Source organism: Rutidosis leptorrhynchoides, chromosome 6 (genome assembly GCF_046630445.1).
Source record: "Rutidosis leptorrhynchoides isolate AG116_Rl617_1_P2 chromosome 6, CSIRO_AGI_Rlap_v1, whole genome shotgun sequence".
NCBI lineage: Eukaryota > Viridiplantae > Streptophyta > Magnoliopsida > Asterales > Asteraceae > Rutidosis > Rutidosis leptorrhynchoides.
In genome coordinates, this window is record NC_092338.1 from 303,130,324 (window position 1) to 303,202,412 (window position 72,089).

General features: G+C 34.3%; 2 protein-coding genes and 1 non-coding gene across 3 annotated transcripts; 2 read left to right on the plus strand and 1 right to left on the minus strand.

The window, feature by feature from the left end:
- Positions 1 to 24,618: 24,618 nt before the first annotated feature.
- Positions 24,619 to 30,411, plus strand: LOC139854603 (protein arginine methyltransferase NDUFAF7 homolog, mitochondrial). The gene is made up of 14 exons (XM_071843899.1): positions 24,619 to 24,694; positions 24,774 to 24,835; positions 24,952 to 25,063; positions 25,396 to 25,478; positions 25,929 to 25,994; positions 26,160 to 26,260; positions 26,398 to 26,516; positions 26,687 to 26,727; positions 26,856 to 26,944; positions 27,073 to 27,253; positions 27,369 to 27,485; positions 27,752 to 27,796; positions 29,689 to 29,826; positions 29,935 to 30,411. The coding sequence occupies exons 1-14, from the start codon at positions 24,619 to 24,621 to the stop codon at positions 30,067 to 30,069; spliced, it is 1,365 nt and encodes a 454-aa protein (XP_071700000.1). The 3' UTR covers positions 30,070 to 30,411.
- A 5,352-nt stretch (positions 30,412 to 35,763) lies between these two features.
- On the minus strand, positions 35,764 to 43,421 carry LOC139851341 (26S proteasome non-ATPase regulatory subunit 1 homolog A-like). The gene is made up of 13 exons (XM_071840357.1): positions 43,217 to 43,421; positions 42,437 to 42,500; positions 41,490 to 41,595; positions 41,299 to 41,410; positions 40,827 to 40,995; positions 40,238 to 40,704; positions 39,724 to 39,859; positions 39,368 to 39,613; positions 39,064 to 39,284; positions 38,716 to 38,974; positions 38,390 to 38,622; positions 37,328 to 37,844; positions 35,764 to 36,373 (listed from the first exon to the last, which is right to left on the minus strand). Exons 1-13 carry the CDS (start codon positions 43,360 to 43,362, stop codon positions 36,038 to 36,040), a joined length of 3,012 nt encoding a protein of 1,003 aa, XP_071696458.1. The 5' UTR covers positions 43,363 to 43,421; the 3' UTR covers positions 35,764 to 36,037.
- Positions 43,422 to 60,850: 17,429 nt separating this feature from the next.
- On the plus strand, positions 60,851 to 60,957 carry LOC139856354 (small nucleolar RNA R71). Its single transcript, XR_011761841.1, has one exon. It is a non-coding gene; the product is annotated as a small nucleolar RNA R71 (small nucleolar RNA).
- Positions 60,958 to 72,089: the final 11,132 nt, after the last annotated feature.

Consider the following 72,089-nt stretch of genomic DNA (forward strand, 5'->3'; position numbering starts at 1 on the left):
TGATTAAATATGTGTTGAAGACTTTTGTGGTCGGTATATATAATACTTTTGACCCCATATAAGTAGTGCCTCCAAGTCTTTAATGCAAAAACAACCGCGCCTAATTCCAAATCATGCGTCGTATAATTTTGTTCGTGAATCTTTAATTGTCTAGACGCATAAGCAATCACCTTCGTTCGTTGCATTAATACACAACCAAGACCTTGCTTTGATGCATCACAATAAATCACAAAATCATCATTCCCTTCAGGCAATGACAATATAGGTGCCGTAGTTAGCTTTTTCTTCAATAACTGAAACGCTTTCTCTTGTTCATCCTTCCATTCAAATTTCTTCCCTTTATGCGTTAATGCAGTCAAGGGTTTTGCTATTCTGGAAAAGTCTTGGATGAACCTTCTGTAGTAACCAGCTAGTCCTAAAAACTGGCATATGTGTTTCAGAGTTTTCGGGGTTTCCCACTTTTCAACAGTTTCTATCTTTGCCGGATCCACCTTAATACCTTCTTTGTTCACTACGTGACCGAGGAATTGAACTTCTTCCAACCAAAATGCACACTTTGAAAACTTAACGTACAATTCTTCCTTCCTCAATACTTCTAACACCTTTCTCAAATGTTCACCGTGTTCTTGGTCATTCTTTGAGTAAATAAGTATGTCATCAATGAAAACAATGACAAACTTGTCAAGGTATGGTCCACACACTCGGTTCATAAGGTCCATGAACACAGCTGGTGCATTAGTTAAACCAAACGGTATGACCATAAACTCGTAATGACTGTAACGTGTTCTGAAAGCACTCTTTGGAATATCATCTTCTTTCACCCGCATTTGATGATACCCGGAACGTAAGTCAATCTTTGAATAAACAGATGAGCCTTGTAGTTGATCAAATAAGTCGTCGATTCTCGGTAGTGGGTAGCGGTTCTTGATGTTAAGTTTGTTCAACTCTCAGTAGTCGATACATAACCTGAATGTACCATCTTTCTTCTTGACAAACAAAACAGGAGCTCCCCACGGTGATGTGCTTGGTCGAATGAAACTACGCTCTAAAAGTTCTTTCATCTCGCTGGGTGCGAGTCTGTAAGGAGCACGAGCTATTGGTGCAGCTCCTGGTACAAGATCTATTTGAAATTCAACAGATCGATGTGGAGGTAGTCCCGGTAATTCTTTCGGAAATACATCGGGAAATTCTTTTACGAAAGGAACATCATTGATGCTCTTTTCTTCAGTTTGTACTTTCTCGACGTGTGCTAGAATAGCATAGCAACCTTTTCTTATTAGTTTTTGTGCCTTCAAATTACTAGTAAGATGTAGCTTCGTGTTGCCCTTTTCTCCGTACACCATTAAGGGTTCTCCTTCTTCTCGTACAATGCGAATTGCATTTTTATAACATACGATCTCTGCTTTCACCTTCTTCAGCCAGTCCATGCCAACTATTACATCAAAACTCCCTAACTCTACGGGTATCAAATCAATCTTAAATATTTCGCTACCCAGATTAATTTCTCGATTCCGGCATATATAATCTGCTAAAATTAATTTACCGTTTGCTAATTCGAGTAAAAATTTACTATCCAACGGCATCAATGGACAACTTAATTTAGCACAAAAATCTCTACTCATATAACTTCTATCCGCACCCGAATCGAATAAAACGTAAGCAGATTTATTGTCAATAAGAAACGTACTCGTAACAAGCTCCAGGTCTTCCTGTGCCTCTGCCGCATTAATATTGAAAACTCTTCCGCGGCCTTATCCATTCGTGTTCTCCTGGTTCGGGCAATTTCTAATAATGTGGCCCGGTTTTCCACATTTATAACAAACTACATTGGCATAACTTGCTCCGACACTACTTGCTCCGCCATTACTCGTTCCGACACCATTTGTTCCTTTCATTCTGTTAACCCCTGGTCCGTAGACCTCACACTTCGCTGCGCTATGACCATTTCTTTTACACTTGTTGCAAAATTTGGTGCAGAACCCCGAGTGATACTTTCACACCTTTGGCATAGCTGCTTCTGATTGTTGTTGTTGTTGCAGTTATTATTGTTGTTGGGATGATTGTTGTAGTTGCTGTTGTTGTTGTTGTTGTTGTTGTTGTTGTTGTTGTTGTTGTTGTTGTTGTTGTTGTTGTTGTTTTTGGGCCGTTTGTTGTAGTTGCGATTGATGTTGCGATTGTTGGGATAGTTATTGCGATTATTGTTGTAATTGCTGTTGTTGTTGTATTGGTGATTCTTATCACCGTTTTTCTCCCACTTTCTTTTGACTTGCTTCACATTGGCCTCTTCAGCAGTCTGTTCTTTAATTCTTTCTTCAATCTGGTTTACTAGTTTATGAGCCATTCTATATGCCTGTTGTATGGAGGCGGGCTCATGTGAACTTATATCTTCTTGGATTCTTTCCGGTAATCCTTTCACAAACGCGTCGATCTTCTCTTCCTCATCTTCGAACGCTTCCGGACACAATAGGCATAATTCTGTGAATCGTCTTTTGTACGTGGTAATATCAAATCCTTGGGTTCATAACCCTCTAAGTTCTGTCTTGAGCTTATTGACCTCGGTTCTGGGACGGTACTTCTCGTTCATCAAGTGCTTGAATGCTGACCACGGTAGTGCGTAAGCATCATCTTGTCCCACTTGCTCTATATAGGTATTCCACCATGTTAACGCAGAACCTGTGAAGGTATGCGTAGCGTACTTCACTTTGTCCTCTTCAGTACACTTACTTATGGCAAACACTGATTCGACCTTCTCGGTCCACCGTTTCAATCCGATCGGTCCTTCGGTTCCATCAGATTCCAAAGGTTTGCAGGCAGTGAATTCGTTGTAGGTGCATCCTACACGATTTCCTGTACTGCTAGATCCAAGGTTATTGTTGGTATGTAGCGCAGCCTATACTGCGGCTATGTTTGAAGTAAGAAAGGCACGAAATTCCTCTTCGCTCATTTTCAAGGTGTGTCGAGTAGTCGGTGCCATTTCCTTCAAAATAGTCAAATGAAACGAGTTAATCATATAGAATATCAAGAGTAGTCAATAGTATTTCGTAGCGTAATATGAACTTATTTATAAAAGCTCTTTCTTCATATTAGCGTTTTATACTCTTTAATTCGGGTAGTACCTACCCGTTAAGTTCATACTTAGTAGCTAACATACCATTTCAACTACTACAATTCTATATGAAAAACTAATCACAAAAAAAAAAAATATCATATTCAAACCTTTATACAATAACTTGCAAACTTACAATACCACTTTTTTTTTTACATATAGCATGAAATATAGCACATAAAACTTTGATACAAAGTAGTTGCGAAGATAATTCTAGTTAATAAATAAGGCATTCAGCAAAGTCAATAAAGACATGTAATTCATACGTCCAGAAACAAGTCATGCATTCTGGTTTTACTAATACCACTTCCCATCCTTGGTTTTGTGGAACATAACCGTTGTGACCGATAGTAAGACAATGTGTTGTAACGTCATCAAAAGGATGAAGGTTATGTAATGACCAACAGTCTCGTAATAACCTAAAAACCTCATTTCTTACCCCAATTACCGATTCCGTCACTTGTGGGAACGTTTTGTTTAATAGTTGTAGCCCGATGTTCTTGTTCTCACTTTGGTGAGAAGCGAACATTACTAACCCGTAAGCATAACATGCTTCTTTATGTTGCATGTTAGCCGCTTTTTCTAAATCACGAAGTCCTATATTTGGATATATTGAGTCAAAATAATTTCTTAACCCGTTGCGTAAAATAGCATTTGGGTTTCCCGCAATATATGCGTCAAAGTAAACACATCGTAACTTATGGATTTCCCAATGTGATATCCCCCATCTTTCGAACGAAAGCCTTTTATAAATCAAGGCATTCTTGGAACGTTCTTCGAATGTCTTACAAACTGATCTCGCCTTAAATAGTTGTGCCGAGGAGTTCTGACCGACTCTAGACAAGATTTCATCAATCATGTCTCCGGGTAGGTCTCTTAAAATATTGGGTTGTCTATCCATTTTGTGTTTTTATACTGTAAAATAGACAAGAGTTATATTCATAAAAAAAAATACTTATTAATACAAGCAATTTTTACATATATCATAAAGCATAAGCACACTATATTACATATATTATATCACACGAATACAACTATCTTATTCCGACTCGCTCGTTTCTTATTCTTCGGTTTTGGTTCGTTTTGCCAAGTTTCTAGGGATATATGATGTTCCCCTAATACGAGCCATCATTTTCCACATTGGTTTAGAAAAACCTGGTGGTTTAGAGGTTCCCGGGTTATTGTCACAACTTAAGAAATACGGGTGTTGACGATACATATAAAGTTCATCGGGTTTTGAATTAAATTTCTCTATTTTTATGCCCTTTCCCTTATTATTCTCTTTTGCCTTATTAAATTGTGTTGGGGTAATTTGTATAACATCATCGGAATCCTCGTCGGGATCCGATTCATCGGAGAATTGGTAATCCTCCCAATATTTTGCTTCCTTGGCGGAAACACCATTGACCATAATTAACCTTGGTTGGTTGGTTGAGGATTTTCTTTTATTTAACCGTTTTATTATTTTCCCCAAAGGTTCTATTTCTTCATCCGGTTCCGATTCTTCTTCCGGTTCCGATTCTTCTTCCGGTTCCGACTCTTCTTCCGGTTCCTCTTCGGGAACTTGTGAATCATTCCACGAATCATTCCAATTTACATTTGACTCTTCATTATTATTAAGTGAGTCAATGGGACTTGTTCTAGAGGTAGACATCTATCACATAATATCAAACACGTTAAGAGATTAATATATCACATAATATTCATATGTTAAAAATATATAGTTTCCAACAAAATTTGTTAAGCAATCATTTTTCAAGTAAACACGGTCGAAGTCCAGACTCACTAATGCATCCTAACAAGCTCGATAAGACACACTAATGCAAAATTCTGGTTCTCTAAGACCAACGCTCGGATACCAACTGAAATGTTCCGTTCTTATTGATTAAAAACGTTCCATATTAATTGATTTCGTTGCGAGGTTTTGACCTCTATATGAGACGTTTTTCAAAGACTGCATTCATTTTAAAACAAACCATAACCTTTATTTCATCAATAAAGGTTTAAAAAGCTTTACGTAGATTATCAAATAATGATAATCTAAAATATCCTGTTTACACACGACCATTACATAATGGTTTACAATACAAATATGTTACAACAACATAAGTTTCTTGAATGCAGTTTTTACACAATATCATACAAGCATGGACTCCAAATCTCGTCCTTATTTAAGTATGCGACAGTGGAAGCTCTTAATAATCACCTGAGAATAAACATGCTTAAAACGTCAACAAAAATGTTGGTGAGTTATAGGTTTAACCTATATATATCAAATCATAATAATAGACCACAAGATTTCATATTTCAATACACATCCCATACATAGAGATAAAAATCATTCATATGGTGAACACCTGGTAACCGACATTAACAAGATGCATATATAAGAATATCCCCATCATTCCGGGACACCCTTCGGATATGATATAAATTTCGAAGTACTAAAGCATCCGATACTTTGGATGGGGCTTGTTGGGCCCGATAGATCTATCTTTAGGATTCGCGTCAATTAGGGTGTCTGTTCCCTAATTCTTAGATTACCAGACTTAATAAAAAGGGGCATATTCGATTTCGATAATTCAACCATAGAATGTAGTTTCACGTACTTGTGTCTATTTTGTAAATCATTTATAAAACCTGCATGTATTCTCATCCCAAAAATATTAGATTTTAAAAGTGGGACTATAACTCACTTTCACAGATTTTTACTTCATCGGGAAGTAAGACTTGGCCACTGGTTGATTCACGAACCTATAACAATATATACATATATATCAAAGTATGTTCAAAATATATTTACAACACTTTTAATATATTTTGATGTTTTAAGTTTATTAAGTCAGCTGTCCTCGTTAGTAACCTACAACTAGTTGTCCACAGTTAGATGTACAGAAATAAATCGATAAATATTATCTTGAATCAATCTACGACCCAGTGTATACGTATCTCAGTATTGATCACAACTCAAACTATATATATTTTGGAATCAACCTCAACCCTGTATAGCTAACTCCAACATTCACATATAGAGTGTCTATGGTTGTTCCGAAATATATATAGATGTGTCGACATGATAGGTCGAAACATTGTATACGTGTCTATGGTATCTCAAGATTACATAATATACAATACAAGTTGATTAAGTTATGGTTGGAATAGATTTGTTACCAATTTTCACGTAGCTAAAATGAGAAAAATTATCCAATCTTGTTTTACCCATAACTTCTTCATTTTAAATCCGTTTTGAGTGAATCAAATTGCTATGGTTTCATATTGAACTCTATTTTATGAATCTAAATAGAAAAGTATAGGTTTATAGTCGAAAAAAATAAGTTACAAGTCGTTTTTGTAAAGGTAGTCATTTCAGTCGAAAGAACGACGTCTAGATGACCATTTTAGAAAACATACTTCCACTTTGAGTTTAACCATAATTTTTGGATATAGTTTCATGTTCATAATAAAAATCATTTTCTCAGAATAACAACTTTTAAATCAAAGTTTATCATAGTTTTTAATTAACTAACCCAAAACAGCCCGCGGTGTTACTACGACGGCGTAAATCCGGTTTTACGGTGTTTTTCGTGTTTCCAGGTTTTAAATCATTAAGTTAGCATATCATATAGATATAGAACATGTGTTTAGTTGATTTTAAAAGTCAAGTTAGAAGGATTAACTTTTGTTTGCGAACAAGTTTAGAATTAACTAAACTATGTTCTAGTGATTACAAGTTTAAACCTTCGAATAAGATAGCTTTATATGTATGAATCGAATGATGTTATGAACATCATTACTACCTTAAGTTCTTTGGATAAACCTACTGGAAAAGAGAAAAATGGATCTAGCTTCAATGGATCCTTGGATGGCTCGAAGTTCTTGAAGCAAAATCATGACACGAAAACAAGTTCAAGTAAGATCATCACTTGAAATAAGATTGTTATAGTTATAGAAATTGAACCAAAGTTTGAATATGATTATTACCTTGTATTAGAATGATAACCTACTGTAAGAAATAAAGATTTCTTGAGGTTGGATGATCACCTTACAAGATTGGAAGTGAGCTAGCAAACTTGAAAGTATTCTTGATTTTATGTAACTAGAACTTGTAGAATATATGAAGAACACTTAGAACTTGAAGATAGAACTTGAGAGAGATCAATTAGATGAAGGAAATTGAAGAATGAAAGTGTTTGTAGGTGTTTTTGGTCGTTGGTGTATGGATTAGATATAAAGGATATGTAATTTTGTTTTCATGTAAATAAGTCATGAATGATTACTCATATTTTTGAAATTTTATGAGATATTTCATGCTAGTTGCCAAATGATGGTTCCCACATGTGTTAGGTGACTCACATGGGCTGCTAAGAGCTGATCATTGGAGTGTATATACCAATAGTACATACATCTAAAAGTTGTGTATTGTACGAGTACGAATACGGGTGCATACGAGTAGAATTGTTGATGAAACTGAACGAGGATGTAATTGTAAACATTTTTGTTAAGTAGAAGTATTTTGATAAGTGTATTGAAGTCTTTCAAAAGTGTATAAATACATATTAAAACACTACATGTATATACATTTTAACTGAGTCGTTAAGTCATCGTTAGTCGTTACATGTAAGTGTTGTTTTGAAACCTTTAGGTTAACGATCTTGTTAAATGTTGTTAAGCCAATGTTTATAATATCAAATGAGATTTTAAATTATTATATTATCATGATATTATCATGTATGAATATCTCTTAATATGATATATATACATTAAATGTCTTTACAACGATAATCGTTACATATATGTCTCGTTTAAAAATCATTAAGTTAGTAGTCTTGTTTTTACATATGTAGTTCATTGTTAATATACTTAATGATATGTTTACTTATCATAGTATCATGTTAACTATATATATATCCATATATATGTCATCATATAGTTTTTACAAGTTTTAACGTTCGTGAATCACCGGTCAACTTGGGTGGTAAATTGTCTATATGAAACATATTTCAATTAATCAAGTCTTAACAAGTTGATTGCTTAACATGTTGGAAACACTTAATCATGTAAAATAACAATTTCATTTAATATATATATAAACATGGAAAAGTTCGGGTCACTACAGTACCTACCCGTTAAATAAATTTCGTCCCGAAATTTTAAGCAGTTGGAGGTGTTGACGTATCTTCTAAAAATAAATGCGGGTATTTCTTCTTCATCTGATCTTCTCGTTCCCAGGTGAACTCGGGTCCTTTACGAGCATTCCATCGAACCTTAATAATTGGTATCTTGTTTTGCTTAAGTCTTTTAACCTCACGATCCATTATTTCGACGGGTTCTTCGATGAATTGAAGTTTTTCGTTGATTTGGATTTCATCTAACGGAATAGTGAGATCTTCTTTAGCAAAACATTTCTTAAAATTAGAGACGTGGAAAGTGTTATGTACAGCAGCGAGTTGTTGAGGTAACTCAAGTCGGTAAGCTACTGGTCCGACACGATCAATAATCTTGAATGGTCCAATATACCTTGGATTTAATTTCCCTCGTTTACCAAATCGAACAACGCCTTTCCAAGGTGCAACTTTAAGCATGACCATCTCTCCAATTTCAAATTCTATATCTTTTCTTTTAATGTCAGCGTAGCTCTTTTGTCGACTTTGGGCGGTTTTCAACCGTTGTTGAATTTGGACGATCTTCTCGGTAGTTTCTTGTATTATTTTCGAACCCGTAATCTGTCTATCCCCCACTTCACTCCAACAAATCGGAGACCTGCACTTTCTACCATAAAGTGCTTCAAACGACGCCATCTCAATGCTTGAATGGTAGCTGTTGTTGTAGGAAAATTCTGCTAACGGTAGATGTCGATCCCAACTGTTTCCGAAATCAATAACACATGCTCGTAGCATGTCTTCAAGTGTTTGTATCGTCCTTTCGCTCTGCCCATCAGTTTGTGGATGATAGGCAGTACTCATGTCTAGACGAGTTCCTAATGCTTGCTGTAATGTCTGCCAGAATCTTGAAATAAATCTGCCATCCCTATCAGAGATAATAGAGATTGGTATTCCATGTCTGGAGACGACTTTCTTCAAATACAGTCGTGCTAACTTCTCCATCTTGTCATCTTCTCTTATTGGCAGGAAGTGTACTGATTTGGTGAGACGATCAACTATTACCCAAATAGTATCAAAACCACTTGCAGTCCTTGGCAATTTAGTGATGAAATCCATGGTAATATTTTCCCATTTCCATTCCGGGATTTCGGGCTGTTGAAGTAGACCTGATGGTTTCTGATGCTCAGCTTTGACCTTAGAACACGTCAAACATTCTCCTACGTATTTAGCAACATCGACTAAAAGTTGTGTATTGTACGAGTACGAGTACGAATAGTAGAAAGTTGTGTATATACCAATAGTAGATGGTTTCTGAGCTGATCATTGGAGTGTATATACCAATAGTACATACATCTAAAAGTTGTGTATTGTACGAGTACGAATACGGGTGCATACGAGTAGAATTGTTGATGAAACTGAACGAGGATGTAATTGTAAGCATTTTTGTTAAGTAGAAGTATTTTGATAAGTGTATTGAAGTCTTTCAAAAGTGTATAAATACATATTAAAACACTACATGTATATACATTTTAACTGAGTCGTTAAGTCATCGTTAGTCGTTACATGTAAGTGTTGTTTTGAAACCTTTAGGTTAACGATCTTGTTAAATGTTGTTAAGCCAATGTTTATAATATCAAATGAGATTTTAAATTATTATATTATCATGATATTATCATGTATGAATATCTCTTAATATGATATATATACATTAAATGTCTTTACAACGATAATCGTTACATATATGTCTCGTTTAAAAATCATTAAGTTAGTAGTCTTGTTTTTACATATGTAGTTCATTGTTAATATACTTAATGATATGTTTACTTATCATAGTATCATGTTAACTATATATATATCCATATATATGTCATCATATAGTTTTTACAAGTTTTAACGTTCGTGAATCACCGATCAACTTGGGTGGTAAATTGTCTATATGAAACATATTTCAATTAATCAAGTCTTAACAAGTTGATTGCTTAACATGTTGGAAACACTTAATCATGTAAAATAACAATTTCATTTAATATATATATAAACATGGAAAAGTTCGGGTCACTACATAAACCATGTTGCGGACATCCTCTTAATAACTTTTCAAATCTAGTCCACGCCTCATATAGAGTTTCATTCGGTTTCTGTGTGAACGTAACAATTTCTCCTTGAAGTCTTACGGCTTTAGATGCCGGAAAGAATTGTTTAAGAAATTTTTCAACTAAAACGTCCCATGTATCAATCGCCCCTTCAGGTAACGATTCCAACCAATCTTTGGCTTCTCCCTTTAAAGTCCAGGGAAATAACATGAGATATATCTGTTCATCCTCAACTTCTCTTATTTTAAATAGTGTGCAGATCCTATTAAAGGTACGAAGATGTTCATTTGGATCTTCCTTCGGCGCACCACTAAATTGGCATTGATTAGTCATCATATGTAAAATTTGTCCTTTGATTTCATAATCTGGCGCATTAATGTCTGGATGAGTAATTGCGTGACCTTGGCCAGTGCGTTTAGCTCTCATTCGGTCTTCCATACTTAAAGGTTCTGTTACTTCCATAATTGAATTTGTTGAATCCGAATCACTAGAGGATTCTGATTTAATGGTTCGTTCCTCAACAATCTCTGTTTGAATGATTGGTGGTTCCGGAGAAAAATTTAATGGTTCAGGATCTATGAATTGTCCCTGAATATTCTCCGGATTCTCAATTGTGAGGTCGGGTTCAAAAAAATGGATTATCGGAAATTTGAACTGGAGTACTTGGTCGACTGGATGACGATTCTAAAGAAAAATCAACGGCGGTAATATTTGCTAGATGTCTTGATCTAGTTACAGGTGGTGAACGTACAAAAGGTGATGAATGTCTTGCTCGGTGCATTCACTGAATATCCTATCCTATTAGTTTTTAAAAGGAAAGAAAAATTATATAAGTTATCCAATTAATAGACTTTTCTGATTTTGCCCACGTTTCGAATAGCCAAAAGATGCAGCAGAGGGGCAGGATTCGTTTGGTCTCAATATAATTGAGGACTGTTTGGCTCCAATAACCCGGTCCACGTACAAATCCAACTATTACTACGAACCAGAATATTTTGATGTCTATCAATTTAACCACTTAAAATAAATTTTCGTAATTTTAAGAAATTTAGATAAGAAGTAGAGAAAATTCTAAGTCCTAGAAACTAGAATAGCGAGAAATAAGAAAGAAAAAAAGCGCGCCGAAAAAGAAAAGGGTTGAAAAATAACAGGCGTCGAAAAATAAGAAATAATAAAAAAAATGACTTATAGAACTTAAAAACACTCGACTAACCCAACCTTATTACTATCACTAACTTAAAATTATAATCGCAAATTGAGATTACTAATTGGAGTGATAATTGATACATAGGTAAAAGGCGTCGAGAAATAAAAATAAGAAAGTAGCGTGTTGAAACTTAAAAAGGAACTAAAAACTAAAAATTAAAAGTTGCGTCTATAAATATTAAAGCTTAAAAGTAAAACTATATCCCAAATGGTAATAACTTAAAAAGGTACTAAAACTTAAAAAGGCGTCGCAAAATTCTAAAGCACTTAAATCTTAGTCTAAAGAAAAAGCACTTAAGGGATTTTACGGCAAGGCCTAAAAATCTATAAATAAAAATAACTATGGCAAAAACTATATTTTAAAACTAAAAATGAGCGAAAAATATAAAAATTACGCTAAAATGAATAAAAAGGAACAAATTATAAAAATATACTAAAAGTTGCAAAAATTACAATTTTTATAAAAATATTATTTTTATATTATTTATTTAATAAAACTATTAATTTTATAATTTAAATAAACTAATTAAACTAAAAATACAAATTAAATAAATAACACTAAATTAAATTATATAATATATAACCCTAATTAGGGTTTAAATATAATAATAATTATTATAATCCGTAATTAATGCAGGCTGCAGTCAACTGTGGCGTGTCAGACGGGCTCATGCGATCGCATGAGTCCTAAGCTACCCGGCCATGCGATCGCATGGGCTAGGGTTTCGGGCCACAGAGTGGGCTGCTACAGTACCGGACTCGAGTTTTAATATATATTTTTTTTTCTGTTTTTGCTGTAAAATATATTTATAAAATATATTTATAAATTAAATAAAACTTATATTTTTACAAACTAAAAAATAGAAATAAAGAAACTTTATAAAACTTAAATATTTACCAAACTCTTAAAAATATTTATATTTTTGTTTTCTTTTTATATTTTCGAATATATTGAAACGTATTTTTTTTTATAAAAGTAAACTAAAATTAAAAAAAAATTATTTAGCGTTGCGCTTCCGGCTTTTAAGCAAGATTTCGAATCCCCGGCAGCGGCGCCAAAAATACTTGATGTCAAAGCTAAGGGGTATAAAATACTATTAAATTTTACTAGGAAATACTATTAAATGCGATACAATTTTACACAAAATATTTATTTATTTATAGAATGGATATACTTAAACCTTGCTACAACACTTATAGGCAGTGTACCTAATCGTACAGTAGTGTAGTTTTTAGTAAGTCCGGTTCGTTCCACAGGGAAAATCTTTAAACAAAGCTTAACGCTATATTAGTTTAAATTTATGAAAATACAAATATATATATAAGTAATATTATTATTATAAAGGGGGGTTTTTACCGTTTAATGACCGGTTTGTCGATTTTAAAACTTTAGTTGAAGTTAAAACAAAATGTAAAAATATTAAATAAATAAAAGACTTAATTTAAAGCGTAAAGTAAATAACGATAATGAAATTGCGATAAATAAAAGTGCGATAAAATAAACTTGCGATAATTAAAAAGTACGATAATTAAAAGTACAATTAAATACAATAACAATAAATAAAAGTGCGATAATTAGAAGTGCAATTAAATATAAAATAAAGGAAATTAAATATGAAATAAAAGAATTATGCTTATTTAAACTTCCGTAATCATGATGTTTGACGTGTTGATTTTAGTTTTATGCCCATGGGTTAATTGTCCTTTGTCCTGAATTATTTAATATGTCCATCTGGTTTTTGTCCATAACAGTCCATCAGTCATAAATATAAAGTGCGAGTGTCCTCGTCAAATTATCCTTATACCCGAAGTTAAATATTCCAACTAATTGGGGACTTAAACTGTAACAAGGTTTTAATACTTTGTTTAATAATTACACCAGGATGTCGACTGCGTGTAACCCAAGGTTTTAATACTTTGTTATCAATTATGCCAAGTGTCCTTGTACATAATTTCACCCCTGTTTTAATAATTCTAGTGGTTATTAATCCATTCCCGTGTCCGGTTAAATGAACGATTATTCGTACATATAAATACCCTGCCCATCGTATTCGATCGAGTGTATATGGTTATTTATAGGGACGTCCAATTGTAAATCTTTATATTAAAATTAACAAACTATCATTTAGTTAAACAAATATAAAGCCCATTAATAGCCCATAGTCTAATTTCCACAAGTGTCGTTCTTTTGTCCAAACCCCAATTATGGTACAAAGCCCAATTACCCAATTTTAGTAATTAGCCCAACATCATGATTACTTTGTTTTAAATAAGCATAATAATAACTTAGCTACGAGACATTAAATTAAAAAAGTTGAACATAACTTACAATGATTAAAAATAGCGTAGCGTTACACGGACAGAATTTCGACTTACACCCTTACAACATTCGCTAACATACCCTTATTATTAGAAATTAAAATTAAAATTAAAATTAAAATTAAAATATAAATATATATATATATATATATATATATATATATATATATATATATATATATATATATATATATATATATATATATATAATTTACGTATGATGAAGAAGGAAGAAGATGTGTTTTGTGTTACACCAAAGCTCGATTTTTATAGGCCTGTGATCTGGAAAAGATGCTCATGCGATCGCATGAGCTTTACCCTTCAAGGCCATGCGATCGCATGGCCAGCTGGGGAGAGCCAAATTTGGTTGTTTTCTTCTGCCGACGTTTATTTAAATATAATATAATATATATATTAATTTTAAGAATTAATTATATATTATATTATATTCATATGCATAGTTGACTTGTAATTTTTAGTCCGTTGCGTCGAGCGTTGAGAGTTGACTCTGGTCCCGGTTCCGGATTTTCGAACGTCCTTGCGAATAATTTAATATCTTGTACTTTGCGTTTTGAATCTTGTACTCTTGTAATTTTGAGACGTTTCTTATCAATAATTGGAACCTCATTGATTGTATTTTGTACTTTTGAGCTTTTTGGTCGTTTGCGTCTTCAATTCGTCGAATCTTCCTTTTGTCTTCACCTTTTATTATTTAAACGAATATCACTAGTAAATAGAACAATTGCAACTAAAAGCTTGTCTTTCTTGAGGAATAATGCTATGAAATATATGTTCTTTTTTAGCATTATCACTAACCTAGGGTTTTGAAATGGTAAATGGTGTAAATGGGTCTTAAAGTCCTAGCAAAATCACTAGTACAATTATAGTTAATGTTAGTGGGTGTCATTTGGGTTGTGGGTGACCCAAATGGGTGTGTTGACCTTGAAATGAGTCAAATGGGTCTTTGATGACCTAGGTTGTCTTGCATGTATGAAAACTAGTCAACTTGGTGATTAAATGTGTGTTAAGACCTTAAATGGCTAGAATTAGGGTTTTTGGTGAAGTTAACCCATTATTAGAGTTAAGGGTGCAAAATGGGTCGGGATTGCACCTTGGGTCAAAAGACTCTAGATTTTTGAGTGAGTTGCTTGATTGACTTGAGTTGTGAATTGATTGTGTGCTAAAACATAATAGGTACGTTACATTGAAGTTGCAAGTTTGGTTATCTTTCACGAAGACTCTAAGGTGAGTGGAATAATTATATGCGTAGATATATAATGTGTTTATTTGTGTAGTGTGAGATGTGAAGTGTCGATGTGCTAAGACGCCACGTCCACATGGCGAGTGAAGTGTCGATGTGTTAAGACGCCACTCGGGAGGGAAGTATCGATGTGCTAAGATGCCACTCCAAGCAAGGTGAAGAGTGAAGTGTCGAAGTGTTAAGACACCACTCGGGGTGAAGTGCCGAAGTGTTAAGGTGCCACCCGGGGTGAAGCATCGAAGTGTTAAGATGCCACCCGTGGGGTTAGTGTGCGAAGTGTTAAGTGCACTAATGGTTGTTGTGAACACCGACGGTCTTTAAACACCGTTCCTTGTACGATTGGTTAACTATGGTCATTGTGTTGTAGTGTAAGCATATTACTTTGCTCATGTTATATACGATTGTGTTATGCTATCTTGATTATTGGAGGTTATAGCTTGTATTTGTGACGATAAGCTAATTGTGTTTGCTAGCATGTTTGCGGTATTTGTGTAAGTGATTGCAAGTAGGTATATTATATATGTATTCGTATAATTATTGCATTCACTAAGCTTTGCTTACCCTCTCGTTGTTTACCTTTTTATAGGCTCGGGCGTTGACAAGGGTAAGAGTGTTCAATTGGATTAGTGGTCTCCCGCTCGTTTTGATAGGGGATGCTTTTGGGTGTTAGCTTTTGGAGTTCGACCGAGATTGGGTAGTTTAACCCCAAACACCATGCTCTAGTGTCGTTTGGAACTTAAACTTGTATTTGGTCGAAACTTGTATTTTTGAACGAAACTCGTAAAATAGACGACGTGGGCCCGATGATGTAAAACTTGTTTTGATTATGCAAAACTCTTAGTTTCACTTATATTGACTTGTGGTAAAAAGGTTTTCGTTTAAAAATGTCGGGAAGCAGGTTTTCCGCGTACGTGAAACGGGACACCAGGTCAGTCCCTGGCAGTTCATTGGGACGCCGTCCCAATTGCTCGGACGCCGTCCCAGTTTTAAAAGCTGGACGCCGTCCCAAAACCTGGACGCCGTCCAGATGGTCAGGCCCAGAAATTTTTTTTTTTTTGGGAATTGAGATGTCGGGTTGTTACAAGTGGTATCAGAGCATGGCCTAAGGGATTTAGGCGACTTGAGATAGGTGCCTAGACTTAGACTTTATTGTGTGTACGCTTTATGCGGGACTTGTAGGACTTTGGATCTAATCGGTAATTGTTAGTGCCTTGATTTATATGAACTAACATTGTGCTAATTGATTTGTGTTGTGTTTAGTAATCATCAAGCGAGATGGACGTTGTACTAGCAAGTTAATGCGACGTGTTCGCGTAACAATGATTAGCTACCATTGTTACGGGTTCAAATCGTGTCAAACGAGCGATGTACGACGATTGTTGAGCAAGATGGGGTAGTGTGGCATATATGTATATACCTATGTGTTATGACCTTTCGTTTCGTTGCTTAATTACTTCGTTTTATAGAATGAAGATGAGAAATGGACACGACACCAATGATGGAAGTACGAGTGAGGACGTTGAGTTCACGGCCAAAGTTGAGACCATCTTTAAACGTCAAAAAGCGGAGTTTCTCAAAGATGTTAAGAAGATGTTCCTAGATACGATTGACGAACAACTAGTCAATGTGGTAAAGGAGCAAGTTAAGGCCGTTCTTCAAGAGGATAATGTGAGGAGACGGGACTTTTTCTTTAAGAATTTCAAGGATTCTCAACCTCCCACCTTTGAAGGTGAACGGGACCCACTTAAGAGTGCCCGTTGGATCTCCGATATGGAGGGGGATTTTCGTACGTGTGAATGCGCTCTCGATAAAAAGACGAGATATGGTTGTAGCATGTTAAGAGGTGATGCTAAATTGTGGTGGGACGCGAAGATCCGACTTTATGGCGAAGAACAATGCATGGAGTTCACCTGGAATGAATTCAAGAAAGAGTTTTTCGACGAATACTGAACTTCGGCCGATCTTACGAGGCTTAAGGACGAGTTACGTTCCGTGAGGCAAGGGTCGATGGATTTGAACACTCTCAAAACTGTGTTTTTTGTCCAAGACCCAATTTTGCCCGGAGTATGTCGGGAATGATAAGATGTTGAAGGAAGACTTTTACCGAATGTTGAATGATTGTTATCAAGATAAGATAAGTGTAAATGTGGTGAAGAGTTTTGACGAGTTGTTCGATATGGCCAAGGGGTTCGAGTCGCTCATCTTGAGAAAGAGTGGCTTCACCCTAGGCAAGAAAAAGTTTGAAGCTACTAGTCATTCAAATTTTTCTAACAAGAAGCACAAGAAGGGTTCCGAGAGTGTTGGTAGCGTGAAGAAGGGTACTTCCGGTGATTTTTCCTATTCTTGTTACAATTGTGGTCAAAAGGGGCACATGGCTCGCGAATGCCCTAAATCATCGTCCACAACCAAGCTCACTTGTTTTAATTGTGGAAAGGAAGGGCACAAGAGGCCGGAGTGTCCCGAGATGCGCAATGATAATGTTAAACGGTTAGAGAAGGCGGCGGGTACGGCAAGGGTTCGAAACTATTTGATGACCAATGATGAAGCCAAACAATCGAACGAAGTTGTCTCAGGTACTTTCATGGTTAACTCTAATCAGGCACGGATACTTTTTGATAGTGGTGCTAATTTGTCTTTCGTATCTCCAAGATTTGTGCCTAAGTTAAATAAACCGCTAGTAAAGTTAAGTCGTCCGGTAGAAGTCAAAATAGCGGATGGCAAGACGGCGCTAGTGGTTGATGTGTGTAAAAATTGTAATGTTGTATTTGGTGCCGAAAGTTTTGAGATTGATCTCATTCCGATGACCTTGGGCGATTTTGATATTGTCGTTGGTATGGATTGGCTCGATCGTTATAGAGCCGATATTGCATGCCATGATAAGTTTATTCTTGTAAAGACCCCAAGTGGGGGAGAGTTAATTATTCATGGCGATAAGCGAAGGAGACCGGTGCCGATATGCACTTTTGCACGGGCACGTCGTTTCCTTGTTAGTGGTGGCTTGACTTTTCTTGCCCATGTTGTTGATGCTCGTGACAAGCCACCACCTATTCGTGAAATTCCGGTTGTTAGTGAATTTGAAGACGTTTTTCCGGACGAGTTACCGGGCGTTCCGGCGGAAAGACAAGTTGAATTTCGCATTGAGTTGGTTCCGGGGGCTACCCCCATTGCTAAAACTCCTTATCGTTTAGCGCCGACAGAAATGCAAGAATTGCTAAATCAAACCCAAGAGTTACTTGAGAAGGGTTTTATTCGACCGAGTGCTTCACCATGGGGCGCTCCGGTGTTATTTGTGAAGAAGAAGGATGGTAGTATGCGGATGTGCATCGATTACCAAGAGTTGAATAAAGTGACGATCAAGAATCGTTATCCGTTACCTAGGATTGACGATTTGTTTGATCAACTTCAAGGTGCAACGTATTTCTCTAAAATCGACCTACAGTCCGGCTATCATCAAATGCGGGTCCGTGAGGAAGACATCGAGAAAACGGCTTTTCAAACGCGTTATGGGCATTTTGAATTTGTGGTAATGCCTTTTGGTCTTACGAATGCACCGGCGGCATTCATGGACCTTATGAACCGAGTGTGCCAACCTATGTTGGACAAGTCGGTAATTGTATTCATTGACGACATATTAGTCTACTCAAAAAGTATTAACGAACATGAACGTCATTTGCGTGAAGTATTGAAGACGTTACGAAAGGAGAAGTTGTATGCAAAGTTCTCCAAATGTGAATTTTGGCTAAGGGAAGTTCAATTCCTTGGTCATATTGTTAACAAGGACGGTATTCAAGTAGACCCGGGGAAGATAGAGACGGTGAAGAGTTGGGGACGACTGACTACGCCTACGGAAATCCAGAGTTTTCTCGGATTGGCCGGTTATTATCGTCGGTTTATCCAAGACTTTTTCAAGATTTCTTCTCCACTGACGAAGTTGACAAGAAAGAACGCGAAATTTAATTGGGAGAACGAGCAAGAAATTGCTTTTCAATTGTTAAAAGAGAAATTATGTCAAGCTCCGGTGTTAGTGTTACCGGAAGGGGTAGAAGACATGACGGTTTATTGTGATGCGTCTTTGAACGGGCTCGAGTGTGTTTTAATGCAAAGAGGTAAAGTCATCGCTTATGCCTCTCGACAATTAAAGGAACACGAAACGAGATGTCCGACTCATGATCTTGAGTTGGCGGCGGTGGTGCATGCGTTGAAAATTTGGCGCCATTACTTGTATGGTGTTAAGTGCACGATTTATTCGGATCATAAGAACTTAAAACACCTTTTTAGTCAACGAGATTTGAATTATCGTCAACGTAGATGGATGGATGTGGTAAAGGACTATGATTGTGAGATACTTTATCATCCGGGCAAGGCGAACGTTGTCGCGGATGCGTTGAGTCGAAAGAGTCAACATTCGGCGATAAAGGTAGGATCGTTACGTTTGATCATTACTAATGATTTCCTTGAGAAGCTTGGTGAGATTCAAATAGAGGCTTACGTTCACAATAAGTATGCGGAACGAATCGTAGGGCAATCGGAATTCATTACTATGGGTTCGCGTGGTTTGTTATCTTTTCAAGGAAGGGTGTGGGTGCCTAAGATGGTTGATTACCGGCGGGTGCTACTTGATGAAGCACATAAGTCAAAGTATTCCATTCATCCGGGTGCGACGAAAATGTATCATGATTTGAGGAAGGATTATTGGTGGCCGGGCATGAAGCGTGATGTTGTAAAATATGTCGAACAATGTGTCACTTGTTTGCAAGTTAAGGCCGAGCACCAAAAGCCGTATGGTAAATTACAACCGTTAGAAATTCCGAAGTGGAAATGGGAGCACATTACCATGGATTTCATCACAAAGTTACCTAAGACGGCGAGAACCCAATTTGATTCAATTTGGGTAATAGTTGATCGTTTAACGAAAAGTGCTTTGTTTCTTCCCATTAAAGAAGCAATATCGTCGGAGGCCTTGGCTAAATTGTTTATCAAGGAAGTGGTCTCGCGACATGGGGTTCCTATATCTATTATTTCGGATCGAGACACCCATTTTACATCTCGATTTTGGGAAAAGTTTCATGAAGATATGGGTACGCAATTAAAGTTGAGCACGGCGTATCATCCTCAAACGGACGGTCAAACCGAACGTACGAATCAAACTTTGAAAGATATGTTACGGGCGTGCATTATTGATTTTGGTGGAAGTTGGGATGAGCATTTGCCTTTAGTGGAATTCTCGTACAATAATAGTTATCGTACTAGTATCGGGATGCCACCTTATGAGATGCTATATGGGCGTAGGTGTCGAACTCCAATTTGTTGGGGTGAAGTGGGTCAAAGGGAAATCGGGAGTACCGATTTGGTTTTGGAGACGAATAATAAGATTGATATTATTCAGGATCATTTGAAGAAGGCTCAAGATAGACAAAATTCGTATGCCGATAAACGTAGACGAACGATCAAATTTCAAGAAGGCGACATGGTAATGCTTAAGGTTTCGCCATGGAAGGGTATTATTCGATTTCGAAGAGGGGAAAGTTAGCTCCTCGGTTTATTGGGCCATTTAAAGTTTTAGCTCGTGTTGGTGAAGTTGCATATCGATTGGAATTACCCAAAGAGCTTGCGGGGATCAATAATACATTTCATGTTTCCCATCTCCGTAAGTGTCTTGCGGATGATTCTTCGCGGGTGTCGTTAGACGAGATTGAGCTAAATAATAAGTTAGAGTATGTTGAGGAGCCGGTTGCTATACTTGATGAAAAGGTTAAGAAATTGAGAAATAAAGAGGTGAGGACTTTTAAAGTCCAATGGCGTCGAAGTATAGGTTCCGAGTTTACTTGGGAGCCCGAAGAGTTTGTCTTGGTTTATCTTCCTGCTTGTCATGCGGCGTGGATTGCGAGGTCGCAATCCGGTTCAAGTGGGGGAGAGTTGTAAGATCCGGTTTCCTCAGACTGGTGGGACGCCGTCCAAATGGGCGGGAAGCCATCCCAAATTAAAGGCCTGGACGCCGTCCAACTTTCTGGACGCCGGCCAGAATGGCTGGAAGACAAGCCTTTTTGTTTTTTAGAAATTTTAGATGGGCATTTTGGTAATTTCACTTTGTGGACGAATTAAAGGCCCTAGATCAGCTTTGTTGAGCTTCATTACTCCATTTCCAACCACCAAACCTCATCCACTTCAATTCTAGAGTGAGAGTGCATTTAAGTGTGAGAAAGCTCAAATAGGAGAGGAAGAAGCTTGTTTCGGGTTCTAGCTCGAGCATTAAAGTTGTTCATCTCCTCGTTAGCTTCGTTTTGATTGTGGTGGTAAGCCCTAAACTTGATTTCTCTAGTTTAATGTGTTTAAGGGTTAGGGTTTGGGTTAAGGTTGCACATAAAACCCATTTATGAGTGATTTGGGGGTTTTGGGTAAGTTTGGGTCATGAAGACCCAAATGGTGACTAACCTAGGGTTTTGAAAGGGTAAATGGTGTAAATGGGTCTTAAAGGCCTAGCAAAATCACTAGTACACTTATAGTTAATGTTAGTGGGTGTCACTTGGGTTGTGGGTGACCCAAATGGGTGTGTTGACCTTGAAATGAGTCAAATGGGTCTTTGATGACCTAGGTTGTTTTGCATGTATGAAAACTAGTCAACTTGGTGATTAAATGTGTGTTAAGACCTTAAATGGCTAGAATTAGGGTTTTTGGTGAAGTTAACCCATTATTAGAGTTAAGGTTGCAAAATGGGTCGGGATTGCACCTTGGGTCAAAAGACTCTAGATTTTTAAGTGAGTTGCTTGATCGACTTGAGTTGTGAGTTGATTATGTGCTAAAACGTAATAGGTACGTTACATTGAAGTTGCAAGTTCGGTTATCTTTCACGAAGACTCTAAGGTGAGTGGAATAATTATATGCGTAGATATATAATGTGTTTATTTGTGTAGTGTGAGATGTGAAGTGTCGATGTGCTAAGACACCACGTCCACATGGCGAGTGAAGTGTCGATGTGTTAAGACGCCACTCGGGAGGGAAGTATCGATGTGTTAAGATGCCACTCCAAGCAAGGTGAAGAGTGAAGTGTCGAAGTGTTAAGACACCACTCGGGGTGAAGTGCCGAAGTGTTAAGGTGCCACCCGGGGTGAAGCATCGAAGTGTTAAGATGCCACCCGTGGGGTTAGTGTGCGAAGTGTTAAGTGCACTAATGGTTGTTGTGAACACCGACGGTCTTTAAACATCGTTCCGTGTACGATTGGTTAACCATGGTCATTGTGTTGTAGTGTAAGCATATTACTTTGTTCATGTTATATACGCTTGTGTTATGCTAGCTTGATTATTGGAGGTTATAGCTTGTATTTGTGACGATAAGCTAATTGTGTTTGCTAGCATGTTTGCGGTATTTGTGTAAGTGATTGTAAGTAGGTATATTATATATGTATTCGTATAATTATTGCATTCACTAAGCTTTGCTTACCCTCTCGTTGTTTACCTTTTTATAGGCTCGGGCGTTGACAAGGGTAAGAGCGTTCAATTGGATTAGTGGTCTCCCGCTCGTTTTGATAGGGGATGCTTTTGGGTGTTAGCTTTTGGAGTTCGACCGAGATTGGGTAGTTTAACCCCAAACACCATGCTCTAGTGTCGTTTGGAACTTAAACTTGTATTTGGTCAAAACTTGTATTTTTGAACGAAACTCGTAAAATAGGCGACGTGGGCCCGATGATGTAAAACTTGTTTTGATTATGCAAAACTCTTAGTTTCACTTATATTGACTTGTGGTAAAAAGGTTTTCGTTTAAAAATGTCGGGAAGCGGGTTTTCCGCGTACGTGAAACGGGACACCAGGTCAGTCCCTGGCAGTTCATTGAGACGCCGTCCCAATTGCTCGGACGCCGTCCCAGTTTTAAAAGCTGGACGCCGTCCCAAAACCTGGACGCCGTCCAGATGGTCAGGCCCAGAATTTTTTTTTTTTGGGAATTGAGATGTCGGGTTGTTACACATTTTTTATATAGTCTCCATCGAAACAAAACTAAAAGTATATGACCTATTTATAGCCATATAAAATGCAAAAAATTCTAAATAATTAATAATTTAGTTTACCGGTTCAACATGTAACCGATCACCAATAGTCTACATTAAAAATACTTTTTTGAAAATATATAATCTACGATTGAGTATATTGCTTATATTGAAACAAACGTGAAAGCAATTTTTCTTATAGCTTTTAACTCTTTTATTTAGACTTTTTTGCTCCATTGGTCCTTCAATTATACACGAAATTGCAATCCGAGTCCCTCAAGTTTTTTTTGGATATTCGAGTCCTTAAAATTGCAAAATTTTGCAATCCGAGTCCCTCCGTCAGTTTGCCGTCTAAATTAGCCGTTAACCCTTGACATGTGCCATGCATGTGAGGGTAAAATCGTCTTTTTACTCTTTTCTTCGACTTTTTTGCTCCGTTGGTCCTTCGTTTATAGAAAAAATTGCAATCCGAGCCTCTCAAGTTTTTTTTATTTTTTTATTATTTTTTTAAATTAAGCATAATATATTATATATTATATATATGAATTAAAGGTACAAAGAGGACTCATACTTGAGAATAGTATGAGTCGAAATAAACACAAAGGTTAGTGGACCCGTCAATTGTGAGTTCCGTGATATTTACGATTTCGGTTTTGCCATATGACATAGGCGCTAACCCAAATACATGCTTGCGAATATAAGTTTGGACCCGGTGAGCTAATGAAACTTTAGGACTTTAGTAACTCGACTAACGAAGGTGTGTTTGGTGTTTGAATATGCAACCAATTAAAAACGCGCCTCCAAATACCTTTTGCAAAGGAACAATTTAACGAAACATGCTCTAAATCTTCAATGCCATCATTACAAATGGGACACCTTACCGAGTCAAGATCAATCCCCCTTTTATCGAGTTCGGTTCGAACCGGTAGCCTATTTTTTAACACCCTCCATATAAAAACACCAATCTTCCGTGTATACTTTTAATGATTTTCACCCAAAATGCGTTTTCTTTCAAACGAAATCTCCACCACCATTTAGCTAATAAAGATAAATTTTTTGCTTTTAATGTACTTTGTAACCTTTGTGTTTATTTCGACTCATACTATTCTCAAGTATGAGTCCTCTTTGCACCTTTAATTCATATATATAATATATTATGCTTGGCCTTTCAAAAAAAAAAAACTTGAGGGACTCGGATTGCAATTTTGTCTATAAACGAAGGACCAACGGAGCAAAAAAGTCGAAGAAAAGAGTAAAAAAGACGATTTTACCCTCACATGTATGGCACATGTCAAGAGTTAACAGCTAATTTAGACGGCAAACTGACGGAGGGACTCGGATTGCAAAATTTTGCATTTTTAAGGACTCGAAAATCCAAAAAAAAACTTGAGGGACTCGAATTGCAATTTCGTGTATAATTGAAAGACCAACGGAGCAAAAAAGTCCTTTTATTTATTACTTTAGAAATAGAAATAAAACTTCAGTGGCAGAGTGTAAAACCCTTAAAATCTCAAAACCCTTTCAAACCTGAAATCTCCGGCGTATATCGGAGATGGCTTTTACGTACAGATTCAGCCGTCGTCATCTTCTTCTTAATTTTAACACCATTTTTCACAAATCAAACAAATGTAATCCTCCACCTCTATCTATTCATTTCCAATTTTGTTATTTTATTTCTTTAATCATATATTTCTAATTTTATATCAGTAAGCTCCGGAGCACAAATTAGGTTTTTCTCCGCCCAATTCGTCGGTGATACTCCTGTTCTTGTATGTTTCCTTCACTATCTCCCATTGATCTCATCAACTGTGTATGCTTATTGTTAATTGCTGCAAACTATGATATTATCAAATGTGGTGATTGTGTTTGTTATAATTGAGTATAGGTTAGAGATTTTATTCATTCAGCATTATATGATCCAGATCATGGTTACTTTTCACAAAGTCCAAGGTCTGTTGGAGTTCTTGACAGGAGTATTAATTTTCATAAGCTTCAAGGTATCACTAACTCATAATTCATATTGTTACTTGCTATACTTCAGTGGGATTGTACATTCATAATGATGATGTTGGCATATATTGAGTTCAAAGTGTATATTTTTCATTACTGTACTCTGTATTTGATTAGGTCAAAAGAGTCGAATTTGGATAGTCAGGCAGTAAATTGATATAGTATATCTATCTTGAAAGCTAACATGATAATGTATTACTTAAGAATCTATAACTTAAAGCATTTGATTATCTGATACTACGATTCTTCAAGCTACGATACTTTTTAATGTAAGATAGTATTTTCATTGCTTAATGAAGGTGTTTTTTTTTCTTTTCAGGAAGGAAGGCATACATGTCACATTTAGAAAAAATATACAAGCAAAACGATGTCTCTTGGTTTACTCCAGTTGAACTTTTCAAGGTGCATATCACATACACCGTTACTTAGTAGATCACAATTCAGGGACATTGTATTAGTGGTTAATTTGGTAATTCCCCCCCCCCCCCCAAACAAAAAAAAAAAGAAAAATCTTGTCGAGAATGAAAGTGGATTTTTTGTTCTGTATTCAGTTTGTTGCTCCACAATCTTTATGAAAAAATTTTAAAAAAAAATAATATTAATTTTTTGATGAGCTTACTGCTGCCTGCAATGCGTGGTAGTTTGTAACTTTGTATTGAATGTGACATCACATAACCATAAATGTATTGATGTGCTATCTTAGCCATAAGTTCAGCATGATGTTCTGAATATCAATGTTCTGTTCTTCCTAACTTTATATGTATACTTAAATACTTAAATTAATAGGCATTGTAATGGAAAGATATCTAATTGACGTGAAACTATATAACAATTTCGACTTATCTCTTGTAGCCTTGGTATGCACACGGGATTGCAGAAGCAATTTTGCGAACGACGAATCTATCTTTTCCTCTAAAGGTGAGTTAAATTGCTTTTGATTATGTGCAAGTTGATTGTATGCATAATGCTAAGCTTTAGTTCAGTTACATTCTTTTTTCTCTCTCACAATATAAGAACAAGAAAAAATTAAGTTTTTGTCCTGTTCTATTAAGGCTGAATAATGATTTAACGTTATAAATTCAGATCTATGAAATTGGAGGTGGATCAGGAACATGTGCAAAGGGCATTCTGGATTACATTATGTTGAATGCACCCACCCGAGTTTACAATGACATGTCATACACGTATGTGCATTCTTTCTCTTCTAAATTATTTAATTATGTTGTAGCATTTATTTATCAGCATTTAATTACTTAACATTTTCAAGTTAATTTGGATTATTTTAAATCATCTTATCAAGAATCATTTTTTTTTTCTGCAGCTCAGTAGAAATTAGTCCTTCATTAGCCAAGAAACAGATGGAGACGGTTGGTGAAGTCCGTAGTCACTTATCAAAGTTCAAAGTCGAATGTCGTGATGCTGCTGATCGTAGTGGATGGGGTATATTCTACTGTCAATGTCACTGTTATTACCAATTATTGTTGATCTAAAAAAAAGTTAAAATATAAAAAATTCGTTTTGATTTACATTTTTCTTTTTTTACTTAAAAGCTGGACTTTTTCTTGTCCATGAACAGGTTGGTAATGTTAATAGTTTTGCTCTTAAAACAGGGGATGCTGAGCAACAACCGTGCTGGGTTATAATGCTCGAAGTAAATTTTGCCTACTTTTTCTCTACCAATATTAGATTTGCTTAGCAAGATGTTTTTTAATGAACCAATGTTACACTTTTGTCACCTCTCTGAAAGGTAAATAAAAAAAGTTCTATTTTTTCTGCTAGGTTCTTGATAACCTTCCACATGATCTTATTTATTCGGAAAATCAAGTTTCACCATGGATGGAAGTTTGGGTAGAAAAGCAACAAGACAGGTGAAGTGGTGCACCTTTTTTTTGTTACAAAAATATTATCTGAAATATGTAATATACAATTAGTTCTAGTAAAATAACGAGTTATACCCAATACGTTGTTTAATATCTATGGCTCTCTTCTTAAGCAGGTCCAATTTGTCTGAGTTATATAAGCCAATGCAAGATCCACTGATAAAAAGCTGTTTAGATATATTAAATGTTGACAAAGATTATAGACCCCAAGAAATTAGGGAGCCTTTACTACCTAGCAAAGTGTGGGCTAAAATATTTCCTAAACCAAGACGACGTTGGCTACCGACTGGTTGTTTGGTAAGAGCACAATATATATTATTTTGTAATAAGGATATTATATATATTATATATATTATATTATATTATCTATCTATTTGTAGTTCTGTACTTAAAAGATTCATATGACATTCAGAAACTTCTAGAAACATTGCATGGAGCCTTGCCAAAGATGTCGATTATTGCATCTGATTTCAACTACCTTCCTGATGTTAAAGTACCTGGTGATAGAGCTCCGCTGGTTTCAACCAAGGTAACATAGTTTAAGTAATTTTGTTGAGAGTCTCGGTGCTCAATGAACCGTCTTTTTCTTCAATTAAATTATTTCTTTAATGAACCTATGAAAGTGGTAGGAATAGAAGTAGTATATAAATCCCTATAAAGAAACAAAACTCTTGGTGAATTCCTATACTAATCAATTTTTTATTTATTATATAGTTATAGTTTTGAATGAAACATAAAAGTGACAGACATATATCTGGAGTGGATCACTGATCATTATTTCTTGTATCTCTGCAGAAAGATGGAAGCAGTTCAGACTATAGCACCTATCTGGATGCCAAGGTATTTCTTCATATCCATGTTCTCCAAATACTCTTGCAATGGTTTAGTTTGACACCTGATTGATTATTAATTAAATATCTAAAGACTTTTTTGCTCCGTTGATTCCTTAGTTTTAGCCCATTTTGCATGCGGCGTCCATGTCGTTTTTCTTTACGTACTTGATCCTGTATTTTAAAAATGGTGCTCCGGTGGTCACTCTGTCAAATTTCCGTTTAATGTGTCTGTTAAGTACCATCATGTGATTAACACGTGATGGGCGTTTTCGTCTTTTTCCGTCATTTCAGCCTTTTAATACCCTTTATTCATCTTTTTCCCTCATTTCACGAAACAACAAACCCTAGCTAAAAAACCCAAATGGAGCAAAAAAGTCTTGTTCCAATAAAATTGAAACCATCATTCAGATCTCAAATTAATCAAATACACATTCACGTGTATACAACATCTGAATCTCAATATCAAACCCACCCTCTTCTTCATAATTCACTAAAATGAAAACCAACTTTAAACCCTAAAATCAAAACTGATTTTAAACACTAAAAATAAACAAGAAATCGAACACCAAATCCGGCGCTCACGTAACTTGAGTCTGGCGTTGAAGGTTGTTTTTTCTTCAACCATCATTTGTTCATTCCCAGATATCAATTCTTCATGTCCAGATCTGGGTCCTTTCTTTTTAACAGCTTGTTCTTAATGAACACAATTCAAGGTTTTAAAATTTTAGACCTTTATGTTTGTGTAATTATTGGGGATGAAACAAATCAATGTACGAGTTATAATCGAAGGGCGTCACCATAATTTTCTTGGTTTCTCTGTTTCAGTTAGTCGTCGCCGGAATTCAAGACTTGTTCATATTCTTTTATAGGGTGTATACAGAACGAGTTTGGTTCAAATTTTATCAAAGGGTGTATACAAAATGAAGTTTGGTTCAAATTGTTTTAATGGGTGTATACAAAATGAAGTTTGGTTGAGATTTTTAACACATGTGGGTATAAAAAATTATGTGGATTTTTAACAAAGGGATTCTAAACGTGGGTGGAGCCATTGATTTTAGTGAATATGATGAAAGAGATGTTTTATACATTTAAATCTAATTTGGTTAGGGACTAAAATTAGGGTTTATGATTTTGGATGATGAAGATGAATGTGGATGATGTTGATGAATGTTGCTGAGAAAAAAAATAGGGGGAAGGTTTGGAGATGTTTTATACATTTAAATCTAATTTGGTTAGGGACTAAAATTAGGGTTTATGATTTTGGATGATGAAGATGAATGTGGATGATGTGGTTGAATGTTGCTGAGAAAAAAAATAGGGGGAAGGTGTATCTTGAATTTAATATGATTTGTAATTTATAATTTATAAATTGTAATTGTATTTATAATGAACATAATGAAGTGGGATTAGGGATGATGTCTGCTGTTTATGTTGCAAAATCGCTGTACATTGGTTGATGGAAGTGAGTTTTTGGTTTTAAATCTAATTGGGTTTAGGACTAAAATTAGGGTTTATGATTTTGGATGATGAAGATGAGGTTTTAGGGTAAAAGGAAGAAAAAAACTAAAAAGTCTATTTTACCCTCACATGCAATGCACATGTTAAGAGTTAAAGATTTGTTAAACGAAAGTTTGACGGAGGGACCACTGGAGCACCAATTTCTTAAAATACCAGGATCGAGTACGTAAAAAAACGACAGGACGCTGCATGTAAAATGGGCTTAAACTAAGGGACCAACGGAGCAAAAAAGTCATATCTGAATCCTAAAATACCCTTTAAATGTACAAAATGAATACGGAGTATATTATATATCCCTCGCACAAATTACTACCGGCATTTTCTTTGTAATGGTGACAATGACTGAAATTGGATAGTCTAACATGTTAATCTTTTTTGTAGGGTGATGCAGATATATTTTTCCCGACTGATTTTTGGCTTCTGGAACGTATTGACCATTATTGTTCTGGGTGGCTAAAGTCACGTATCGAGTCTTTTGAGCGGTCTTCAAAACAAGGAAAGAAAAGGCGAACCATAACGGTAATTTCTCATTCTTTATCTAATTCATTTATTATATTTTTTTTTTTTAATTTCTATGTCAATTCTATGTAGCAAATTACCTGGTATTTATTGTGTTTGTTTATGCAGCTTGACACATCGGTGTTTATGGAAGAATTTGGCTTACCCACAAAGACCAAGACGAAAGACGGTTACAACCCTCTACTTGATGACTTCATAAACACTAAATTTTATCTTAGTGTCCCTACTCACAATACGAAATAAATTTCTTAAAAACTTGAAATGGTCGAACACAGATAAATGACTTCGTGTACTGAATTCTAGAGGTGGAACATCTAATGATTAACCACAATGCAGACTATTGGTTGATGTTTTGAAATCGGTTGACCATTATTGACTTTCGTTAAGTTTGGTCATGTTGTAGTTGATTAATTCAGTTTGGTAATTTCGGTTTCGACAACTAGCAGATCAGCAAAAGTGCAAAACTGTTGTACCTTAGAGATATTATGCAGTCTTTTTTGTAATAACCTTTCATACATAGGATTTGTGACTAATCTTTATGGAATTTTAACGCACTAAACTTGTACTGGTTGTTTATTGAGAGGAAATTACAAACTACAGTTTTCAGTTCATCGAATTATATGATCATTGATTGCGTTTAGAAACTGATTATGGATGTCAACTTGTACGTTCCTCAGTTGGTAGATAAATTAATTGAAATGAACACTTTATCTGTTGAAATGAAACCCTTAAAAGATCATTCATGGTCAATTTAACCAAACATTCTAAATGGTCTTGAAACTTTGCGTCATAATAAAATTGGCTAATGTATGTTGTAACTAAACTACGTACATTCGACGATATGATAACACTTTTGGTTGGAAAGAGTGCATCGGGTGATGGATCTGTTAATGTGTTATTTTACAAGAATGAGAATCAGTCCGGGAGAAAATTCTTTGAAAGAGACGGTTAATGGAAATTTGAAAAGGGCGGGTCCTCGAGGTTGATTGTTGTGGTCCGTCTTGTATTCTTCGCTTGGTTTCGTTCCTTGTATTATCGTGTTATTTTCGGTTTTTGTTTGGTTAGTTTGACTGTAAGGTTTTTTCGAGATGTTAGGGATGCTCGTTTATAGATAGTTTTTGTTTAGACAGTTGATTTCTAGGTGCGAACTACTTCATTTTCCCTCGTCTTTTTGTATACCCTGTTGAGAGCGACTTCCTTTGAAAAACGACCTATGAGTATTCGTTATTTTTTTTTTTTTTTAAAGGGGAAAAAAGCTACAAACATCTCCATAGGAATTTTGAGTTTAAGGTTTAACATGCAATCAAACTTTTCACTTACCAATTTACCATTTAGAAAGGTAAACGGGTAAATGGAATTGTTTCTATGTCTAGGTTATCCAAGGAGCGTGAGAAGAGACTTAGATGTACGTAATTTATATCGGGTTATTATAATTTAGGGAGGGCGAGTATTCTTATACAGATATACATATCATAATTGATCATCTCAAATATATTGATAGTGAAGTTTGAACTTAAGATCACTTGTAAGATATTATAACTTCAACTACTAGACTATCTTATAATGGTTTATTATAAATTATAATGGTTTAGAAGATAAAAACAATATACCACACCAAACACTAAAAGGTTGACATATATCAAAGAATTCATTCAACCATACAAACCAAATTACACTTTAAACAACTTCCAAAACAACGAAACTTCAAAAAATAAAAAACAAGAAAAGAAACAGATTAAGCGAACTACATCCTAATTCAATCCCAGCCCCATGTTCCTTTAAGCATAGATTACGCTATTTTTCTCTCACGTGTTGACCGTGAGACCGGTCGGTGTGGGGCAGCCAGGGAATCGGTTTTACCCCTACATTCTAATTCAAGATAGCATATTAAAAGCTTAATTACTAATACAACCTTCTGCATGATTGTTAATCTCTGTTAATATAAGGCATGATTGTTAATCTCCGACCCCTCTTAGTTCAGCCTTTTTATCCACGATGCTCTTTCCGACGTTCCTGATCTTCCACCGCTGCATACTTCCTCAGCAAACACCAAATCATTTTTTTAACAGCAAAATGAACTATTATCAAGATGCTAGAAAATTACATACAAGTCGGACTTTCAGAGGGTTATGCAATCACATAAACTAAGGGTGTGTTTGTTTGCCTCTTAATGGAATGATTCGGTGCTGAATGCTGAACCAATAAGCATTCAGCACGTTTGTTTCTGACCTTTGAATTGAATTGTTCAGAATTCAGTATTGAACCATTCATCTCTTGGCCATTAGTGGCCTAAATTTTCTGTAATATTCTCCCCAAATCATATCATGAACACTTAACCAACAAGTATATGAATTTTTTATTAATGTTAGACGTTAATAAGTTAATCTTACTCAGTTCATATCGTTTGTCCTAAATGATTATCAAACAATTTATTTTCATTCAGAACAAACATTATTCAGAGACTTTGAATCATTCATCTTCTGAACCATTCAGCGCTAAATCATTCAGTTTTATCAAACGCACTATAAGTCTGGATTTTTCATATCTACTAGAAATCCAATAAAAAAAACGTAAATATTATCTATCATATGGCATTTCTTGAACTTAAAATCGTTAACACAATTTCTAAACGTCCATCACAATATATATTTTTATTTATGATATTTATGATAACACAATTTCTAAACGTCCATGACAATATAATTTATTATTATTAGTGGACGTGTTAACCAACGTCAATAAACTTTGCCCTCACATCACCCACTTCCACCACCCTAAGACCATTTGTAATGGTTGGATGTGTTGTGGGGTGGTGTTGTGGGTTTTTTTTTATGATTATGATGTGTTGTAGGAGATAGTGGAGTAGTGGTGGTGTTGAAAGTTGGTGTTGTGAGTTTGTGTTGTGGTAGTGGAATGTTGATGTGGCATTTTAATTTTCTTTTTATGTTTTTTTATTTTTTTGATTGGTTTTATTCATTTTATTGTAGCACTCAAATAAAAAAAGATGGAATAACGTAAATAATTAAAAGTTCTAAACATACCATTACTTAAAAAAAATTACATACTTAAAAGTCCTAGAAACATAAATTTAATTCATAAAAAAAATACGGAACAACATAAATAGAATCTAATCTCGGGGGTTATGGTCGATGTTCATGTCGTCTTTCATCATGTCTCGAACATATTTTTTTAGATTTTGAAGACGAATCACGTCATCCGGATCTTCCATCGTAGCCGAAGATCTCCCCAACAAATCAACTTGTGTGAGTGCGGTTTGCATAGTGCAAAACTTGTTGAAGTTGGATATCGCACTCGTCTTCCCTTCCGCCACATGTTCCCACTTGTCCATAAACGAGTCTCCTTGACTTTCACCAATACCCGTCATATCCACACGATAATCTGTTTCACCTTCACCTTGAGCTTGAGCTCTAGCAACCGGATCATTTGGAATGATCCACTTCGGATGTTCTTTCAAGAAAAAAAGGCGTCCTTGTTAATAAAGTTTTTGGTGTATCGATCATAGTAAGCTTGCAACGCGTTTTGGTAAACATCATCGTCATTTGCCCCACTACGCCAATGATTCTTAATGTCTTGATAAATTGGCAAAAACTTGCTACACGACTTGTTTAAATCACGCCACTTTGAAGACATTGAATCTTCGTTTCGTACCCATCCAAATTCGTTGTTATTGAACTTTTCCATCGCCCTTCCCCAAAAACTACCCCGTTTTTGTGATCTCCCAACCATAGGATTTTCCGAGGTATCACAAAAACACTCGGCTAACCATAAAAGCTCATTTTGTGACCATCCCCTCGCGTTCTCTTTTGTCGGTTCTTCTACCTCTTTACCTACAATATATACAAATTGTATTACGTATTAGTATATTAAATAAATATATTTATAATATGTATGTAATAGTAGGTTAAAATAATTATATATTACTTATAATTAAATACATATTAAATATAAATCTAAATATATATATAAATATACCAACAGAATTATATATTAATTATAATACATATTAAATGTAAATGTAAATATATATATATATATATATATATATATATATATATATATATATATATATATATATATATATATATATATATATATATATATAGAAGAATATACCTTTGCTCTTTCTTGAGTGTTTTCGAGCTACCCGTTGTTGTGGTTCTTCCGATTGAGATTGAGATTGCGATTGAGCTTGTTGCGATTGAGATTGCGTTTGGAACATTTGTTGTTGGTTTTGAAACATTTGTTGTTGTTGTTGTTGAAAAAACGCCCATTGTTGTTGTTGTTGTTGTTGTTGTTCTAACGTTAGTGGTGGCAAGGGTGGTTGTTGTTGTTGATTTAACCCGAACAAATTTCGAGTTACATGAGCGTATTGTTGTGGACTTGGCGTGAGTATTGGTTGGTTTGCGATTCCGGGTTGGTTAGCACGCCCGAACGCCAAAAGATTAGAAAACGGACGGGTATTGGAGAGTGGTGTTGCGGGTTCTTCGTGATCTTGGTTTCGTGGAGTGATTGGTGTGTTTGGAGTGTTAGACATTTTGATAAATTTGTAAGAAGATTAGAGTGTTTATGAGATGTTTTGTAGAATATTGTGTGTATGTATTTGAGGTATTGTAGTGTTTATATAATAAAAAAAATGGTAAAATTTTTATTTTTTTTATAGCCGTTGCCTTCTTCAACGGTTGGATTGACCAACGAATCACAAGACGCCACGTGGCATCAACACACGTTGCCTCCACCGTTGGAACTCCCCCAACGCCGCGAAAACGGCTCCCGGAAACGCCTTGTTACGGCGTTTTCCGGTCTCCAACTCAGCCGGCAACGACGTTGCCGAGGCCTGTTACGAGTGGTCTAACCACCACCACTACCACCTTTTTTTTTTTTTTTTTTTTCAAAAAACAAAACGAAAACTCTAATAAAAAAAAAACATTTTCGAAAAGAGAAGTCTACAACCAAAAGGTACAATTGAGAATTCGGTGAGGCTCATACCTAGATAGCGGCACAACAAACTATCTGTACCGAGTCTTTACTGCCGAAACCAATAAAATCAGAACAAAACATTGACACTAACCTTGAGTAACCTACACCAAACCAACATTTACAACCAAGAAAAGCAAATAGAACGCAAAATCACACAAACACAACAACACTAAAAAGCTAAACTTTTTTAAGTCTACCATCTATAATTTCCGGATGAATCATTTTCCTAGACCGATTTTCAATCTTGAAGGTAAGAACATTCAAGTACCTATCGCCAACCAAAGTACCCATTGAGGGGGGAAATAACACCACGATCCACGTCTTTGAAAGAATCCTTTTTCAACGAAACCAAACCCGTACTAGCCGAACCGACACGTTGATCATCTTGAGACTATAAAAATAAATTTTGAATCGCATCTCCAAAATCCAAATCTTCAACATGATCTCTAAGCCTAAAAGAATCCTAAACCGCTGACCTTTTTTGCTTCCACCTCTTCCACCATGTTTACTTATAAACTTACTGCATATACTAATTTGCTAACACCTAAAAAAAACTTATTATTAAATTATTGCGTTATCAAACAAAATAATCAAACACTATTAACGTTTCGCTATAGCTATTTAAATCATCAAAACACAGTCGATTTTCAAATTCTAATCAAGGCACCCTTACATGGCCCTGAACTTGAAATAATATGTATCGGATAATTGTTTCATTTATCAATTCTTTGAGGTTTAAGAAACACTAGTTTACAAAGATCGTTGTAAATATATCATCATTAAAGTAAAAATTGAACAAAAAACAAGGTTCATCATTGTAGTTACTACCGTCAATATGTATAAATAACCCAGTATAATAGTAGACTAAATTTGTTGCATGTCATTCATACATAGTTCGCAGATTATATTAGTTGTGATAAATTCAAAAACAATAACACGTGAGCAAGTTTATCCTTGGTTGACAACAAAATGAAACTCGTCTTAAAAATTACAGCAATACAAAATATGAATAAAAAAAAAAACTAAACTTAAATCAGTCCAATATTTTCTAATCCAATGTGATCAGACAAGAAAATAGTCTAACAAATTCGAGTGTTAACCTCACAAAATGCAAGCGTGTTGAAACAAACAGACCAGACCAGCCTATGCATTAAACACGTGATTTGCACGCAGAAGTAGGAACACAGTAAATAAAGCAAAAAACTAGCCATGATCATGCGGTGTATTCAAAGGGCTGTGGTGGTTGAGGTTCATCATCAACTGCCATGGCTGCAGCAGACCCTTGTTCTGTAGTTGTGTTTGCACCTGCAGCGGTTGAGGTGGTTGAAGTGGGCGCATCAGTTAGAGCCAACACTTCTGGTTCATTAGGTTTGAGGTCTTTCAAGAGAACAAAACCAGATGTTGCCGCTTTCACTGGAGCGTATTTACTATCTTGTAAAAATTTAATATATTTCTCTTGTGCGGGAACCACTCTTGCTGGGTTGGTCAAAATCTCAAAAGCTGGTTCAGGTTCCGCCTTCTTCTCCTTCTCACCAGCAGGACTATCAACCTGCCAGACATATTAATACACCAGAAACAGAGAACATATTTGAGCGTTCATTTGGAAGGACATAAAACGTAAGCTTCCAAAAAACTAGTCACAAGAAGTTGCTTCTTACCAACATGTTTTCGTATACTTATTGTACTTACATGACTGGTTATACTTGCATATTTGACACGCACATATTTTAATTATATGTTATATTACATTATTTTGTTACATGCTTTATTTACCTATACATATCGTATTGATATATACTTTATTCATGGTAAAGTTTCTTTTTTTTATCTACTTTACTTGTATATTTTTACTGCACATATTGGAATTCATGGTTCTTTATGGTCGGAGGTCCCTAGGAAGCAGCCTCTCTGCTCTACAGAATAGGGAGGGACGACTTCCTCTACCTGGGGACCGATAGGTATCCGTGGGTGGAGGAATGACTTCCCTTTTACTTTAGGGTAGAGGAAAGAACTGTCTACATCTAACCTCCCCCATACTCCACTCTAGTGGAATTGGGTATTGTTGTTGTTGTTGTTGTTTTTCTGAAACTTGAAATATCTAATGGTTTAACCAAAAGAAGAACGTGTCAAACATTTAAAAAGCAACCCAAAGTCTACTTTTAGTGGATAAACCTCCTAAATCTGGTGGATATTTAGGTGGATATTTAGGTGTTGTTTGTTTTTTAAGATGTTTTTGTCTGAAGATATGCGGGCAATGTCCCTATAAAAGAAGTGGCCTAAAGGTCTGTAGTATACTACTGTATACTAAATAGAATATTTGTTTTTATGTCTGCAAATTAACTTAATCATGTCGGCAGCAATAATAAACATATTTCTAAGTAAAAATGTAACCATAGTACAATCATTGTTTATGTAACCATAGGTAACACATTATTTTCTTTTTATTATTATATGGGTGTACAACAAATTTTGTGTAACACATTAAAGGAATTATTTTGTTTACCTGCATCGAATCGGCATCCTTCTCTCCGGAGGCTTTTTCGTTACCAGACCCCGACGCAGCAGTCGAATCAGTACCAGATAACTTTTCAGCATTAGCTTTTTCGGCTTCTTTCTTGGTAGCTCTAGCCTTGGCTCTTGCCGACGTGGACAAAACAGCAGTTGGGAGTTTCACAGCTGACGTGGCAGTAGGTACGGTTGTTGGCTTAGGGTACTCAAACAATGACGGTTTGGCATGAGATAAGAACTCAAATTTTGGCACTTTCAAGTCATAGTTGAGTCCAATCAAAGCTGTGGGGGAGAAGGCTAAGCTAATGAAATATATAAGTGGATACCAGTACCAAAACTGGCTAAAAACAGCAAGGCCAATGACAGCTGTCATTTTGTTATGTTTCGTTCTAGAAAGCAGCTTGATAGTAACGTTTCTTCCTCCAGCGTCGAGAATTCCTGAAGCTAAAATAGCACCCATTTTGCTCATTGTGTCTTCATGTTTATCCAAAATAATCTTTTCCAATTGCCGTCTGTTGGAATTTGAGAGCAAATAAAAAAAAGAGTAGTGTCAGAAGAGCAACTTAAAAAACTAACTAAAAGGTGGCAACTTCAACCCATCTCGTTACAAAAGGTGGAATTACCTAACAATTACTCCAGTTAAGAGTCAAACAGGTAAAAGTCACCCAAGAATCTAATTTTAATGCTTAAAAACTCCAAAATTTTAACTATGTGTAGAATTGTAGATTGTCATTGCACAAGTAGAATTCTTGCTGAGATACCTTATACCCCAAATATTTAAAATACAAAAACATGTGACACAATGTTTTAGAAGAACAAGTAGACCAGTATACGCATATATAAGTGCCCAACACAATTGCCGTATCTACTTAATATGCAAATGTGCAATATGCAATGGGATTTGATATATCCAACATCTAAATTAATACATCCACCAAAACTATGCATTTACAAATAATTAATGCACAGTTTTGGTGTATGTATCAATTTAGATGGTAGATAAATCATTAGCGATATTCAATAGCAATGCAAAGTTGGAAATTCAAGAAAATAATACCTGAAGGTCCCAACACGAGAGTCGCTAGCTTCGCTAGTTTGGATCATTACCATTGCCATTGCAATTAGAGAACCTTGACGAACAAAATCAACTACATCTGATGTCAGAGGTTCTAACAAAGATATGGCCTCACTTAGACCAGTACCAGCGCAAGATATGCCTACAGCCATTGCTGCCCCGTAACGCACATGCGGGTTGTAAGACTCTGCCAGCAAGGCAACAGTGCGCGGTGTCTGCAATAAAAACAACAAAGTCAACTAGACAGTTAAACACTACAGATCAGAACTGCAAAAAATCATTGAATTTATGAGGGAAATAGTATCAACCTGTTCGGGTTCAGCGTACAAAACAAATCCAAGAGATAACACAGCTGTCCTTCTGACATCATCACTCACATCTGACACAGCAAAGTGAAGTAGTTTACGAATTGCTTTATTATTTGACGTTCCACTGTATGCAAGCGCTATCGCATACATGCCACCATAACGTATTATAGGATCTTGATCGCGAGTCATCTGTTCAATTAACGTGTCGGCTTCTTCTTCTCTTCCATAAACCGTTAGTGCAATACCTAATGCTAATCCCCTGCAAAATATAGCATAATCATGTTAACAGTAAGAAAGATCACATCAATTAGAGGTTACAAAGACCTCTTGATTAAAAAAGTAACTAACCTTATGATCTTTTCGTGCTGAGTCTCGTGAGCATAACCCAACATCTCAGACGCTTTCTCACTTGCGGTCCCCACCATCAATAAACCCATGCTAATACCTGCAGCTTCACCGGCAACAGCGCTATCAGTGTAAAGAACACTCTTTAGCTCATCATGAATGTCTTCGTCAGCAGTCCCTAAAGCAGCCAACCCTAAACCTAAGCACGCACCATGTTGAACAACCTGCACCCACCAATATACAGATCAACAACATTATAATGCATCAAACTAATAAGCTGAAACTTTTGTTGTTAGCAGATAAACACCTCAACGTTTGTACTGCTTAGACTTTCACGTAAAAACTGCTTGATGCCTTCTCCATGGTTCGCATGGATTAAACCCAGAGCATAAAGTGCACCACCTTCAGAATATGGGCTACCACCACCTGACCCGGTCTGAGGAAGATACGGAGCCATTAATGATCTTCCTTGTTGCAAGTGACCTCGGTGAATAACACCTAGTCCAGCTGTCGCACTAAACTTGGCCCAGTTTGTGGCTCTGCTCAGCCAATCCTGAATTCATATGGGGCCCATAATATTAAAAACTGCAGATAAGCATGACGACTACCAAACAGAAAGATAACAATAAATCTTGCTAATACCAAACTAACAAACATATGTACCAGATTCTCCCTTAAAAATGTATCGACGGTTGTTCCAGCGTGCATAAGTGCATTAGCGTATATCGTTGCACTATGGCAAACACTGTTTCGCATCTCAATTGATTGCTTTATCGTCTTAAGTATGAGCAGATCCGACCTATGTATAGAACATTATAAGGATCTTTCCACAATGATGAACAAAAGCCAGAGAAAACATGGAACCTAATGATTAGAAGGTGGCAATTTCACCTTACATTGTTACTAATTGGTTGTTTTGAGTGGTAGTCTATTTTTAACACTTACAGGAATTAACCTAATAATATACAGAGCTAAACTGATCAAAGCTTGCTAGTGTGTATTTTTAATGCAAAAACATGCTAGATTATTTTTTTTAGTAACTTATTAATAAAATAACACAGTCTCTACAATCATATTTCAAATGTTTTATATTGACTTGACCCATACCACCAACCCCCCCATTTTGCCACCTCTACAGAGGACATATTAACACCACAAAAAGGATTAAGCTCTTTACTTGTTTTGACTGTATAGAAACTGAAGAGTCAACTGAATCGAAGTTTCCCCAGAAACAATTCCTTTCAATTTGGTCAACCGCTGAGCATAGGTCACTTCAGCAGGGTCCGACTCATGCACAATCGCAGTCGGATTTTGGGTTTCATCGGCCATTTGAGTGTCATCTGACACAGACAAATTACCACACTGAACAGTATCCGTCTCAGTGGCTACTGGCTGTTCAGGTTTCAACTTAGGACTCGACATCTTATCTCTCACACTCAATAGAAAAGCTTGATGCTCATTCTCAATCAGATCAAACGCAATTTGGTATGCCAACATTGCATCATCCTTGTTTTCGGAACGTAAAAGTTTCTCTAGTATGCTTGCGACACCTTTAGGTTGATCAAGAAACATGAGGCACTGGCAAATGTTTAAGTAATCTGGGGATGCCAAATCTTGATATACTTTGACAAGAAGAAGAAGTACCTATACACATTCCACATATTTTTAGTAAAAGATGTACAGAAAAAGGGGTATAGAACAAGACTTGTATAATCATATTTTTATAGTGAGTAACGAAAATAAGATGACAATCAAAGGGTACTAACCTCACGACGGTATTCTCGGCGGTTAACAAAAGCATGAGATACATTCATGCAATATGACAAAGTTGCGTGAACATTATCACTTTTTGTAATTGCTTCCTTAAGCTTATCCAACCTATGGCATTCAATTGCCATTCCTATAGCTTGTTGATATTTCCCATCGATTATACACCTTAAAAGGACAGATGAAAAAAAAGGACAGTTACACTCATGTAGTCATCTACCAAATATCAAAATCAGTGTTAAAAGTAAGTAGCATTCGTTCCCTATATATATATATATATATTACCAAACAGCAGAATATGCAGAAAAAAAGAGCACATGGATAATAATTAAGTTTTAGGGTTTTGGGGGATAAAGGTGACCTCTTAAAAATCAGCATATACTTTCGTTAATGGGTTTCGTTCAATAGATTTGCACAGGAAAACTCAAACTATGAAAGCTATGAATTCAAAAAAATATGAGTAGGGCATACTTGTCAAGCATTCTTTCGACGATTGCTTCAAGCCTAGGGTCTATATCAGAAGATTCTTCTTTAGATTCTGCTGCCTTTGTTTTCAGAGCTGCGTACTCATCAATAGCTTTGGCTGAGAAAAAAACACACATCACACAAAATGATTAAGACTCCAAAGGCAAAGAAAATAGCACTCGTGAAGTTAGACTCACCAAGAAGAGTATGAACATAATCTGAGTCCTCAGAAACGTCAAATAAACTTCCAGCTCCAAGGGCATATGATAATGAGTCATTAAGCTCTACCAAGTAATAGAAGACCTACATAAGAGAGCACGGGCTGTTTTCACATAAAATATAAACAAACAAAAAACTATCACAATTAAAAATAACACTTGAATAGGAGACAGCATAATCTGTTTTCACATAATCTGAACACACGAAGAATACAAATCATGCAAACATGCCTTCAAGTTGGTAGATTCTTGCTAGTTCTATAAGATCAAGTAATATTCCTATCAATAAATAAAAAACTAAAATCCATCTAAGCTTAATTAATTACTTTTCTTCTAAAAGAAAGCCCCAGTAAGACTGGTGCCTTAATTCTCTGAAGCAACTATCTAGAGTTATTGCGAATAAAGTATTCTAAGATTTTCAGGTTATCTTACCTGGACTAGATACATCAGTGGTTTTTAGTGAAGAAGCTTATCCACACTATCTCACCAACTGCTTGGCCTCGTTATTCTGAGATCATGGATTGCTTTCAAAATTTTCATTGGTCTAATGAACTAAAAGCTCTACATTTTTGCTGTTATTTCAACCGATAACTATGTAACCATGAAACCTAATTGTATATATGTTGCCAAGGAAACAATATCTTTCTTCAACTCCTTTATTATTCCATAAAACTATCCTCATCTCCTTCACATAACTTTACAAGATAAAAAGTGATTATATATAAAAACACAGAAAGACATCTGTAAAAATAATAACAATCTCACTTCGTACCCTGATGTATAGATCGCTTAAGATATAGAGATTTTATTAAAAGTATCAGAACACATGTTAAAAACTTTCATATACACATATAGATAAGCAAATCCACTTCTACAATATCTTAGCAGTAACAATACGCTAGCAGAAAATGGAAACAAGGTCCAACCTTCGAAACAAGTAAAGCAGCCAACTGTCTTTGCTCAAACTGCTCGTCTTCGTAGAGACTCTCTCTGAATAAACAAAAACAAAATGTGAACATGTCAAACAAAATCTATTGGGAAAGCTTCACTAACCAAAAAAACTCAACGGATATGACGATTACATCAATTCAGTTTCATTGAAATGGCCAGAAGGATGAGAAGGAAAACAGATCAAATTAACATAAAAAATACATCACATAAAACACACCAATCAAACACAGCTACTCAAGATCAAGGTTCTTTTGATGTAATGATACCAACCATTTTTTCTATAAAAGCATTGACAAAATCCTTTCAATAACTTCTATAAAATCTCCTTATCTAAAAATCAATATGCATATGCACAGCTTAAACCAGTATTATAATCACATTAGGTTTAATAGCTTTGTAGACAAGCTTAAACCAGTTTTTTAGCCTAGCCGTTCAAAATGTTCTTTTCTAACCATAAGGCAAGTCCCCAATCGTAAGATAAAACGGTATACACTGCATAAAACTTCATTCTAATTGCTACATTTAGGTACAGAAAACACCATATACGATATTTTCAATAGTAAAACAACAACACTTATTATTTAGCAGTACTCAAAACAAACCCTAACAATTATACAGAAGTATATCTGAAACATAATCGTCAAACAAATTAACAAATATAAAATATTATTATAGCAAAGGAAAGGAAAGCCCTAGCAATATTGAACACAACAAAATATAAAATTTATTAATATAACAAAAGTTGTTATCATTACATAATCGGAACGCTAGTTGAGATCTCAGGCCAGAAATGATGAACAAACGCGTTGAGATTCGAGAGCGCGTGAAGTTTGAGTGACGGATGCGGTTCGTTAAGCATCGCTAATAGACCGCCAGCGGAGCTAACCATGGTTGCCGCCATAGTTACACCGTTAAATGTATAGAAATAATAATAATATTGGATACGATTGTAGTTTAATTGTTGTTATTGTGGATCAATTGAAGAGAGTGAAGATTTGATTAGAGCAAGGTAAGGGTTTTGTAGTTTATGTAAATATGGGTTTGATTTCTTTGGGGAGGGGCAAGGTGTGTTTGTAATCTGATGCATTTGACAATTTGTTTAGATATTCACCCTTACAATTTTAAATATTGACACATTTAAGCCTTCGTGTTTTATTTTTCAACGTTAAGTTCCATTTTTCAACTAATTATCATTATTCAATATTTGGTTTGTAACAGTTTAATCTAAAAACGAACGGTATCTAAACTGAGAAAAAATGAATTCAATTTTAGGTTTCGATTCGGCTAGTTTTATAAATCTGAATTAGATTTTAAGTACATTTGGTTTAATCTTAAATCGAATTCATAATCAAATTCAATAAATATATAGACCATAAATGAATTTTAGAATCAAAAGTCAAATTTAAATAATTATTATATATAGACCATAAATGCTAATAAGAATCTCAAAACTGAACAAACCAAACTAAATAAATCAAAAAGTGAATTGATGAACACCCCGAAAACTTGTATCACGTACTGATTTTATAAAAATCATTGCTTATGTTTTGAAAAAGCAACCTGCTTAAAATTTATTTATAGAAATGTAAGGTGGACATCTCAAAATAAAGTGTATACAAAGAAATAAAACAACCCCAAGGGTGACTTGGTGGTAAGATGCTTGAAAAGTTTCAAAGAGACTCATGTTCAATCCCCACTTGCTACACTTTGGGTGACTTGCCTTTAAAAAAAATACAAAGAAAGAAAACAAGTGAAAAACAAATGCTAAATATTTAATCAAAATAGGGAGAATATCGTGTATACCTCCGTTAACCTATAAAATAACATATATACTCAAGTAGTATCATATATACTTTTATTTAACATTTAAAAGTAACATATATATTCAACTAAGTAAGATAATAACAAATATACTCAATATAAGTACCAAAACACTCATATTTGCTCATTTCATTTAACGATATTTAATGCGTAGGGTTTAAATTTAGTTTTAGTGATAAAGATTTAGGTTTAAGTTTAGGTTTAGGATTAGTATTAGAGTTTAGAGATTAGGTTTTGGAGTTGGTTAATGTTTAACTTTGGAGTTTAGGGTTTAGCTTTAGTGTTTACTGTATAAAGTTTGAGTTTAGTTTTACATTAGGGTTTGGGGGTTTGGTTTATTTTAGATTTTAGAGTTTAGAGTTTAGATTTAGGTTTAGATTTAGTGTTTAGAGTTTAGGGATTAGGTTTAGTGATAAGGTTTAAGGTTTAAGTTTAGTTTTAGTGTTTAGAGTTAAGAGTTTATAGATTTAGGTATAGCTTTAGCTTGAGCTTTAAGGAGTGTAAAATTGGCAAATACGAGAGTTTTATTACTCATATTTGGTATATTTGATATTATGTAATTTAGTTGAGTATATCTATGTAATTTTAAATATTAATATGGATATATGATAATGTCCCAATAATCTATTCCAAAATTCAATTTCAAATGATATTTAAAGCATAGGTCTAAATAAGAATCACAAAATGTATATAGTTGTGAAAACTTCAAAGTTACAATGTTGTTATACATTTAAACGTAAGGAGTTTCGTATAACTGATATTAATATTTAATATTAATACTTGATTGTTATGCGAGGTGTATATAAAATAGCTTTATATTTTACAAGGAAATACTATTAAATACGATACAATTTTACACAAGATATTTATTTATTTATAGAATGGATATACTTAAACCTTGCTACAACACTTATAGGCAGTATACCTAATCGTACAGTAGTGTAGTTTTTAGTAAGTCCGGTTCGTTCCACAGGGAAAATCTTTAAACAAAGCTTAACTCTATATTAGTTTACTTTTATAAAAATACAAATATATATATAAGTAATATTATTATTATAAAGGGGGATTTTTATCGTTTAATGACCGGTTTGTCGATTTTAAAACTTTAGTCGCAGTTAAAACAAAATGTAAAATAATAAATAAATACAAGACTTAATTTAAAGCGTAAAGTAAATAACGATAATGAAATTGCGAATAATAAAAGTGCGATAAAATAAACTTGCGATAATTAAAAAGTACGATAATTAAAAGTGCAATTAAATACAATAACAATAAAAATGCGATAATTAGAAGTGCAATTAAATATAAAATAAAGGAAATTAAATATGAAATAAAAGAATTATGCTTATTTAAACTTCCGTAATCATGATGTTTGACGTGTTGATTTTAGTTTTATGCCCATGGGTTAATTGTCCTTTGTCCTGGATTATTTAATATGTCCGTCTGGTTTTTGTCCATAACAGTCCATCAGTCATAAATATAAAGTGCGAGTATCCTCGTCAAATTATCCTTATACCCGAAGTCAAATATTCCAACTAATTGGGGACTTAAACTGTAACAAGATTTTAATACTTTGTTTAATAATTACACCAGGATGTTTACTGAGTGTAACCCAAGGTTTTAATACTTTGTTAACAATTATGCCAAGTGTCCTTGTATATAATTTCACCCCTGTTTTAATAATTCTAGTGGCTATTAATCCATTCCCGTGTCCGGTTAAATGAACGATTATTCGTACATATAAATACCCCGCCCATCGTGTCCGATCGAGTGTATATGGTAATTTATGGGTACGTCCAATTGTACGTCCCATTAATAGCCCATAGTCTAATTTCCACAAGTGTCGTTCTTTTGTCCAAACCCCAATTATGGTACAAAGCCCAATTACCCAATTTTAATAATTAGCCCAACATCATGATTACTTCGGATTAAATAAGCATAATAATAACTTAGCTACGAGACATTAAATTAAAAAGGTTGAACATAACTTACAATGATTAAAAATAGCGTAGCGTTACACGGACAGAATTTCGACTTACACCCTTACAACATTCGCTAACATACCCTTATTATTAGGATTAAAATTAAAATTAAAATTAAAATATAAATTATAAATATAAATATTACGTATAGATAGATGGATGGATATATTGATATATTTTTTACGATCAGAATGCGCGAGCTTTATAGGCAGTTTCAACATTTGGGGCTCCGCAACTCGCGGCCCTTTTCTTCTTCAAACTTCGCAAGTCGCGGAGATCGTATTTCGAGCCCACACATCTTTGTCTTTTAATCTGCCGACGGAATTTAATATATAAATATAATATAAATATATAATTTATATAATTAATTATATATTATATTATATTTATATACATAATTAATTTATAACTTTCGGTCCGTTGCGTCGAGCGTTGAGAGTTGACTCTGGTCCTGGTTCCGAATTTTCGAACGTCCTTGCGTACAATTTAATATCTTGTACTTTGCGTTTTGAATCTTGTACTCTTGTAATTTCGAGACGTTTCTTATCAATAATTGGAACCTCTTTGATTGTATTTTGTACTTTTGAGCTTTTTGGTCGTTTGCGTCTTCAATTCGTCGAATCTGTCTTTTGTCTTCACCTTTTATTATTTAAACGAATATCACTTGTAAATAGAACAATTGCAACTAAAAGCTTGTCTTTCTTGAGGAATAATGCTATGAAATATATGTTCGTTTTTAGCATTATCAAATATTACCACACTTGAGCGTTGCTTGTCCTCAAGCAATATAGTCTTGAAATACTAGAATCACTTCTTTATTCTTCACACTTTGTACATCAGTGATTTCTATACGACGGTATAAACAATGGTAGTAACGTTATGGTTTACAGTCCCACATGACTATAAAAATTTAGATCCATTAAGGAAATTGGATCTTTATGAAAACATTTGATCTTTTGAAAATTAAATCTAGTTTTTACCCTAGATAAGTTTTCCGGAATAACCCTTCACCGGTGTTTGCAAATTATTTTTGTGGGTTTGATGGGTTTCATATTTGAAAATTTTAGCTCAAAACTTATGGTTTTGTGTCACCCACTTGCTAACATTGTATTAGGAAAGCAACACGTCCAGTTTACTTGTCCCGTATATTACCTTTCGGTAAACTACCGTCCGGTTGTAAAGGAAAGCGTTGAACAAGCAACTGTTAAGGCAATGTCCCCTGACATGCTTTTAATTATGGTCTATAACGTGTCGGACGCAATTACTATCCTTGGTAGGAGCAATAGTAAAGCTCACCCTTATGATTTTTCAGTCTGGCACAAGGTCCTGTCTTTGACCATGCTATGCAACCACCGTTCTTACGGTTGACACCTGATTTGGTTCAGGTGACCTAATGAATTCCAGGTGAATTCCTAGGATTTTACGTTCAATGGTAATGAACGCATTGAAAATGGGTTTTTAGAAAACAAATCTGTTTGTAATTTTGATCAAAATATTTTCTCGTTCAGGCTCGAGTTTAGATATCATTGAATTCCATGAGTTTGTAATTCTCAATCTTTAAGGTCAATCTCAAGGATTGAGTAATATCAGGCTTAAAAGCTTATTTTTGATCTTTTAAGGAGATTATCCTTTCTGGGGATATGATTCATTAGTCTTATCCAGCTAATTTGCACGGCGCCCTCCCCATTTTACGAGACAGATTCTCTCATGGTTAGGATAAGTCTGACCACATGGCGACCATGTTTGCTGCTGAGGTACGTGGATTTCCTGCTGATTTTAGTGATGACTTTTCTAGATTTTTCGTCAACCTACAGCTGGTCTGGACGACAACTCCCTGACCTAAATCAAGAAGCGCGTTTCTTTTTCGGAAGACTTTACTTCCTTTTAATGATGGAATTGATTCATCGTGTAGATCCATCTTTCTTACAGTAAATCAGGTAAAACTTTTTAGTTTAGTCCAAAGCAAAAGTATTTTCAGTTATTTGTACAAAAATATGTGACATATGTTTTGAATAACTTGGAGAATTTTCCCACACTTGGCTTTTATTTTCCTTTTTATTGTCCTCTATTCTATTTTAAATGAATTTTAACATTTTGGTTTGTTTCTCAATTTATGTCCTTTATGAGGTAACAATAATTTCGGTGTTAACACCTAGTTTTATCGTTCATAAATATGTATAAACATGATTTTGAGTTCATTTAGTTGAAAATTTTTAAAAATTTTACTAGAATTGGGTAGTCAGTATATAAGACTAGGGCAGTTTTTTATTATCAGAGAGCACTAGATTCTAATACAACTACTACTTTACTAGTATTTCTAATGGTAATCAAGTGTATAAAGTAAAAATTTTAAAATCCGAAAGAATTTAACCCCTTCCCACACTTAAGATCTTGCAATGCCCTCATTTGCAAGAAATCAGTAACAATTTAAATTATTGAGGGTGATTTGTGTGAAAATGATTAAATTTTACCAAAGTTTCCAAACATATTTGTGTTTGTGTTGAATGATAAATGGTGCACATCATTTGTTCATTCCGTCTTGTTGTTATATCATATTTATTTTGCATCTTGTCGTCAAAATTAGTTGCTTTTGCTGAACTTAATGCCAGTCTTTGAAAATGCGTTGTTTTACCCTGTTGTGTACATAAGATAAACTGCAAACATATATACATATTTTTGAAGTTTGGTATATTACCCCACATTAAAAAATTATTAAAATCTAATAATAAAAGTTAGAAAATTATAAAAACTATTACAATATTAACATAAGTATTAAACGTATCAACATTACAAATTACAAAATAAATAAAACTAAGTAGACTAGGTATGATACTGATACCAGTAGGGGTGTAGTGACTCGAACTTTTCCATGTTTATATATATTAATTGAGATTGATATTTACATGATTAAATGTTTCCAACATGTTAAGCAATCAAACTTGTTAAGACTTGATTAATTGAAATATGTTTCATATAGACAATTGACCACCCAAGTTGACCGGCGATTCACGAACGTTAAAACTTGTAAAAACGACATGACGATATATATATGGATATACATATGGTTAACATGAGATTATGATAAGTAAGTATCTCCATAAGTATATTAACAATGAGTTATATACATATAAACAAGACTACTAACTTAAGGATTTCGAAACGAGACATATATGTAACGATTATCGTTGTAACGACATTTAAATGTATATATATCATATTAAGATATATTAATATATCATAATATCATGATAATATAATAATTTAACATCTCATTAGATATAATAAACAATGGGTTAACAACATTAATTGAGATCGTTAACTTAAAGGTTTCAAAACAACACTTACATGTAACGACTAACGATGACTTAACGACTCAGTTAAAATGTATATACATGTAGTGTATTTAGATGTATTAAAATACTTTTGGAAGACTTCAAGACATATATCAAAACACTCATACTTAACGAAAATGGTTACAGTTACTTTCCCATTCTTTTCTTTCATCAAGAATTCTAGTCGTATTCTTACCCGTATTATACACAGCTTCAAAACGTACTTACTATGGGTATATACCAATAGGAACTAGCATGGGATTCCACTCTTGATTATGTCATGTATGACTAATCAATTTTAACTTCTACCATGAGCTAGTCAACTAACTAGAACTCCTTTTAACCCCACTCACCACTCACCAATTACCACTCATCATTCACTCCATTTCACTTCCAATTCTCTTTCTAATTCTCTCTCAACACACACACACTATTATGAACGTATTTTTCCAGTAGTTAATCATCATCTTCATCAAAAATCACTTCAAGAATCAAGCTATAATCATCATAGGAAGAACACTTCAAGAACACTTCAAAAATCCCTTCAAGTTTACTAATTTACTTCCAAGCTTTCTAATCCATTCCAAGTAATCATCTAAGATCAAGAAACCTTTGTTATATACAGTAGGTTATCTTTCTTATTCAAGGTAATATTCATATTCAAACTTTGATTCAATTTCTATAACTATAAACTATCTTAATTCGAGTAAAAATCTTACTTGAACTTGTTTTTGTGTCATGATCCTACTTCAAGAACTTTCAAGCCATCCAAGATCCTTTAAAGCTAGATCATTTCTTGTCACTTCCAGTAAGTTTACCTACTAAACTTGAGGTAGTAATTATGTTCATAACATCATTCGATTCATATATATAAAACTATCTTATTCGAAGGTTTAAACTCGTAATCACTAGAACATAGTTTAGTTAATTCTAAACTTGTTCGCAAACAAAAGTTAATCCTTCTAACTTGAGTTTTAAAATTAACTAAACACATGTTCTATATCTATATGATATGCTAACTTAATGATTTAAAACCTGGAAACACGAAAAACACCGTAAAACCGGATTTACGCCGTCGTAGTAACACCGCGGGCTGTTTTGGGTTAGTTAATTAAAAACTATGATAAACTTTGATTTAAAAGTTGTTATTCTGAGAAAATGATTTTTATTATGAACATGAAACTATATCCAAAAATTATGGTTAAACTCAAAGTGGAAGTATGTTTTCTAAAATGGTCATCTAGACGTCGTTCTTTCGACTGAAATGACTACCTCTACAAAAACGACTTGTAACTTATTTTTCCGACTATAAACCTATACTTTTTCTGTTTAGATTCATAAAATAGAGTTCAATATGAAACCATAGCAATTTTATTCACTCAAAACGGATTTAAAATGAAGAAGTTATGGGTAAAACAAGATTGGATAATTTTTCTCATTTTAGCTACGTGAAAATTGGTAACAAATCTATTCCAACCATAACTTAATCAACTTGTATTGTATATTATGTAATCTTGAGATACCATAGACACGTATACAATATTTCTACCTATCATGTCGACACATCTATATATATTTCGGAACAACCATAGACACTCTATATGTGAATGTTGGAGTTAGCTATACAGGGTTGAGGTTGATTCCAAAATATATATAGTTTGAGTTGTGATCAATACTGAGATACGTATACACTGGGTCGTGGATTGATTCAAGATAATATTTATCGATTTATTTCTGTACATCTAACTGTGGACAACTAGTTGTAGGTTACTAACGAGGACAGCTGACTTAATAAACTTAAAACATCAAAATATATTAAAAGTGTTGTAAATATATTTTGAACATACTTTAATATATATGTATATATTGTTATAGGTTCGTGAATCAACAGTGGCCAAGTCTTACTTCTCGACGAAGTAAAAATCTGTGAAAGTGAGATATAGTCCCACTTTTAAAATCTAATATTTTTGGGATGAGAATACATGCAGGTTTTATAAATGATTTACAAAATAGACACAAGTACGTGAAACTACATTCTATGGTTGAATTATCGAAATCGAATATGCCCCTTTTTATTAAGTCTGGTAATCTAAGAATTAGGGAACAGACACCCTAATTGACGCGAATCCTAAAGATAGATTTATTGGGCCTAACAAACCCCATCCAAAGTACCGGATGCTTTAGTACTTCGAAATTTATATCATATCCGAAGGGTGTCCCGGAATGATGGGGATATTCTTATATATGCATCTTGTTAATGTCGGTTACCAGGTGTTCACCATATGAATGATTTTTATCTCTATGTATGGGATGTGTATTGAAATATGAAATCTTGTGGTCTATTGTTACGATTTGATATATATAGGTTAAACCTATAACTCACCAACATTTTTGTTGACGTTTAAAGCGTGTTTATTCTCAGGTGAATATTAAGAGCTTCCGCTGTTGCATACTAAAATAAGGACAAGATTTGGAGTCCATGTTTGTATGATATTGTGTAAAAACTGCATTCAAGAAACTGATTTCGATGTAACATATTTGTATTGTAAACCATTATGTAATGGTCGTGTGTAAACAGGATATTTTAGATTATCATTATTTGATAATCTACGTAAAGCTTTTTAAACCTTTATTTATGAAATAAAGGTTATGGTTTGTTTTAAAAATGAATGCAGTCTTTGAAAAACGTCTCATATAGAGGTCAAAACCTCGCAACGAAATCAATTAATATGGAATGTTTTTAATCAATAAGAACGGGACATTTCAAGGGGTTCCATGCATAACCATAGGTGTTATAAAATGCTTCGGCTGGGTTATACATAGGATACGGTGGTTGGATCTCTATAGACCAGGGAGGAAATACGGGCGATTGAGTAGGAATATAGTTTCTACCTACATGTTGGCAATGAGCTATGATTTGGTTTTGATGAACTTGCCAATCTTCAAATGCTCGATGTCTAGCATTTTCATACTCTTGTGAAGCTATAAACCTTTGCATTTCTGTCATTTCATTTCCCCCTCCCACATTACCTGGCTGTTGGTTTCTCTCAACCTGTGGATGTCTACCATGGTATTGTACTGCGGCGTTATTTCGCCTCTTCAAAACCTTCGCACCATGGTATACATTTAAACCTATTGTACCGCGGAGTTCTGGTTCTTCGACTAATAATCCCCCCGACTTATATCCACATCGAAATATTCAGCAATCAAAGTAATAAATATACCACCTCCTATTATGCTATGCGGTCTCATCCCCCTAACCATAGCTGATAAATAATAACCCACACAATAAGGTATACTTACAGCGCTTTGTGGGTCTCGAATACACATGTGGTAAAACAAATCCTGTTCATTTACCTTTTCCTTGTTCTTACCTCGTTGTGTAATCGAATTGGCTAAAAACCTATGAATTACTCTTAATTCAGCTCTATCTATATCCAAATAAGAGTAATTTCCCCCTTTAAATCGGTGATGGCTAGTCATTTGACTCCATACACCATGCGTATCAAAATTCTCGTCTATCTTTCTACCATTTAGTATCAACCCTCTACAATCGGCAGATGCCGGAATTCCCGCTACAGTACCGCTACAGTACTCCTCATCGAACCTCCTAACAAAAATCTAATAAAAGATCGATCGGTTAAACTAGCTACCCTATCATTTAATTCTATACTACACAACAATTCTTCACACCATACTTTATATACAGGTCTACGCATGTTGAATAACCGTACCCAATCGTTAAAAGTAGAATTACCATACCTATGTGCAAGTAATTCCCTAATTGGCCCGGCCAATTCTACAGCTTCTAATGGTCCCCATTCTATGACCCTAGGTACTTCAACAGCTTTAGAATGAAGAGTATGCAAGCCCCTTTGGTATTTTGGATAATCTATCCAAAGTATGTCAAATCTCAGGTTCGGGTGCAAATCTTCCAAGTGCATATCAGAAAATGTCATGACTGGATGAGGTATATCTTGTTTGTAGTAGTTATCCACCTCCTGTTGTTCCGCATTCTCAGCAGGAGCATTGCGAGCTTGGGATGAAGATTCACCCCTTTCAGTCTGCAAAACACATCAAACACAATTTTTGTGCATCCAAATATGCATTAGTGTCAGCAAAATCATCAATCAAAATAATTACAATGACATGATCAATTTATATCAAACTTAAGCTCATTTTCATATTTTCATCAAATCTACAATTTTTCAAATAAGCATATACGAAAATGTTCTCCAAGTTCATAAGCATTCAACTCAAATAACATGTCAAAATAATCATTACTAGCAATTAAACAAGTCTCAATTGGCATTATCTCTCAAAAATCAAGTTCATGAATTTTAGACTTGAAAAGGTCCACTTTAATTCTCAAAATCATGTTTAGGCTCAAAGTTTGGATCATTTAACTACCTAAACATGTTACACTACTTAATTTAGCAATAATTCATGACAAAAATTGGCCATAACCTGTTTATATCAAAAAGCCCCAAATTGCTCAAGAACACAAACCCTAGATTACTCAAAATTTGAAGTTTAAGGCTTCTAATCATGTTAAATAGCATCAATCTAGGTTATACAAGCATAATACATAAACAATTTAAGCATAATTACACTAAAAAGCATCAAAATCAAATTGGATGTAAAATTGCTCAAGAACACCAATTTTCGGATTAAATGGTGTTTAGGTGTAGAAATTTATCGTTTTTCTTGAGTAATTCCTTGATAGCATCCTTCTTAACATGATTTTAGTAAAAGATTTGATAATTAACGGTCAAAAATTGCGAATTTGGTGTGTGTTTTCGTGTATTTTCGCAGTATTTTCGCAGTTTATGTGGTGTGGGGATGGGGACTGACCAGTTCAGCTCGTTTTATTTTTTTTCTGGGTTTTGGATCCTCCGCGACTTGCGGTGTTTTTACCCTTCAAACTCCGCGAGTCGCGGAGTTTGTATTATTATTATTATTTTTTATTTTTATTTATATATCTTATACTAATTAAAACAATTAAGTAATTAATTTTAAAATTTTGTTTCCCTTGTTATTTAGGACGAGGTCGTTTCGGATCGATGTCCTAGTCCGTCCTTCGACAAAATTTTAAAATTTGTCTTTTTGTAGCGATTGTTTTAAAAGCTAAGATTTTTAGGTTTTTTTTAATGTTTTTGGCATACTTTAATTCAATAAGATTAAAAATAATGATAATAAAAGTTCTCGTCCCTCCCTCGGGTAAAGCAATTTCGGTTCAATGACCTAGTCTTCAACTTACGACGAATTTTAAAAATCATATTTTTAACTTAATGAGATAAAGTAAATTTTTATTTTTAAATTCACATTTAAATTCACACCAACTTAAATTAAAAATACATAAAATTCAAAATTAATATTAAAAATTCACACCAAACTTAAAATTTGAAATGCATAAAATTAAAAATTCTTATTTTAAAAATTAAAAATTCACACCAAACTTAATTTAAAAATTCATATTATAAAATCACACCAAACTTATATTATATTTTTCAAATATTTACAATTTTAAATATATTGTTTTTACAAAGTTTACAATATTAATTTAAGATTTATATATTAATTTTAAAAACATGGTAAAAATAAAATTAAAAATTTTTGGCTTTTTATCCCACTTTAATCAATCAAATATTATCAAAAATATGCGCCCCTCTTTTCGGTAAAGTAATTTCGGTTCCAAGACCTAATTTAACTCTTGACGAATTTTTGAAATATTTTGGGTTGATTGATTAAAGATATTTATACCTTAAGAATAAACGTTAAATTTCGCAGTGATGTAATAAATTTTTGAATGATATCAATAATTTCGGTCGCCAAACCTAATTTTATTCAATACCAATTTAATACTTTATAGCGAACAAATTAGCGTTTATCTATCTCATTCATAAGATAGTCGGTTTAATTGGTTTTTCATGGCTACATAGGCGTAACCTCGAGCATTCAGTGTTTTTTCTTCTAAACATATGAACGGTCCGTCTCTGCATAAAGTAACAAATTCGGTATTTGAATAGGTTTGATTATTTGAACATTTACCTCCATGTGACCATTTTCCGCATTTGTGACATCTTTCAAGGTGTCGTGCTCTTCTTTTCGCTGCGGATTTTGATTTTCCTTTACCAAATTGTAGCTTATTATCTTCGCATCTGGATTCTTTTCTTACTCCGTCCAATCTTTCTCTGATTACTGATACTATTTCACTCGGTAGTGTGTCATTATTACGTTTAGTGATCAAAGCGTGTAGCATTAGACCATGGTTTAGTTCACAGGCAGTCTTCATTTCGTAAAAACCTAAAAAAATAAAAATTCAGAATGGGGGGAGAAGACTAGTTCTTTAGGGTCTGCTAGGGAAAGACCATTCGGGTTCCATTTTCGAGAACTATACGAAAACAGACAATCTAACTCTAACAGAAATACATATTATCCTTTAAAGACTTGATTCTCCCCACACTTAGTTAGCTGTGGTATCGAAATTGTGATTAACTTCATTGTCAAATTCCATCGGACTATCTATGTAGTGTTTAACTCTGTGACCATTAACTTTAAATTCAATCCCATTTGAATTTATTAATTCTATCGTTTCGTATGGGAAAACTCTTTTGACTATGAATGGTCCAGACCATCTTGATTTCAATTTTCCAGGAAATAGCTTGAATTGTGAATTGAAAAGAAGAACTCTGTCTTCTTCTTTAAATTCTTTTAAACTTCTGATTCTTTTATCATGCCATTTCTTCGTTCTTTCTTTATAGATTAACGAATTTTCGTATGCTTCATGTCTTAATTCTTCTAATTCGTTTAGTTGACTTAATCGTAGACGTCCAGCTTCATGTATATCAAGATTGCATGTCTTCAAAGCCCAAAATGCTTTGTGTTCAATTTCTACTGGAAGATGACATGCTTTTCCATAAACAAGTCTAAAAGGTGTGGTTCCAATTGAAGTTTTGTAGGCTGTTCTAAAAGCCCAGAGTGCATCCTCCAATTTAATGGACCATTCCTTCGGATTTGATCCTACGGTTTTCTATAGAATACGTTTTAAAGCTCGGTTGGTATTTTCAACTTGTCCACTTGTTTGTGGATGATAAGCAGTGGAGATTTTATGAGTTACTCCATATCTTTTAAGAACTTTCTTAAGTTGATTATTACAGAAATGAGTACCCCGATCACTTATTAAAGCTTTCGGTGTTCCAAACCTTGCAAAAAGACGTTTTAAAAAGTTGACTACAACTCGTGCATCATTAGTTGGGAGAGCTTGTGCTTCCGCCCATTTAGATACATAATCAATGGCAACGAGAATGTAGAGATTATTATGAGATTTTGGAAATGGACCCATAAAGTCAATACCCCAAATGTCAAATACTTCACATACTTGAATGACATTTTGTGGCATTTCATCACGTTGACTTATTTTTCCGGCCCTTTGACATGCATCACAGGATTTGCAAAGAAGGTGTGCGTCTTTGTAAATTGTAGGCCAATAGAATCCAGCTTCATAAACTTTTCTTGCTGTTAGTTGTGGCCCATAATGCCCTCCTGTTGGTCCTGTGTGACAATGGTTTAAGATTTTACTAGCTTCATCTCCGAATACACATCGGCGTATTATTCCATCTGGGCAACTTTTAAATATATGTGGATCTTCCCAGAAATAGTGTTTTATATCACTGAAGAATTTCTTTCGTTTTTGGTACGATAATCCTTTTTCAAGGAATCCTCAAACTAAGTAGTTTGCATAGTCTGCAAACCATGGGATTTCATTATAATCTATCTTCAATAGATATTCATCAGGAAAGTTGTCTTGTATGGCCGATTCATTTAGAACTTCTAATTCAGGATTTTCAAGACGAGAAAGATGATCAGCGGCGAGATTTTCTGCTCCTTTATTATCTCGAATTTCAATATCGAACTCTTGTAAGAGTAAGATCCAACGGATTAATCTTGGTTTAGCATCTTGTTTCGAAAATAGGTATCTAAGAGCAGAATGGTCGTATAGACCACCGTTTTAGCTAGAACGAGATATGATCGAAATTTATCAAAAGCAAAGACAATAGCAAGGAGTTCTTTTTCAGTAGTTGTATAATTTGTTTGTGCTCCTTGTAACATCTTACTAGCATAATATATAGGTTGAAATCGTTTTTCAATCCTTTGTCCTAAAACGGCTCCCATTACAAAATCACTTGCATCGCACATTAGTTCAAATGGTAGATTCCAATTTGGTGTTATCATGATCGGCGCATTAGTGAGTTTCTCTTTAAGAATATTAAAAGATTTCATAAATTCATCTGAAAAGATGAATGGAGCATCTTTTTCTAGGAGTTTATTCATAGGAGTGGCAATTTTAGAAAAATCTTTTATGAAACGTCGGTAAAAATCGGCATGCCCTAGAAAACTCCTAACTCCTCTAACATTGGTGGGATGTGGAAGTTTAGCAATTACATCTACTTTAGCTCTATCCACTTCAATTCCTTCTTTTGAAATTTTATGTCCAAGAACGATGCCTTCTTTAACCATGAAATGGCATTTCTCCCAATTAAGTACTAGATTTGATTGTTCGCATTTAATAAGCATTCGTTCCAGATTAACTAGACATGATTCAAATGTATCACCGAAGACTGAAAAGTCATCCATGAAAACTTCCATGCATTCTTCTATCATGTCGTGAAAAATCGCCATCATACACCTTTAAAAGGTTGCAGGGGCGTTGCAAAGTCCAAATGGCATGTGTTTGTAAGCAAAAGTACCATAAGGGCACGTGAATGTGGTTTTCTCTTGATCTTCGGGTGCTATTGGAATTTGAAAATATCCGGAAAATCCATCAAGAAAACAATAGTAACTATTTCTGGCTAATCTTTCCAACATTTGATCAATGAAAGGTAAGGGAAAGTGATCTTTTCTGGTGGCGTCATTTAATTTTCTATAATCAATACATACACGCCATCCTGTTACAGTCCTAGTAGGAATAAGCTCATTTTTCTCATTTGTAATGACAGTCATGCCACCCTTCTTAGGCACGCATTGAACTGGGCTTACCCATGGACTATCAGAAATTGGATATATTAAACCTGCATCTAGCAGTTTAATAATCTCTTTCTTAACTACATCTTGCATATTAGGTTTTAGTCTTCATTGGCGTTGCACATACGTTTTATGACCTTCTTCCATAAGGATTTTATGTGTGCAATACGAAGGACTTATTCCTTTAATATCATGAATCTTCCATGCAATGGCTGGTTTATGAGCTTTCAACACAGAAATGAGTTGTGATTTCTCATTTTTAGTAAGAGAAGACGATATTATTACAGGTAATTCAGATTCACCATGTAAATAAGCGTATTCCAAATGGTTTGAAAGTGGCTTTAACTCTAATTTCGGAGGTTCTTCTATCGATGATTTATATCGATATCTGTCTTCTTCTTTTAGCATTTGAATTTCTTCTGTTATTGGTTAATATCCATTAGCTATTAGTGTAGCTAACATTTCAGATTCATCAATTTGTTCATTACCTTCTCCTAAAGAACATTCTCCTGTTCCTTGTAATTCTGGAAATTCTTCTAATAATTCTGCATGTGCATCTATAGTTTGAATATAATAACATGTATCATCTGCAGATTGCGGTTGTTGCATTGCTCTATCAACTGAAAAGGTAACACTCTCGTCCTCTATACTTAGGGTCAATTTCTTACCGAACACGTCTATCATTGCTTTAGCCGTGTTTAAGAATGGTCTTCCTAATATGAGAGGAACTTGAGAATCTTCTTCCATGTCCAGAACAACAAAATCTACTGGAAATACTAAAGTACCAACTTTAACTAACATGTTCTCTATTATCCCTCTAGGATATTTTATTGATCGATCGGCTAGTTGTATGCTTATTCTTGTTGGTTTCAATTCTCCAAGGTCTAGTTTAGCGTATAGTGAATACGGCATTAAATTTATACTAGCACCTAAGTCTGCCAATGCTTCTATTGAACTAAGACTACCCAGAAAACATGGAATTGTGAAACTTTCTGGATCAGATAATTTTTCTGGTATCTTATTCAACAGCACTGCTGAACAATTAGCATTCATAGTAACAGCCGAGAGTTCTTCCATTTTCTTTCTATTCGTGATCAGATCTTTCAAGAATTTAGCATATCTAGGCATTCCTGAAATCACATCAATGAAAGGAAGATTTACATTTATCTGTTTAAACATATGCAAGAATTTGGATTGCTCGGCTTCAAGTTTCTCTTTTTTCATTTTACTCGGGTAAGGAAGTGGTGGTTGGTATGGTTTAACATAAGGTTTAGCCTTAATTGTGTTATCTTCATTAACCTTTTCAACTACCGGTTCTGTTTCTTTATCTTGTTCAGGTTGTGGTTCTTGTGGAGTAGGAATAGTTTCATCAGAAGTTACAGGTATTTCAGGTGGTTTAAGTGTTGTACCACTTCTTGTGGTAATGGCTTTAGCTGTTTCATTCCGGGGGTTTGCATTTGTATCACTAGGTAAACTTTCCGGTTTTCTTTCACCTATTAACCTTGCTAGGTTACTTACTTCTTGTTCCAAGTTTTGAATAGAAGCTTGTTGATTTCTAAATGCTTGAGCATTTTGTTCATTGGTTTGTTTTTGAGATGTGAAAAACTGCGTTTGAGTTTCAACTAGCTTCGTCATCATATCTTCTAAATTCGGCTTTTTATCATCGGGTTGTGGTTTGTTTTGAAAATTAGGTCTTTGCTGGTTGTAAGTATTATTGGATACTTGTTGATTGCTAGGACCTTGTTGGTTGTTGTATGGAATATTTCGGTTATAATTCTGATTTTGATTGTAAATCGGTCTTGGCGGTTGATAATTATTCTGATAATTATTTCCAGGCCTTTGGTTTATGTATGAAATATTCTTTCTTTGTTCCATTGTTAATTCAATACTGAGACAATCTTTTGTCAAATGTGGTCCTCCACACTGCTCACAACTAATTCGTATTGAGTGAATATCCTTAGTCATCTTTTCCATTCGTCTCTCGAAAGCATCTATCTTTGCGGAAATGGAATCTAAGTCATGGCTAGAATCGGCTCTAGCTGCTTTAGATGATCTAACGATATCTTTTTCTTGGTGCCACTCATGTGAGTGGGAAGCAGTGTTATCAATAATTTTATAAGCATCAATTTTGGTTTTCTTCATAATGGAACCACCAGCTGCTATATCTATGTCTTTCCTTGTAGTGATGTCGCATCCTTGGTAGAATATTTGTACTATTTGATAGGTGTCTAAACCATGTTGCGGACATCCTCTTAATAACTTTTCAAATCTTGTCCACGCCTCATATAGAGTTTCATTTGGCTTCTGTGTGAACGTAACAATTTCTCCTTGAAGTCTTACGGCTTTAGATGCCGGAAAGAATTGTTTAAGAAAATTTTCAACTAAAACGTCCCATGTATCAATCGCCCCTTCAGGTAACGATTCCAACCAATCTTTGGCTTCTCCCTTTAAAGTCCAGGGAAATAACATGAGATATATCTGTTCATCCTCCACTTCTCGAATTTTAAATAGTGTGCAGATCCTATTAAAGGTACGTAGATGTTCATTTGGATCTTCCTTTGGCGCACCACTAAATTGGCATTGATTAGTCACCATGTGTAGAATTTGTCCTTTGATTTCATAATCTGGCGCATTAATGTCAGGATGAGTAATAGCGTGACCTTGGCCAGTGCGTTTAGCTCTCATTCGGTCTTCCATACTTAAAGGTTCCAGATTCTCCATAATTGAATTTGTTGAATCGGAATCACTAGAGGATTCTGATTTAATGGTTCGTTCCTCAACAATCTCTGTTTGAATGATTGGTGGTTCCGGAGGAAAGTTTAGTGGTTCAGGATCTATGAATCGTCCCTGAATATTCTCCGGATTCTCAATTGTGAGGTCGGGTTCAAAAAATGAATTATCGAAAATTTGAACTGGAGTACTTGGTCGACTGGATGACGATTCTAAAGAAAAATCAACGGCGGTAATATTTGCTAAATGGCTTGATCTAGTTACAGGTGGTGAACGTACAAAAGGTGGTGAACGTCTTGCTCGGTGCATTCACTGAATATCCTATTAGTTTTTAAAAAGGAAAGAAAAATTATATAAGTTATCCAATTAATAGACTTTTCTGATTTTGCCCACGTTTCGAATAGCCAAAAGATGCAGCAGAGGGGCAGGATTCGTTTGGTCTCAATATAATTGAGGACTGTTTGGCTCCAATAACCCGGTCCACGTACAAATCCAACTATTACTACGAACCAGAAAATTTTGATGTCTATCAATTTAACCACTTAAAATAAATTTTCGTAATTTTAAGAAATTTAGATAAGAAGTAGAATAAAAATCTATGTCCTAAAACTAGAATAGCGAGAAATAAGAAAGAAAAAGAGTGCGTCGGAAAAGGTCGAAAAATAAAAATAAGAAAGAAAAAGAGTGACTTATAGAACTTAAAAACACTAGACTAACCCAACCTTATTACTATCACTAACTTAAAATTATAATCGCAAATTGAGATTACTAATTGGAATGATAATTGATACATAGGTAAAATTCGTCTAAAAATATTAAAGCTTATATCCCAAATGGAAATAACTTAAAAAGGTACTAAAACTTAAAAAGGCGTTGCAAAATTCTAAAGCACCTAAATCTTAGTCTAAAGAAAAAGCACTTAAGGAATTTTACGGCAAAGCCTAAAAATCTAGAAATAAAAAATAACTATGGCAAAAACTATATCTTAAAACTAAATACGAGCGAAAAATACAAATATTACGCTAAAATAATTAAAAAGGGACAAAATATAAAAATATATAAAAAGTTGTAAAAAGTACAATTTTTATAAAAATATTATTTTTATATTATTTATTTTATTAAACTATTAATTTTATATTTTAATTAAACTAATTTAACTAAAATACAATTTAACTTAAAAACTTAAAACTAATTATAATAATAAATAAGTAATTAGGGTTAATAATAATAAATAAATAATAATTACACCGTAATAAATGCTGTTAGGGTTTCTGCGTGGCCCGTGTCAGACGGCTCCGCGAGTTGCGGTGCTCGAAGCTGGAAACTCCGCGAGTCGCGGGGTATCAAATTTCAGATCAGGAGCTTTCGTTTGACAGGTTTATATTTTGTTTTTTTTTTATTTTTCTGTTTAAATTTTCTGTTTTAATAAATATATAAAATATTTATATAAATTAAATAAAAACTTATGTTTTAAAAACTAAAATAAAAATAGAAATACTTTATAATTTTAAAAAAAATCTTAAAAATAGATTTATATATATATTTTTTCGGTTTTTATTTTTTTTTTATTTTAAATAAAAACAAAATTTTTAAATAAAACTTATATTTTTAAAAAATAAAAATAAAGAAACTTTATAAAACTTAAATATTTAACAAAATCTTAAAAATATTTATATTTTTGGTTTTCTTTTTATATTTTCGAATAATTAAAAACGTATTTTTACAAAAGCGTATTTTAATAAAAGTAAACTAAAAATATTTTTTTTTTTAAATTTAGCGTTACGCTTCCGGCTTTTAAGCTAGATTGTTCCCCGGCAGCTGCGCCAAAAATAACTTGATTGTTATGCGAGGTGTATATAAAATAGCTTTATATTTTACAAGGAAATACTATTAAATACGACACAATTTTACACAAGATATTTATTTATTTATAGAATGGATATACTTAAACCTTGCTACAACACTTATAGGCAGTGTATCTAATCGTACAGTAGTGTAGTTTTTAGTAAGTCCGGTTCGTTCCACAGGGAAAATCTTTAAACAAAGCTTAACGCTATATTAGTTTACTTTTATAAAAATACAAATATATATATAAGTAATATTATTATTATAAAGGGGGATTTTTACCGTTTAATCACCGGTTTGTCGATTTTAAAACTTTAGTCGCAGTTAAAACCAAATGTAAAATAATAAATAAATATAAGACTTAATTTAAAGCGTAAAGTAAATAACGATAATGAAATTACGAATAATAAAAGTGCGATAAAATAAACTTGCGATAATTAAAAAGTACGATAATTAAAAGTGCAATTAAATACAATAACAATAAAAATGCGATAATTAGAAGTGCAATTAAATATAAAATAAAGGAAATTAAATATGAAATAAAAGAATTATGCTTATTTAAACTTCCGTAATCATGATGTTTGACGTGTTGATTTTAGTTTTATGCCCATGGGTTAATTATCCTTTGTCCTGGATTATTTAATATGTCCGTCTGGTTTTTGTCCATAACAGTCCATCAGTCATAAATATAAAGTGCGAGTATCCTCGTCAAATTATCCTTATACCCGAAGTCAAATATTCCAACTAATTGGGGACTTAAACTGTAACAAGATTTTAATACTTTGTTTAATAATTACACCAGGATGTCGACTGAGTGTAACCCAAGGTTTTAGTACTTTGTTAACAATTATGCCAAGTATCCTTGTACATAATTTTACCCCTGTTTTAATAATTCTAGTGGCTATTAATCCATTCCCGTGTCCGGTTAAATGAACGATTATTCGTACATATAAATACCCCGCCCATCGTGTCCGATAGAGTGTATATGGTAATTTATGGGTACGTCCAATTATAAATCTTTATATTAACATTAACAAACTATCATTTAGTTAAACAAATATAAAGCCCATTAATAGCCCATAGTCTAATTTCCACAAGTGTCGTTCTTTTGTCCAAACCCCAATTATGGTACAAAGCCCAATTACCCAATTTTAGTAATTAGCCCAACATCATGATTACTTCGGATTAAATAAGCATAATAATAACTTAGCTACGAGACATTAAATTAAAAAGGTTGAACATAACTTACAATGATTAAAAATAGCGTAGCGTTACACGGACAGAATTTCGACTTACACCCTTACAACATTCGCTAACATACCCTTATTATTAGGATTAAAATTAAAATTAAAATTAAAATATAAATTATAAATATAAATATTACGTATAGATAGATGGATGGATATATTGATATATTTTTTACGATCAGAATGCGCGAGCTTTATAGGCAATTTCAACATTTGGGGCTCCGCGACTCGCGGCCCTTTTCTTCTTCAAACTCCGCAAGTCGCGGAGATCGTATTTCCAGCCCACACATCTTTGTCTTTTAATCTGCCGACGGAATTTAATATATAAATATAATATAAATATATAATTTATATAATTAATTATATATTATATTATATTTATATACATAATTAATTTATAACTTTCGGTCCGTTGCGTCGAGCGTTGAGAGTTGACTCTGGTCCCGGTTCCGGATTTTCGAACGTCCTTGCGTACAATTTAATATCTTGTACTTTGCGTTTTGAATCTTGTACTCTTGTAATTTCGAGACGTTTCTTATCAATAATTGGAACCTCTTTGATTGTATTTTGTACTTTTGAGCTTTTTGGTCGTTTGCGTCTTCAATTCGTCGAATCTGTCTTTTGTCTTCACCTTTTATTATTTAAACGAATATCACTTGTAAATAGAACAATTGCAACTAAAAGCTTGTCTTTCTTGAGGAATAATGTTATGAAATATATGTTCGTTTTTAGCATTATCAATACTAAAATACTAATATTAATATTAATATTAATATTTCATATTATTGATTTTTTTACAAAGGCAAGTAACAAGTTTATCTGCAAATATGTCTACCACTAGAGTTAAACCCCAACCTTTCTAGCTAAAAATCTCCTCGAATACCGCTATGTTAAAAGCCATTTGGTTATTTCATAATATATTATTGATGTGTATATAAAATTCAAAAAAACAAAGAATACATGACAAAATTGTACATTATGTATTCGGGTTTCGTTTTACAGTTTTCAATTTCTTATTTCAATTTATAGTTTTGCGTTTTAAATATTAGTTTCATGTTTCAAGTTTGCGTTTCAGTTTTTAGTTTCTCGTTATACATTTCAATTTTTAGTTTCTCGTTTTGCATTTCAATTTTCAGTTTCATATTTGAAACGTGAAAACTCTATCTAAATCGTGAACTATACATGAAAGTGAAACTAAATAGCGAAAAGCGAAACTAACAAAAGTAAAACGCTAAGTGAAGCTGAAACGTTAATCCAAAAAATTAATCGCAAAACGCAAAACATAAACTTTATACGGATTACACTATTGCAATTGTAAATAACGTTATTCAGACTTTAGAAAAGGAAAAAATAAAACACCCTTTCAAAATAAGCAAAACTCATGATCATGGTAAAAACCCAAACTCGCGATCAAGGTGAAATACATCGCGAAAATTGGAAATCAAACTTACCTTTTGAGTAAGTCATTTCGTTAGTTACCTTGTTTTGGTTTTAATAAATTAACGATACTTAACAAAGAACAACAAAATTGTGCAACACAATAAGCACCATCATAATGGAAACAAGCCCTTCAGTGATTAACAATCGCCAAACTCACAAAAATAAATAGAAAAGTCGATACATATCACAATCACAATAAAAATAATTGTGGTTAGTAAATTTTGAACTTTTTAGTCATCATATTACCTTTCGCCCATCGCAAACATCGTCCTTACAAAGGTTTCAAGAGAACATTACATTATACAAGAACAAGGATACATAAAGTACAATTATACTTAAATTCTCTTTCTACAATTATACTAGTCTTCTTTCTGAAAAATAGCACTTTAGTAACATGATTGCTACTAATATATTGATGTAAGAATCTTCTTAACTTCACAAAGTAAACTACTTAATGCTTAACATTGCGTTCATTATCATGGATGTCGCATAAGTTTAAAAACAAATAAACAACAAAGATACATACATTAACTTCTACGAATCTATGTCTCACAATGATTAAAAGCTAAACAAACTTATTAAACAACCTTCCATGCTTTCAAAAAACAGTAAATAAGTAACTACCTGTTGGAATCAGGGTTTGCACCACTAGGAACTTCATGAGCAGCTTCAAGAAATTGTCCATGATCAAATGTGGTTGCAGTGGTGGTTTTTATCCTTGATTGATGATCCAAAAGACGTCTTATTGGAAACTTTGGAATTCCTAGAGGGTGAACAAAGAGAGGTACAAGAAGAAGGATGCCGATAAAGATAACAAGCTCTCGATTGATGTTACTTACATTCGCCATTAAAGATGAAATGAAAGAACACCACCCCCCAAAAATGTGGAAAAAAATCAATATCCATGAACTTTGGGAGAAACCCGAATTGTTGTTTAAAATGTTAAGTTTAGTGCTTGGGTGAAAAAAATGGGTTTCATCAAACACTTATGAATCATTTCTTTTATACCATAAAAGAAGTGTTATTAAGACAATAACATTTGTCACAACGTTTGAAAGTTTCACGTTTGTCCCTTTAGAACTCCTAAAATACTAATAGGTCCTGTAAAGCACATACACGCTACGCGTGTACACATATATAGGTGCAATATTGTAAGAACATGTTCGGATGCAAACAGAGTAATGATATATTCATACGCAAACACATTCATTATATGAAATTATGATGCATATTGTGAATGCAAACACATTAACTGATATTCTGATATTCTGGTATGATAATTGGGTCAGGCCCAATAACAGCAAAATTCGGGCATATTGTATTGTGGTTGCCTATTTTTGGTTGATGTGGCGTTTTCGAAATGATGTTGTGTTTCAAGACGAGATACTACATAAAGGCGATTTATTTGATCTTATTCGTTCTACTACTTATGGTTGGATCTATAATAGAAGTAGAGATAAAGTTAATTATAACAACTGGCTATTGAAGCCGTTGCAAGTTTGTATTTGTATGTTTGCTTTGTTGCCTTCTAGTATCCTACTAGAGGCGTAATAAAAATCATTTGCCGTTCAAAAATAAAATAAAATTTGAATGCATATTAATAAAATAGTTATTCTTATCAATCTTATAATAAAATCGTTCTTACAAGAATGTTACCTTAAATAATAATCGAAAGACAATTTTTTCTATTCCAAATATTTGGTTCCAAACGAGTAGTTATAACCTAAGTAATTAAAAGAGGCAAACTTAAATCTAATTCATTTAATTATCAAGAAGTGTGCCAATGTTTTCAATTTGTCAAATTAGGTTTAAAGAAGGGGTCAGCTTTTGTTTAGCTTTATATATTGATGTGGTAAAATAGTTATCACCTTTTTTTTAACCTTCATTTTGCTTGTCCATTTCTTTTGTTTAAATGTGTCTTGTTCCTATTGACAACATAAAGTTTCTTTTTTTCTTTCAAAAAGCAATATATTATGTCAAACGCGAGGAAAGTACATCACAGGTATAGCCAGTTACAACTATTTCTGGACTATACAAATAGGCATTGAGTTGCAAAGGGAGCAACTTAGCCAAGAGAAGGGACTACTCGAACTAACAAACACATAAAAAAACATATACAATATGGGAGCGACACAACATGAACTACGCGATACAATACATCAAGGGATTTGATAACCACACTAACCAATCGATTTTTTCTTTTTTGTACCTAGCCGCGATCCATTCAAACGATCTTAATTGTATTTCCATGAGAGCCGAAGGACCGCTCCAAGTCTTGCTTGAAAACACTTTTTGATTTCTATTCTTCCATATTAAATAGGCACATGTCCATTCTAGAGCTTGCCAAATACACGAACCCGCCGAAGATAAGTTTCTATTACATTTACCACGAAAAGCTTCATTCGAACTTAGATTTGTAATTGGCCCCAAATTCCCTTAAAAGTTTAAATCCTCATCCTTGGTCAAGAGTTGACACCAGGTCGATCTAGCTGTTTTTGTAATTACTTCTACTACTATTAAAAAATATATACTCCGTATACAATGATAAATCTTCTCCAAGTTCGTTTTTTATATTAAAAAATAAAATTTAACTCGAATTTACCACGTGAATTCATGCAGTAAAAGTTCCGACACATTGCTAAAAAAACTTTGTACTTTTTTACCCCTTTGCAGTTGCTGTTTTTCTATTAATGGGCGAGTGTTTGAGACACCTTGTCATACATGTATGTTTGTATTATCCCGTACTACATTTTAGACTTTAGATTTCCAATTTGTTTAGATGATGATTATTCAATTTCTTAAGAAGTTTATTTTTAAGAAGGTTATTAAATTTTGTAACGCCTTCTTTTGTTTCATTGTGTTACTGTGTGGATATGAAACAAAATTGAAAAAAACATTCATTTTGATTAAAACGAACAATTGGGTGTACCGCGCGATTAAGGGGAGTAGTTTGTGAGTTTAGGATTCAAGCTTTTTTGTGTACAACGTCGATACTTTTGGGATGCATAATTCTGTTACATATATCTACAAAGAGTGATAAAAATCGGGTCATTACACCATTTAAACATGCAAAACAAAACTCAATGCTTGAAACCGTTGACGGATAACATGATTCCCCCCACGTCATTTGCATGAAATTGGGTAATGGAAGAGGGGTGCGATTCTGGCTCTACTTATGGTCTGGTAACTCTACATTTGCTACCCATTGTAATCGTTTTTATCACTTGGATGTGAACAAGAACGATAGAGTTGCAGACAAAAGGCACAATGTGGAGCGGCATGGGGTTTGGACAAGGGAAAATATTGGTGGCAGCAACCTGATCTCGTTATCGTTTTTATGTAATGGGATTCAAACTGTCCAGCTTTTGGAGTGTGACGATAGGTGAGTTTATACTCTTAATTCCGATGGTGTTACTTCAGTGAAGGATATAAGAGAGCATATGGATCGCGCTTGATTGCCATCGTCGCACATTAGAATGTTTGGTTTAAGTTTCTTTCAAAGTTTGAAGTTTTCTTTACATGCACTTTGTTCTTCATTCGGTATTTCTCTTTACTTTTATGCCTTTAATTATGTCTTTTATTTATACATTCATTTCTGCCATGATTAGTTAATTATTTAGTGTCTGCTTGGACTGATGGTGACATAGGCCAACGGCCTGAGATCTTAACATATCATAAATTCATTCAAACACTGTATGGTTTTTAAATTAATCTTTTGTCTGTTAACACTCCAAGACGACGACTGTCAATGGCTAGTCGATGGCGGAGTATAGAACACTTAGGTTTCAGAAAATATCTTGAAAAAACTTGGTTTATAGACAAAAACACCTTGTGCTGGACCGTCAGGCCAATATGGACTGCCGGTCCAGTTTGCTCCTGTTTTGCCTTTGAACTACGGTTGGACCGTCGGGCCAATCTAGACCGCCGGTCCACCCAACCTTTGAAAATTCGAGTGTTACACAAAACTCCCAATACAATTATAATATTTCTTTCTCGAGTATATCAACGAAACAACAATCCTTAACCTCAAATATCCGCCTCTCTTAGGACGAACCGAACTTACCAATTACTTTACTTCACCGACCGGGTTATCTTGCTCGTTAGGTGCGTTTTAGTGATTAGTAGTTCGTGTATTATAAATTTAAAGGTTCGCGTGTTGCATTAAAACCGCTCACCAGCACCCATGTCTATCCATTGTGATAGTGTTGCAACATTGGCAAAGGCTTATATCCATATGTACAGTGGGAAGTCTAAACACTTAGGTGTCAGACATAGTATGATTCGTGAACTCATCACGAATGGGGTAATTTTTTTTTTAACGGCGGAGATTTTATGAAAAATTAGCTTAAAGCTAAAAATCACAAGGAATGCAAATATTTACAAGGAAAACACTGTAACCAAAGATTCCAATTACAACTTGATTTTCGGTATCTCACGTATAACCAATTGAAAGTCTTCAACACGATGCTATCGACCACATGGCATTTCCGAATGTTTTTTCCTTGAAAATTATACTGTTCCACAGACTCCAAATATTCCAAGGATATGCAAAAATAATGATGCTCACAATGGGGTAATTTCTATAGCGTTTGGGAGGTCACAACAGAATTTAGCTAATCACTTGACGTAGTGATTGGCAAGAGACTTGGTTGACAAGTCTGTTGTGGGGATGAGTTTAAAATTCAAATATATTTCTAATTATAAGATACCCAATTCTCTTAGAAGTTGAATTCAATGTGGAAAGTTTATACTTATAAATTGAAGTACATAAAATTATGTTTCATCACAAGGTAAAGTATGTACTCGGACCAGCTAAACTTAAGGTTGAAGTTTAGTTTCTTAATGGTTCGTTTGGAGCTGGTGCATGCCTGAAGTGAAGTACCTACGTGAATGTGAAGTTTTGCCATTTCAACATAGCTTGAACTTTTGCTGTGGATACATCCAGGAATGGATATGGACACATGGCTTATAAAGTGTCAGGATAGCTTTAGAGTGTTTGAAAACTTATGTGTATGATATTTTCAGTTATTCATGGGTCGAAGGGTTCAATTCTTAGAACACCATGATTATCGAATATTTGAAATGTGTAATGTACTGCGGTGGAAATTCATTCTTGAAGTTATTTTCATTTATGCATGAGTCTTGTTTTAATTATTTAGTTCTCATTAAACGAATTGCACTAAATTGGGGAAGACTGTTGGTAATTTAGTGTATTTGAGGATTTAGTCTACGCTTGTAAATGAATTAGGAGGTACAGAGTGTACACCCTTTAAGTGATAGATTACCCGAAAAAGTGGTTTTCTATTATTTACTACCATGACTTGGTCTCCGAAATTTTGACTAAGCATTTTCGTGCTATGTCTTCTTAGTCAGCTAAAATTTGACTAAGTGTTTTTCGTGCCGAGTCTTCTTAGTCAGTTGAAATTTGGCTAAATGTTTGGTGCTCACTCTTAAAATGCAACACAAGAAAGTGCTAAGAGGAAACACAACTTTGGTGCTCCTTCTGAAGAGGGAGTAACAAAAAGACTTGTTAAAATTTAGTAGTGTTTTGTTGTTTGGTGCTCCCTCTAAAGAGGCAGCAAAGATTCCATGCTCCTTCTTAAGAGGCAGCAAGTAAAACACTTAGCACGAATTTTGAGATTTTGTGTGCTGTTCAAGTTTTAGTAAAATACGGAAGGATTATTCCTGTAACCACTTGTGCTATATTAGTGGAAAGGATAATTCTTCTTTCTGAAAATATTATTATCTTAACCACTTTGAATATTATGGGAGATATTCATGGAGAGTGAATCAGCCAATTAATTCGAATATATCTTCTTCCATAATTACGGGTGCCTATAAATACATAGACGAATTATTCACGAGGGATATACAATACGAAACCCAAAATACTATTATGTAAACGGGTTCTTGTTTTCTGCAAAAAACAAGAACATAACCTCTGTCTTATCCTAAAGTGATATTCGTGTAATCCAGGAAATAACGGTCGAATAATTACTTTCGAAAATTGATATCCCGATTAAGTGATTTATCTGGTCATCGATTATTTTACCTTACACGTAACTATAATATCTCCAACAATACCTGACCTACAACTCGAATAATCGGATTCGAACCTGACTCAAAAGTGTCAAGTTTTGAGTTTATGTATCAGGTAGAGGTCTTTTTACCACCGTGCAAGTAGTAAATGTTGTAAAGGTTTATGTT

What these genes read in the sequence shown, in the direction of transcription:
- LOC139854603 (XM_071843899.1), top strand. Translation starts at nt 24,619, where the DNA reads ATGGCTTTTACGTACAGATTCAGCCGTCGTCATCTTCTTCTTAATTTT. An exon ending in TTTTCACAAATCAAACAAAT is followed by an intron (nt 24,695 to 24,773) that starts GTAATCCTCCAC and finishes ATTTTATATCAG; the next exon opens with TAAGCTCCGGAGCACAAATT. An exon ending in TACAATGACATGTCATACAC is followed by an intron (nt 26,261 to 26,397) that starts GTATGTGCATTC and finishes TTTTTTCTGCAG; the next exon opens with CTCAGTAGAAATTAGTCCTT.
- LOC139851341 (XM_071840357.1), bottom strand. Translation starts at nt 43,362, where the DNA reads ATGGCGGCAACCATGGTTAGCTCCGCTGGCGGTCTATTAGCGATGCTT. An exon ending in CTGCTTTACTTGTTTCGAAG is followed by an intron (nt 41,596 to 42,436) that starts GTTGGACCTTGT and finishes TCTCTTATGTAG; the next exon opens with GTCTTCTATTACTTGGTAGA. An exon ending in TTTCTATACAGTCAAAACAA is followed by an intron (nt 39,860 to 40,237) that starts GTAAAGAGCTTA and finishes TTCTATACATAG; the next exon opens with GTCGGATCTGCTCATACTTA.